General features: G+C 32.3%; 3 protein-coding genes, 1 long non-coding RNA gene and 1 pseudogene across 4 annotated transcripts; 3 read left to right on the top strand and 2 right to left on the bottom strand.

The window, feature by feature from the left end:
- Positions 1–11,859: 11,859 nt before the first annotated feature.
- Positions 11,860–13,215, bottom strand: LOC102661486 (uncharacterized). Its single transcript, XM_006589767.1, has one exon. It carries the CDS (start codon positions 13,213–13,215, stop codon positions 11,860–11,862), a length of 1,356 nt encoding a protein of 451 aa, XP_006589830.1.
- Positions 13,216–20,703: 7,488 nt separating this feature from the next.
- Positions 20,704–23,223, top strand: LOC121172992 (uncharacterized). Its single transcript, XR_005886963.1, has 3 exons — positions 20,704–21,945; positions 22,056–22,155; positions 22,917–23,223. It is a non-coding gene; the product is annotated as an uncharacterized lncRNA (long non-coding RNA).
- A 19,290-nt stretch (positions 23,224–42,513) lies between these two features.
- Positions 42,514–44,781, top strand: LOC100819269 (zinc finger MYM-type protein 1-like; annotated as a pseudogene).
- Positions 44,782–46,068: 1,287 nt separating this feature from the next.
- On the bottom strand, positions 46,069–46,392 carry LOC100818734 (auxin-induced protein X15). Its single transcript, XM_003536943.1, has one exon. The coding sequence runs from the start codon at positions 46,390–46,392 to the stop codon at positions 46,069–46,071; it is 324 nt and encodes a 107-aa protein (XP_003536991.1).
- A 23,304-nt stretch (positions 46,393–69,696) lies between these two features.
- On the top strand, positions 69,697–70,080 carry LOC100782730 (uncharacterized). Its single transcript, XM_003535104.2, has one exon. The coding sequence runs from the start codon at positions 69,697–69,699 to the stop codon at positions 70,078–70,080; it is 384 nt and encodes a 127-aa protein (XP_003535152.2).
- Positions 70,081–72,089: the final 2,009 nt, after the last annotated feature.

The following is a 72,089-nucleotide window of genomic DNA, read 5'->3' as shown; positions in this document are numbered from 1 at the left end:
ACCTTGCACTCTTCCTTAGGATTTTTCTCCGTATTGGCTACAAACTGTCCATTGGGTTTCTCAGCTAACTGCTTAGCAAGTTGGCCCACTTGAACCTCCAGATTCTTTATAGCCGACTCAGTACTCTTGTGATTTGAAATAGAAATTTGCATAAACTGAGCCAGAGTGTCCTCTCGATTGGTGGTTCTATCGTATAGATTCGGACCCTGGTTAAGGGGGTGATTGGATGGACCCTTTTGGTCTTTATTGAAGTTATTACCTAGGTGGAACCTCCAAGCATGACCTTGGTTCTGGGAGAAATTTCCTCCTTGATGAAAACCTACATTGCCTCCTGGATGATAGCTTGCATTGCCTCCTTGATTATACCATTGGTGGTTTCAATTGATAATATAATTGACCTCTTTTGATGCTTCCCCCTTGAGTCATGCAGGTGCCTGACTCATGAGCTCCTCCTCCGCACACAGCACAACCTTCTGCCTGCATTACAGAAACATTAGCAGGATTACCTGAATGTAGTTGTTTGGGAAGTTTGCTTAGGGTTTTAGTCAAGGTCTCTAGTCTCTTTGCTAGAAGCTTGTTCTGAGCCAACAATGCGTCTTGGGAAGTGAGTTCAAATAGACTTTTCTTTGTAGGAGTTTAAGCTTTATCTCGAAGAATTACATCGTCATTGGCTGCCATGTTTTCAATTAGCTCCATAGCTTCATAGCTTCATCAGGTGTTTTTAACTTTATCTTACCACTAGTGAAAGTGTATAGAAGTTTCTTCGATTGAGGTCGTAAGCCATCAATAAAGATATTTAGTTGTATTGCCTCACTAAATCCATGCGTTGGAGTCCAACGGAGTAAATTGCGAAAGCCATCTAAAGCTTCGCTGAGTGATTTGTTTGGAAACTGATGAAATGAAGAAATCTAAGCCTTGCCATGTGCTGTCTTGGATTCTGGAAAGTATTTCTTCAAGATTTTCTCCACAACCTCTTCCCAAGTTCTCAGGCTATTTCCTTTAAATGAGTGAAGCCATCTCTTAGATTTGTTGGCAAGGGAAAAGAAGAATAGGTTGAGGCAAATAACACCTTCCAGAACACCATCTATCTTGACTGTATTACATATTTCTATGTAAGTGGCCAAGTGGGCGCAAGGATCTTCATTTGGCAATCCTTGGAATAGGTTACCTTGTATTAGCTGTATAAGAAAATGGGGATATGAGATGTTGGTCGCTTGTACCTCTGGCTGCACAATACTGGTGAAGTACTGTGGTGATGAGGAGCTGGAATAGTCCTCCAAGGTAAACTCTCTATGACTCATCTCCTGCGACTGAGTTATCTGCAAAAATAGAAAAAAGGAGTGGATGTAGTTGGCTCATCCAAATCAAGTGGAAATGGTGAGGATGCTGTGGAGGATGAGATTCCTTTACTTCCTTGATTTGCATGCTTTTCTAGCTATTCTCTCCTCCTCTTTAAGGTGTTGTTTTTCCTATAGGTTGCCACGATTTCCACATTTAGTGGAACAAGGTTTACCTCAGAAGCCTTACCTCGCATATAAGAAGGCTAAAATAACTTGAGAACAGGTTATCAAGTTAAAGAATCTAATATGTATTAACAGATTAAATACAAAGAATCAATGAATGAAGAATAATTGCTCAAAATCAGATATATTTAACTACCGAGTTCAAGGAACAAAAGTCCCCGACAACGGTGCCAAAAATTTTTTGACTCCTTGGCAAGCATACTAAGTTATACAAGTAGTATAAAACGGTAAGATCAAGTATCGAATTCTACAGGGACTATGCTTGTACTTAAAGTTATATGTATATCTAACGATTAAGCAGTTAGTGACTCAAATTGAATCTTATTCATTAATTAACTACAAGTATAAATTAAAAGGAATTAACTATAAAGCAAGGAACATGAAGGTTAAGAAAACAAGTGCTTGAAGTTATGAGATGGTGTTGTGATAAGTTGAAGAACATGTTGGGGGCTCCGCTTGTCAGAACTTCTCTTGATGTAATCTTAATAAATTTTTCTCTTTTAACATTAATATAATTATTATCTGCATCTACTAGTCCATTCTAACCAAGATCCCTCAAATGAAAGAACTTAAATCACTTAATATTGCTCCCAATTCCTTGGTATTGAATACTAAATGATTTGCATTAAGAGCAAAGAACAAGCTCAAGAAAACCACTCTCCCTAAATATGACTAACTTTAGATATTCTTTCCAAGTTCTTAGCATACAAACATTTCTCAATATTTATATCTAAAACAATACATGAAGATGGATGATCAAACTATAATTGTGTAGATAAACACAGAGATAAATAATAATAACAATATTATATTAAAAGATAGCTCAAAATTATTACACAAAGGAGAGTTTGGTTAACAAAACTCCCAACAACAAGTGATTTTAGTCTCTCATTGTCATGAGAGACTTAAAAATATAAAAGTGGGATGAAAGAGAAGAAAATGGAAGAGAAATGAATTGAAACAGATCGACTAGAGCTTCGGAAACAAATTTTCTTTCCATTGACTTCTTGCTTTTCTTTGCTTCTTTTGGTTTCTTTGTTCTTCTAGTTTTTTCATTCTTCTAGAAAACAAAATGTTTCCTTTCCTTTTTATATGTTTCACCAACTAAGTGACCAATTAGAAATCTCTTATGCACTTAGTGGGACATTCGCACTGAGAGCGCATGTCCAGCTGGATCAAGTGGCCACATGCTAAGCGTAGGATGCGTGTTTAACGCGCTTACTTGTGACAATTGTCTTCCAATATGGCTTCTTGCGCTAAGCGGCTTGCTTGAATTGAGCGGTTCTAACTTGTTGAGCGAGGAGATCACGCTGAGCACGACACTTTAGTTCATTAATCCTCTTCCATGCCCTGCTATAACTCTACACAAAATATAATCAAAATTACTCTAAATTCATTAACTTTAACATCTTCTGGTTAAAAATTCAGAAGAAGTTAAGTCCTATTGTACAAATAACGTATGAATAATATTTATTAATTTTTATTCTCAAACTCCAAATTTTCATAATTATTGAAAATATAAATAAACTATTATTATAGATAAATCATTTTAATAATAGTAATAGTTAAAAATAAATTATAACACCTCAAAATATATTTTTATCCATAAAATAAAATTAAAATTTATATAAAAATATCATATAAATATATTTACTTTTGTCATTTTATATTTTTAAAATACTTTGATAGATAATTTTATTGAATATTTGTCATTTAATAAGTTATTTAAAAAAATTAGCTTTTGATTAATTTTACCAAATATTGTGTAAATCAATATTTTAGTCTAAACTTATTTTGTTTTTAAGGAAATTAAGCAGACCGGGCTACGAATGTATCATAAGTGTGTTGAGCTCGGTAAATTTGTATATCATTGACTGTCTAGAAAATGTATTGGAAGAAGTATGAAATTTACTTAATCATTTTAGAGAGAGGGTTGGAGTAGCGCCTATTGTAGAGAAGATGGTGGAAAATAGACTTAGGTGGTTTGGGCATGTAGAGAGAAGACCGATAGACTCTGTAGTGAGGAGAGTAGACCAGATGGAGAGAAGACAAACAATTCGAGGCAGGGGAAGACCCAAAAAGACTATAAGAGAGGTTATAAAAAAGGATCTCGAAATTAATGGTTTGGATAGAAGTATGGTACTTGATAGAACATTATGGCGGAAGTTGATCCATGTAGCCGACCCCACCTAGTGGGATAAGGCGTTGTTGTTGTTGTTGTATTCTAAACATGTATTCTTTGTCTACTACTTTTTAATAAATTATTATTCAAATGGAAGAACACATTAGCGGTTAGTATACAAGAAAATAGTGACTATAATTTAGACAAACCATTTACAGTATTCACTATAATTTATTCAAATAAATTTGTACACCATCAATTCTATGATTCCAATGGGAAAGGCATATAATAGTTCATTTCAAATGAAAGCATTATATCCATGCAAATTATTTTCTTTTAAGATGACAAAAGAATTAGATATTTGGAAGCTAGAGAGAGTTAGACATTTCATTGGAAGATAAGGACTGAAATTTGTCATTATTGCAATTAATATCCTCAGTTCCTCGCTATACAGATCGATTTAGCCTCCAACTCACCGTGACTGTACAAAACGGGACAACTGCACCAACCAGTAATCTTCTAATCTTTTTCAGCAGTAAAAGCATTTTGGTGCATGCATATCAGTGAGCTTGATGGGTTTTTTAAAGATTTATTTCTTCTCCCACAAAAAAGTTCATGAGACGCATTCTAAGTAATTAGGGCATTACGAAGCTCTCAGTAAAAGCTTATATAGTACTAGTATCTGATATAGCTGTACATAGTGATGACTGCTTAAGAAGAATCAAATCAACATATTTTTTAATCAGTGTAGTAAAGAAATTAAAGTGAAAAAAAGTCATGGACATGGTTTGTAGCAACAAATCAATTCTTCAATTGCAAATATCCCTCATTTTGTTTGCCAACTGTATATATTGATCAAATATTTCTCCACTTTCTGAATTTATTTTCCTTTAATTATATTTCTTTATTTGTTGTGTGTGAATATAGTAACCTTTTTCATTTTATATATGATACCTTTTCTGCTCGATTGTTCTGCAGAGGGCTTGGAATCCCTTGGATTGAACAGTTGCACTGATATTCCTATGCATAATCTCTGCGGGTAAGATCATACTCAAAACAGTTGCAATTTCATCATACATATGGAAGAATATCAGAATGTGTTTGATTTAACTTATTTTAGAGAAATAATAGTTAATTTTGTAAGCTTCTCGAAAGAAATAATTGCAAATATTTTGCTTTCAAGTGTGCGTTAAATCAAAGAAATTATTAAAGCAATAACATTTGATCTACCTTTGTTACACTGTAAAAGGGAACAATTAATTAAGTGACTAAAGAATAAAAAGAATCATCAACAACTTAAGTAGAATCCTCCATAAGTATCCCTTGCAACTTTGTTGCTTCTCTTCTCTACACTCTGCAACCCTCAAGAATTCTTGAGGCTGACAAGGGATTGAAAGTGCTCCCTTTTTCCTGAAACCAAACTCTTCCTGAGCTTGATCAAGCAGTCCCAAGAAAGCAGGATCATTCAAGTAATGTAAGCTAACAACGAACCTTTTGGATTCTCCGCCCTTTGTTCCAAGAACAGCAAAATATCCTTCCCTAACATCATCTGGCACCACACTTGTGGTTGTGGATTCATTGAAGTTCCTCAGTGGTGGCCTTCTGTGTACAAACTGTGAAATACCCATTTCTATCTTCCCAACAAAGGTCCTAAGCATCATCTTCAACTCTGAATGCTAGTTTTTTTCTTCTTGAAGGGATATATATTTAGTTTATTGAATTAATAGCGATTGAAAGCTTCTAATATATATAAATTTTGAGCTTGGGGACTCTACATGATGAGTTCGGCTTTTTATACCGAGAACACACTGAAAACACACGAAAAATCTTGATTGTAGGTGAGAGGCCAATAGCATGTGGCGGGTGTGTGTGTAACCCTTACAGATACATTGCATGATTTTGACAGGTCAATCGTTCTTTCCCATACGCGCTAAGCAGGTTATCGTTGAGGTAGGGCCAAGAATTTCTTCTCCCTATGTCTTACTATATATATATATATATATATATATATATATATATATATATATATATATATATATATAATAGGTTACATTTGCATTGCAGTTTGGTCGCTTTTCTTAATATCACAAGAACAAATGCAACCGATGTGATCAAAGACAATTAAAATATCTTGATGTTACAGTCTAAATCACAATCTCGGACCAATTTTTAAAACCTTGTATTAATATATGATGGCCTATACAATCTGGCAATGTGCATGGCTTTCTGCTTCAAGTGAAGGTTTCTAATAACAACCAAAACTTTTGGATTGGCCCATAAACGAATATTGATTGTTTGATGATTCTTTGTGTGTGGGACTCTCCTATACTCATTCTTATGTGCAAGATTTTGTTTGATTTGAGCTGAATGTTTAACAGAACCAGCCCTAAACCAAGTTCAAAGTCTCTGCAGATTTGGTAGATGGGGGATCTTTATTGCTTGCTTTGTACATATGAAATGTGCTAGGGTACATATATTGACGGTTTGTTATGACTGTCGGTGCAAGTGTTCATAGATTTTACGCGTACACTGTACACATAAACTTAATAAAGTGATATACAGTATGTATTTTCTTTTAATCTTAAGCATTTACATATATAAACGCTTTTTTTTAGACATACATAAACACTAAAAAGGGTCATATGTATTTTTTTATTTATTTTCATCATGTAAAATGAGATTTAATAATAACTTAAATATGTTTTTGGTAGTTGTAATATTTTTTTCTTTTCACTACCTAAAAAATACATTTTATATTACTTGATATTTTCAAAATTTTGATTTTGATAGTTATCATTAGTCTTGATTCGTTAGATTAACAATAGGTTCTAAAAATAAAAGTTTAAAAATATTAGATAATAAAATAAAAAATATTTCTTGTAAAAATAAACTAAAAACTATATATATTATAAATGTGAAAAAATATACTAAAATTTTGATTTTTTATCTTTCTTTTAAGATTATTTAATTTGTAGAAATCAAGAAATGTAATAAATTTTCTTGATTCTAATAAAATAATTATAAAATTTTCTATTTTTTATCATATTTGTTTTTCACTCCCCAATAAATGTATGTGTAAATTAATTAAAGATTAAAAAAGAAGTAATGATATAATAATTGATAAAAAAAATAATTAATGTAATCTTAAAAATTAAACGATAGATAAATAGAAAAAATAGTTTTCCAAAAAACCAGCAATTAAAAATTGAATGGAAGGAGTATTTTGTCAAATCATAGGAATCATAATTATAATTTTATGGGAATAAACTGTATTATTTGCGTTCTTGAAAATGTAGTATTACCACATTAGACCTCTTTAAAAGTAAAGAAATTTTAAATAAATTATCAAAAGTATAATTCATTATGTAAGTCTTTTCACTCATATATTATTCAACTTGTTCATGTGAAATCTTATCTTCAAACATACATTCCAACAATCTTTTTCTCTAAGTGTAAAATTCTTGTAAAATTCTCACATATATGTTGATTGATTGATGTTAAAAATGATATATATGACTAACCTAACATATATAAAAAGAATATAACTCTCAGTTAATGAACTAATTTTTGAAATTAAGTTTAATTCAAACTTTAAATTCTGAGATGCTGTATGATAAAAAAAAAATCTAAGATAATATTAAAGGTTAATCTTAATAGCTGTGGGGCCTATTGGATAATTCCTTAGGAGCTTGTTATCAAATCAACGGTAGCTAGACATCCATTTTTATAAACTTCAAGGCACACATGAGGAGGGTATATTAGAGATTCTGCGTTGAGTAGTAATAATGGCCAAAACCGTGTATATAGGTAGACTACCTCTCACTTTAGGAATTAGCTTTAGAGGTTACACTTAAATACTAATTTTAATATGATCCTACTAGCTAGAGTCTATTGTAAACCTAGCTATTTGACCACTCATTTTCTAGTCATTGGGGAACCATGTCCTTATGTCCAATAGTAATAGTTGTTGAACTTATAGAACTACTCGTTATTAGACCGTAATCAAACCATCATAACAATGTCTAGTCTTGTAACTTTTACATTTTAAATGTTTAGTTCTTACTACGAATAAATGTTAGAGGTCTCCCATTAACTAATTATATGATCAAAATGATATATAATACTTGGTTCTATTGTAAAGTAGAAGCTTTAAAAAATAATCAGTGAGATTATAACACTTGACTATCAAAAGAGAAAATCCCTTTCCACATAACATCAAAAGATAACTACAAAGTAATCCGTCATTCGTTCTGACACTACTATCGCTATGGTTGTCTCATTTACATCATCAACATTGCAGGGATAAGTTATTATGTGCTAAAAGTAGGAAACACTTCACCGCCTTTGCAAATAAGATTTGAGCGTATTCCATGCATAATTATCCATATCTTCAACGCTCTTAATTTCTTGGTAGACAATGACTCTATTCTTTACTGTGGAAAATGTTACAAACCAAATGAACTTGAAAGAGGTTTCAAAGGAGAAAGCAAGTGTTAATTTATCTCAATCTTGTGGAGAGTGGCCAAACTCATTTTTAATGCAACCATATATGACGCGCTGATTTCTTCCCCTATATTTGTCCTAATAGTACTACACAAACGAATTCATATAAAATTTATGATAAACGTACGTGCTTTTTTGAATATTTTTATTGATAAAAATTCATTATCAAATTGTTATAAATGTTACAATTAATATAAGTATGAGTGGATAATATTACAAGCTTCTCTTACCTTGTGTGACTTTACATAAATAATAATAATGCTAACAATTATAAATTAAACTGGCTAAAGGATATATAATTGATCATCTACACATATATATAATACATCTTGAAGCAGTAGCAAATTAAAAGGCTAAATTATTTATAATTAGACATTAAAACTTCATTATAGTGTTCTGTGTCATAGTAAGTAATAGGAAGTTAATTACAGAAATCAGCAGTAGGGTATTCATTCCTTCACCCTTGGTACTCTGCAATCTTCTCAGTGTACACTCTCTGCTAGACGTATGGGTGCACGACTTTATCTAGGGACCAGCTGGGGGCAAGCATGTGACTACAATAATGCATACTGCAGCATACATAGGTACGTAGTCCATATAATAATAATAATAATAATAATAATAATAATAAACCTTATCTGTCTTGATCATTTGTATGCGCTCATTTACTATTATTTAATCCGCGTGGATCAATTGAGAGAAACTTCTTCAATTAGCCGAGTCTTATCTTTGATGTTCCTTTGTATCTTAATGACAAAATTGTATGTCCATGTATGCATATTATACAAATTAATTGCGAATATGGTAATCGATATACATAAATTGATTTTGATATATTATTTTTTTATTAATAAATATTAGTTGTTAAATATCAGATATGAAAGTGCAGGATGAAAAAAACAGATTGTAATTCATTGATGAAAGTGCTACAAGAAATAATTTATATACAAAGGATAAGGAGTAACTAACTAACTGTATAAGAGGTAACTAACTAACTGTAGCTTATAATAGACTAACAGAATTGTGATACCCCCTCAAGTTAGTAAATAGGTGTTAATCATTTTCAACTTGACAATGAATTTATCAAAAGTCGAGTCTGAAAGTGCTTTTGTAAAAACATCAGTAACTTGTTGTTGGTTCTTGACATGGACAAGCTTGATTACTTTGGACTGAACAAACTCCCTGATGAAATGGTAATCTATGTCAATGTGCTTGGACCGTTCATGGTGGGAAGGGTTGGTGGCAAGGCTTATAGTAGATTTATTATCACAAAACAACATCGCAGAGGGCACATCAATTTCAAAGTGAAGAAGTAACTGTTTTAACCAAACAACTTCACTAGTATCAACATAGCTGGCCCAATCAACATCAGCAAAGGTAATGAGTTTGAGAGAGTTCTGAGTTGGGAAAAATAAACCTTGTCTGGGAGCAGATTTGAGATACTGCAGAAGATGATGGACAACATGTAGGTGAGGAACTCTAGGTTCTTTTATATATTGACTCAAGCGATTCACAACAAATGTGATATCAGGACGTGAAATGGTCAGATAAATCAATCTACCAATTAACCTTTTATACATTGAGAGATTAGGGAGTAAGTCTCCATCATGAAGATTGAGTTTCAGAATGGGATCCATTGGTAGATTGGAAGGTTTGCTGGCCAAAAAACCTGTATCTTCTAAAAGAGATAGAGTATACTTTAGCCGGGAAAAGTGAGATACCTCTACTGGATTTGGCTATTTCTAAGCCAAGAAAATATTTCAAAGGACCAAGGATCTTCAATTGAAACATAGACTGCAATTTGGTCTAAATAGCTTGCATAGAGGCAAAATTTGGTCTTAACAGGATGATGTCATCTACATACACTAGTAGAATAACTAAGGAATTTCCTGAACCAATGATGAATAGGGAGTAATCATGCTTGGATTGATGGAACCCATGACTAAGAAGGGTAGTGGAGAACTTACAAAATCATTGTCTAGAAGCTTGTTTAAGTCCATACAATGATTTGTTCAATTTGCATACCAAGGAAGAATTTTCTGACTTGTAACCTTTGGGAAGTTCCATATAAACTTCTTCAAACAAATCTCCATTCAAAAAAGCATTATTAACATCTAATTGGAGGAGGCACCAGTTTCTAGCAGCAGCAACACAGAGCAAAACTCTCACAGTGGTAAGCTTGGCTATTGGAGAGAAGGTATCAGAGAAATCGATTCCAGCTTGTTGAGTATATCCTTTGGCAACCAATCGAGCTTTGTATCTATCTACATAGCCATCTATTTTATATTTAACCTTATACACCCATCTACATCCTATACAATGCTTATCAGGTGGTAAGGGAACAAGTGTCCAAGTGGAATTTGCCTCAAGAGCTTGGATTTCCTTATTCATTGCCCGATGCCATTCAGGATAAGGAGCAGCTTGATGATAAAATTGAGGTTCGTATACAGCTAAAATCTGGTTAATGAAAGCTCTGTAAGGGGAGCTAAGAGCCAACAAGGAACAATGATGCTGGATTGGATATGCAGCCTTTGATTGTGATGTAACATAGTCAGACAAGTATAAGGGAGGCTTAGTGTGGCGTGTACTCCATCTTAAAGTAACAGGGGGCAAAGGGTCAGGTTGATCTGAGCCAGGGATTAAGGGTGAATCACTTGGGTCTTGGTTAGAGCTAGTAGCTATCTATGGTGATTGGCTAGTATTTTGGTCAGGGTTAGGTAATGTATTAGTGAGAGGAATGGGGATAACCAAATCAAGTAAGGAATCAAGGATGACTTGGGGTTGTGAAATGGTTTGAAATGGAAAAATGGATTCATGAAAGACAACATCACTAGACACAAAAAACTTCTTAGTGTCCAAGCTATACAATTTGTATCCTTTATAACCTTGTGGGTAACCAACAAAAATTGCAGGTACTGCTCTAGGAGAAAACTTGTTCCTAGATGATGGAAGGGTGGAAGCAAAGGAAAAACAACCAAAACTCCTCAAGGCATGATAGTTGGGTTCCTTCTTGAATAGAATGTTGAAGGGTGAGCTGTGTTTCAGTAATGGTGAAGGAGTTCTGTTGATGAGAAGGACTACAATGGTAACACAATTTCCCCAAAAAGAGATATGGACTTTAGATTGGAAATACAAAGCTCTGGCTACATTGAGTAGATGTTGATGCTTCCTTTCCACTACTGAATTTTGTTCTGGTCTCTCAACATAGGAAAATTGATGAAGAGTGCCTATGGAAGCCAAAAACTGAGTGAGAGCAAGCTCCTTAGCATTATCAGACCTGAGGCACTTGATAGATACAAAAAATTGAGTCTGAACCATGGTGAAAAATTGTTTCACATAGATTGAAGCTTCAAATTTGTGCTTAAGCAGAAATAACCAAGTGAATCTTGAGCAGTCATCTACCAATGTAAGGAAAAATCTCTTTCCCTCATATGTAGGGTGGGCATAGGGACCCCATATATCACAGTGAAGTAAGTCAAAAGGTAAATCAGATAAATGATTAGAGTTAGGAAAAAATAATCTTCTAAATTTAGCAAGTGGACAAACAGAACAATTAGAAGAAGAGAAATTAGGGGAGAAGTGTAAACCAATTTTATTATTCAAATGATTGAAAACTTTGTTTGATAGATGACCAAATCTAGAATGCCAAATATGAGCATTGTTACAAAGAGTGGAATTTGCATGTGAATTGATAACAGAAAAAGTAAATTTTCAATCATGAGTGTCCTTGAGGTCTAGGACATAAAGGCCTTGGATAAGATCCCCTTTACCAATCCTCTTGCAAGCTTGCTTCTCCTGAATATCAAATTCATTTTGGGAAAAAGAAATGGACAAATTAGGATTGGTTAGAAGGACACTAACTGAAATTAAATTGAATTTGAATTTAGGAATGTAGGCAACATTATGCAAGACTAAGGTATTGGTTAAACAAACTGAACCAATGGCAAGAATGGGTATAATGTCACTGTTAGGCAGAGTTACAATTTTATCATAAACAAGCTGATAAGATAAAAAATGATGAAGAGAGCAAGTAATATGAATGCTTGCACCAGAATCTAAAAGCCAACAATCATGAAGAAAATTAGAAGTGGAAGTAGAAAGGATCATACCACTAGCGGAAGAAACACCGTGAGGAATGACAACATTGGTAGCATGACTTTCTAAAAGATTCATCAATTGGCTATATTGCTGGGCAATAAGCTGAAACTGGGAACCTAAGTCCCCAGAAGAAGGTTGTGAGTGAGGCATATCAACAGACACTTGTTGAGCAACCTTGTGTGGTGATTCAGAAGAAGAAGAAGAATAGTGCTTCTTGACCTCTGAGGAATATTCAGTCTTCTTATAATTTGGAGGATAGCCATGCAACTTGAAACAACGATCCTGAGTATGACCCAACATACCACAATGAGCACACAAGGGGCGATTCTTGGAAGAGCCTATGGAGCAGTTTTCAGAATTATTTTGTGCAGTAGAAGAATTCTTGAAGGCAAAAACATGTGAAACTTCACTAGCAGAAGTTCCAGACGTGGAAGCACCAACCTCTTTTTGCTTTTCTTCTTGAACAACTAAGGCAAAAACCTTAGTTACTGAGGGAAAGGGATCCATGGATAGAATTTGACCTCTGATAGTAGAGAAAGATTCGTTCAGCCCCATCAAAAACTGCATAGCATACTCTATCTGTTCAAAATCGCACCATGGTTTAATTCTGCCACAGGTGCAACTATGTGATGGTTTCAGTTCTGACAGCGACTCCCAGAGAGAATGAAGTTTGGAGTAGAAGGAAGAAACATACATGGACCCTTGTTGTAGAATGATCAATTCATGCTTAAGCTGAAAAATCAGAGGACCATTACACTGATCGAAACGTACTTGGAGATCATCCCAGATTGCTTTGGCAGAAGAACAATGTAAGATACTTACTTGCATCTCTTTTGATAACGAATTAAGAAGCCAGGAAGAGATGATACTATCATTGTGATGCCACAAAGCATGAGTGGAGTGACCCAAATCAAGTTCAGGAATTGAACCATCGACAAACCCATATTTGTTCTTCCCATGAAGTGCCATGCGCATTGCTTTCTTCCAAGAATTGTAGTTTTCACTTGTAAGAGGGTGTGAAACTAAGGCAATACCAGGAGAGAAGGAAAGGTACAGAGAGAGGCTTCAAGAGGAAGCAATAGGCGCAGAAGGAATAACTTCTAATACCATATCAAATATGAAAGTGCAGGATGAAAAAAATAGATTGTAATTAATTGATGAAAGTATTACAAGAAATGATTTATATACAAATGATAAGGAGTAACTAACTAACTAACTGTATAAAAGGTAACTAACTAACTGCTTAATAACTAACTAATTGTAGCTTATAACAGAATAATAGAATCGTGATATTAAATGTTAATTTTTATTATTATCGAACAATGACTTTAAATTCACCACTTTTTCTCATTGTTTATTTTTTCACTAAGAGTCAATTTTATAACTCTTGATTTTGATTTACTATTGTACAAGCCACTTGAATGAATGATGTGATCGAGCTCCATTATTGCAGCAGCAGGTTTGTTTTTCATAAAATAATATACACATACACACGATTTTATGTAAATGAAAATTAAATATTATAAAAAGATAACAAAAAAGGGTAAGTTTTAAAATAGTGTATCTCCATCTTTATATAATATTAGTTTATGAAGCAAATCGTCAGTGTATTATACTAAAAGAATTGCTTTTATAATTTAGAAAAAGAAAAACAAAACAAAAATATGGAAATGGCTAATCGCATGACTCCTCCCTTTAGTATGTTGGTTGTGGGGATCAACATGCTTCTTAATAAGGTCCATATGGGATAAATAAGTCACATCGAGTTGTGGCGCTTGTTAAATAAGTCTCATTCCTTATGAACTTTTTTTCTTCTTATTATTTTCCCTCGAAACCATGCTAAAACCTTCGATATTCATATGATTATTACCGGTTAATAGATTGGTATATTTTCCTTGAAAAGGTCACAACATATGCTTTGATAGTAATGCCCATATCACTGATAAAATATAGTAATGCCCATATTAAATTCAAGGTGCAAAATTGTAATAAAAATAAAGTTACAAAGTTTATTTTCCTTAAAACTAATTTTAGGTTCAGATTTAATTTGTGAATAGAAAAAAAATTAAGACATAGTTTATTCTCTTAAATAGGTTCTCTCAATTAAATTCAGATGAATTAGATCTTGAATATGACAAAGAATTTCATAATTATACTTACAACTATAATTTCTGCATAACTAAACATGTAGCTTACATAACAACTCTAAAAAGACAACACTGAAAGCATGACGGTAAGAATTATCATAATCAGTGTTGTCCACCTCTTATGCTACCTCAGCAACTTCACGAATAGTTAAAATTAAACTATCATTTTCCTATTTCTATCTATATATCTTAATTAAAACATAGCCAAAGAAAAACAAATAAGTACCTTTGTGAAAAGAGGGAAAGATCCCACACAACATTCCCAATATATAAAAGATATGAATGTCTTCATGCATGACTATCCCGTCCTTCAATGCTCTTTCTTGGATAGACAACAACAAAGTTGTGATACAGTGAGTTACAATTTGAAACTAGGTTTCATATATAGTTTTAAATTACGATCTACAATTAAATTGCAAAAGATTTTTTTCTCACCGCAATACAATTGCGATCTCATCAGCCGCAATCATAATTGCCTGTAACATAAATATTATTATTTTTATTCATCACAATCACAATTTAAAATCATATTATATTTTATAGTTAATTTGGAATTATCAGCTACAGTAGTGTTTAATGTAGAGTACTGTGGGAGAGATTTACAAAGTGAACTTGCATAGGATCTCGAAAGGGAGTGAACATGTTTATCTCAATCATTTGGATTTGCAGTGAGTGGAGCCAATTTAATGCAACCTTTGGCGCGTTGACTTCTTCCCCTATATTCGCCGGCATTCAGCTTCAGATTTTGGCTCTTAATTTGTGTGTCTATAATATTATTTGCCCTTTTTCTTTTCTTCTTAATAAGCAAAACATATTTATTGATAAAGACTAAACAATAGCAACAGTATTGCAAAACAGTACAAAAACAAGGCAAAGAGAAAGGGAAAAAAAAGCCATAATCCCGTGCCACCACATGGCTAGCAAAACAGGATTTATGACACACCAATAATGTCTAGAAGGCCACGAAGTTGTACACATGGAGATATTCCACCGTCAATTTTAACAATTAATCACACAAGCATCTTGCAGTAAAGTCTATGCTGCAACAGATTTCAATTATTGTGTAAATTCTGCCATTTGCTATGAACTAAATGAATGGACTGAAACCTCGTGCTTCCAGTGATAATTGAAGACAAGTTGTCTTGAAATGTATTTTCAACTCATGAACCAATGATCCCCTGAAAATTCCAATTAATTTACAGATTTTTATCAGTGCATGCTCCTGGCGTGGATTGTTTGGACCGAAAACAAATTGGTTGAGTCAACCTTAGTGGTGGGAGTTAAATAGTACTCCATTTATTAATGATAAGAAATAAAAATTAAAAATAAATTAATGATAATTAGATAAAATTAATTTTATAAAATTAATTTTTTCATTTATTTATTAATATTTTTTAGTCTATGTAAAATAACTTAAAACTACATTTATAATTTGACGGAAAGAATATGTTATTGACCTCCTTCTCCTATTTATTACCTCTTTTGGGATTAGAAAATTAAGCAAAAGCATCAAGCATGCACCCTTTCACGTTTTCGAGGCCAAGCTAAACGGCCAAAATATCACTAAACTGACATGACTTAGTTGCATGGGCCTAGGCTAGACAATGACACTAAACTTTGCCCTTGATAACGGTTAAATATGAAATGTTTATGATGATAAAAATATCCTTAAAAATAATTATTTAGAAGTTATTCATGCTTAAATTGTAGCGCGTTCCACGCGCAAGGCGCACTTAGCACGAAGACAAGCATTGACGCTAAGCGGGAATTCAAGCACCAGCACTAAGCAAGCAGAACGCGCTAAGCGCAAATGCATGCATCCACGCTAAGCAAGAAGAGTGCGCTAAGCGAGAGCATGCAGACCCAAGTCTACTCCAGCAGCTATAAAAAGAGAGTCAAGCCAAGGAGAAAGGACACACCGAGTCTCAGAGCACTCTAATACACACCTGAAGCCTGAGAACTCTCATTTAGGAAATTCTTTCTTCTCTCTCATCATTTTTTATTCCCTCCTTCTATCCCTTTTTCTCTACCAGTTCTTATACCCCTTTTTCAGTATAAGGCCTCTTATGGCTTTAGGAGGCTAAACTCTTAGTTAGGGCCTAACATGCCTGAAAAGTCAAAAGATGTATTATATACTTCATATTTATCAATGCAACATGTATTTTCTATCTTATTATCCTTTCTTACTTTTAATTTCTTGCATTATTTTGGAGGTTAGGTACTTGACAGAGAATAATCCTTAATAAAAATACAAGGAAGGCCTTGCATGTATTTGTTTTGAGAATTAGTCACTCGGAGAGGATAATTTTTAATAGAATTAAAAGGAAGGTATCTTAATAAAATCATTGTTAAACATAGAGTAATTGTATTATGCCCATGCATTAAAGCAAATATCTAGAATTAGAACTTTATGCATTTTATTTGTTGAATCTTTGCAAAGACATTTGTAAGATAGATAGATAAAATAAGTTTGTCATCATGAGACATCAGGGACAAGTAATCTAATAAAAAATAATACATCTTAAACAAACAAGACATGCTAAGTCCTAACATTTTCATTTTATTGAATTTCCTATTAATTCTTTTGTTTCCTATTAATTTCTTTGTCTACTAATATCTGTTATTATTTACTATTCTTGCTACTTATCCTTTACCTCATTTTATCTCTTATCTTATAAATTAGAAATTATACAACACAAATATAAATAAAGTCCCTATAAAAATGGACACTTAAACTTTTGAATGTTTACAAACGATACTCTTTGCTTGGTAGTACTGATTTAGAGCAAATGGACAAAGACTGAAATGTGACAAGTGGTTTGATTGAGATGATTGAATGTGGAAATAAGTTGAATAAGCGTGGGTGCGACGCGCAAAGAAGCTTCTCTCTCCCGGGTGAAAGATTTGAACACTTGTGATAGGTTGGAGAAGCTTTTTTTATGTGCAAGAATTTGACAGTGATTGCTTGCAATGAGGAAAATGCCCCTTGTGAGAGAATTATGTTAACCATATATGTGTTCCTATATTGTAAGAGTAATTTCATATAAAACTGTTAAATTTAATTCTCTCATTTCATTCAAACTAAAACAAATTTATCATTTTATTTTTACTCTATTTTTCACTTATTTTTCTGAAATTAAACAATCTAACATTCAATTATATTTTTTCTTTTTTTTTTTCAAATTATCTGGGCAAGCAAGGGTCTAGCTTCCCCCTTCTCCCTCAAGATCCTTTGTGCATACACAAGAATTTTTTTTTTTAAAATTAAAAAATATTGATAGAAAAAAATGAATAAAAAAATTAGAGTATTGAGTTAATTTTTGTTTAATTATTTTTTCTCACAATAAATTTCATCTCTAGTTTTACACATGAAATTAATAATAAATATTTTCGTAAAATTTTTTAATTATTAAATATTTATTTATTGGAAGTTAGATATTTAAATACTTGCCTAAATAAAATTATCCCCTTTTATTTTCATTCATTCTATTTCTCCTCATAATCAAACAGAGCCTTGGGGAGAAAGAGGAGAATGATGGATCTACTCTTGAGTATGAGATCCACTGTCCACGCATGGATTAATAATCAGCACCATTGTTCCTGAAATTAGTGTGAAGAGATAAGCTATCTCTTTCAGCCAACACTTATGAGAACTCGTGATCCTTTGTCAGTTGCTAGATTCAGCTGTATCTCAAGCGGGGCCGAGTCTTTTATTTGGTAACATGCAGCAGCAACGTTAACTAAGACAGAACCATTATGAACACGGATCAGTGATGGCTCCATATTCAAATCCTGTTGTTCCATTTTCATGGTATCGAGACAAGATCTCAGTTGGTGGTGGGGACATTTTACTGAGCTTGTTTCTGTGATTTGTAATGATTTGCAGCAAAATTAAGAAATCTTGAAGAAAACAGGTGGCTATCTGCACTGGATTTAAAAGGTTTTCTCTAGCAAAAATAGTATTGTTTCTATATTAGCATCTACCCAAGTTCAGAATGCAACCTTAGAGACGAAAATGACAAGAGATCATATGCATGCATGAACTATTAAGTTTGAGTCACTAAAATGTTTAATTATGTTCAATTCATTAGAACCATTAAGATTGGCATAGTAGTAGGAGATTTGAGTAATATATATGAGACCATAAATTCTACCAACAGTGGACCATTGTATACAAACAAAAAACAAGTTTAATTCATTATTTTAAAATAAACAAATAAGCTTAAACTTAACTTTAAACTCAAAAAAATGAGTTCAAGTTGTACAGACTTAACATCAAAACTTTGTGAATAACCCATATGTATATATGTATGATAATAAAGAAAATGTTAATTTTGTAATATAAAATAGATATACTTAATAAATAACAATTATCTTAAAAAAACTATCATTTTAAGCAAATAATTTTCCATCCAAAGGCACACAAAAGACATGGGTTGAGTGCAAATATAGTAAGTCGATCCTTTCTTCTGCACCCCATAATTAAATTAATCACCCGATACCTTCCTTTCATTTTGGAAAAGATAATCTATAATGAATGTTTTACATTCTGGATTACCTTTCAGAATGAAAAAAGGGAGTGTTAAATGATTATTGAAGGGTACAGAAAGAAATACCCTGATAAGCTTTGACTAAGAGCTTAATATTGGGTGGGTTAGGTGCATATCATAATTAACCATGGATTAGGAACATGAGGATGCTGACAATGGTAGAGATTGAGTATTTTTTTATTGTTAAATGTTAATTGTTAGTTTATTAATTTTTTTAATTTACTAATTACAATAAGTGAAGATAAATTGACTAAAAAATATAACGAATATTGGAGCAGGAACAAAAGGCTAAACTAATTATAATCAGAAATTAAAACTTCCTAGTTAATTAGGGAAAATCAATTTTAACAATATTAGGGTGTGTATATCTTCATGTATCTTTGTTGCAGTCTGCTCTGCTTCTCTCCGACACTCTGCAATTTCTTGAGGCCGACAAGGGATTGCAAGAGGCTGTTGCTGTCTGAGCCCAAGAATCCAGGATCAATCAAGCAGTAACAATATACTTTTTTTATTATCGAACAAGTGGATTAACTATAATAACACAGTTTTAAAAAATAAAAACTATGATAAGATAGTTTACCTTCAAACCTTGATTATGCAACTACGGTAGATATTTGAATTTCGAATGGAGAGATGTATGGCTCATAATAGTCTCACTTAACTCGAACAAAATTGTCTCATTAAAGGAAACAACAACAACAAATTAAAAAACTTTATGTTTCTTCACTCTTGATTGCAGCAACAACAACTAAATATGAAATATGAAATATTGCGGTGTGAATATTGCAGCAAAACGATTTCATTGTACGTATTGTGCAGTAGGGTCGTAGGGTCCTGGACAAGCATGTGAGTGCAATAATGCATAACTGCACATGCATGGATTCATGGAAGAGTAGAATGTTTAATGTATATAAAAAAAAAAAAAAAAAAAGCCTCCTCTTGATCATTTTTAATTAGAAATCAATTAATAATATATTAATAATAAAAAAAAAGAATGTGTGGATAAATTGGGAGAAGACCTACATATTAAGGCTGTTATCTTCAATTTGTTCCATAATGATTTCTCTTTTAAGGTGAATAATTCTGGATTCTTTTAGATAATTTTTATCTGAAATTCTGAATAACAAAGCTTTAATCCCATTTATGCATATTTTTGTAGTACTATGGCGATCAATGAACAGATACAGGAACCTGTTGCATTAGTACTTGCATTAATGCATGAAATAATTAAGCTCTAACACTATTAATTCATCTGGTTTGCCAATTGTTTGCATGTTCTTGCCCATCGGATACTGATATATATTCTTTAAATTACCATGCATGCTTAAAAAATAGTTATAAACATCTTAAATATAGCCAAAAATATCAGACAAAGAAACATGTACAAGACAGAAACACGAAAACATTCTCTCAATAATTCAAAAATAATAATTATTCTCTTTATTAATGATGTTCAAAAAAGAGATTGAGATTAAATTAAACTATTTTATTAGTAAGTAAATAATTTATATAAGTTTTATTTTATTTATGATATATATCAAAGAAAAATGTTTTTAACTTAGATTTACTAAGTTACGATATAATTTTTTTTAATTTAGTACAAAGTAATCAGGATGGAGATGGTAATTGTTATGATTATTTTTTAATTTGTAAGGGTTGGGTACCTCTTGTACCCAAAAATCAAAATATCTAATGCACATCTTTCTTTTGCTGATAAAAAACAATAGCTTATAACTTATTTTGCACTCTCTCTCTCTCTGTCTCATGTACACATGTTCTTTCTATGCTTCTTTCTCTTCTCTGAACTTCTGCAGACCTTGAGGCTTGTAAGGGAGTGCAAAGAGCATTCCTTTGTGGAAAGTCCGATTATTCCGTAGCTTACTCTAGTGTGGTCTCAAGAAAGCTGAACCAGTTACATAAACTGTTTTTATTTATTCACACTTAATAGCTTGAATAGAAAAGTAGACGTCCTACCTTACATCTTCTGCCACCGCTGTTGCTGTTGCTGCTGCAGTTTCCCATGTGATCTCTTGAAGCTAAATTGAGAGAGCCTTTTAATACATCTTCAATTTACTTAATTACTTACCCTTTTTATAATTATTTTTTGTGCTGAACAAAACTCAAACATGCGGTTTCATTCGCTTAATTCACTGATTAGACCTTTGCTATATGTTTGAACTTATGAAGTTATGAACCCTACATATGTTTATTTTTGGATATTTATCAATATAAGCTTTTCTGATGAATTTTTTTTAAGTATATATAATGTTATTCCTACTTACAATTCAGATAGAAGAAATTAAAAAGAGAGAAGTGGGGATTAAGAATTATAACATACACATGATGTGATAATAATTAAGAAAACAATTGTTGTACTTGTTAGACCAAGCTAATTAAGTTAACTTGAAGTTTGACTCTCATGTGATTGGTGCAGTGAAGTTATGTTCATGAAGCCATTAACAATTTTACTCTATTAAATTATTAGTAGCCAGCCCCAGAAGTCTCAAACAAGATATGGCCGATTTGAATCTAAATATCTAACAGTTAATTTGCTATTAAATTCAACAAAGTTCGTTTCCAATTTCATGTCAACTACTGCATGAAATGGCGCTACATTCACTAATATCTTGAACTGAATCCGTTAATTTGCCTCCATCTCCTCCAACAGTACTTTCATGATCTAGAATCTTCTCTAGTTCTTGAGGGTAGCAGGGAATGACCAAAACCCCCTTCTGTCTGAAACCATACTCTTCTCTTGCCCGCTCCAGCAGTCCCAAAAATGCAGGGTCATCCAAATAGTGCAACTCCACAATAAACCTTTTTCTTTCTTCACCCTTGTTAGCAAGAACCACAAAGTGCCCTTCCAAAACGTCACCCGGAACCTCTCTCGCTGAATCGTCATTGCTGATCGGTGTCAGCGATCTCTTAATCGGTGCAAACACTACCGCAAGACCGTCATGTACCTTTCCAAAGAAAGACCAGAGCATCATGAACTTTGTAATGTAATGTTATCTTAATTAATTAAAGTACTCTTTATGAAGCTATATGGTTGAAACTGGAAAGCTTTTTTTTTTTTTTTTTTATAAATGAGGTTTTTGTTTCATGATTGTAGAGTGTAGATATTTATAATGATGACTAAGTGGATAAGATGAAGAGAAGCAATGCATGAAATTTCTTGGGAGATATGGTACTGTGGAGCCTTTTACTTACAGGTACAGAAACATGCACACTAAATGCAACAATTTTGAGGGTCTTTTTCACCCTTCTGGACTCACTATACAGACAATTGGCGTGTATTCCTCACGCGGTGTCTCCGTGAGGATCACCCGTGCAATATTCCTATATAAATTGAATCTAGAACTATGATTTCTTTTCTTTAAGCCTTGACATATTGTTTGTGTGCCCTTATTTGCTTGATTTTTATTTTTATTTTTTCTGCATGATTAGTTGGTACTGGAAACTATCCTTTTCAGATGTGTATAGTTTATGTTAGCACATCACGAATGGAAAATAAATGAACCTCTTTTCATGATAGCTACCACGTAGCCCCAAAATTACCTATGATTAACCCTTTCTTTCTGGCGAGTGGCACACCACTATTGCTGTTTCGTTTTCCTCATCAACATCACTTGGATGAGCGATTTTTCGGGTCCAGAGTGGGAGACCCTTGAATAATTAATACATTTGCAATCAAAGATTTGAGAATCTTCCATTAGTCTCTACGATATTCAATCTTGGAGCAACAATATTATGATATATGAATCTTATGTTACATTAAGTTACAACATACATAACTCCAAATTAAATAGGAATTTTAAGTATGATTCAATCTCGGTCAATGATCAATCTCATAATCAGTTCAAAGGATTGAAATTTGTATGAATATTTAGAGTATCATTAGAGAACTTAAGGTCCTAATTAAGGTAGTATTAAATAAATAAAAATTAACTTGATTTCTAATATGGAATTTCAGCATCAGTGTTCAGTTAGAGTATTGCAGGAATATTACAAAGCGAATTCTAGGATTGGATTTGGATGGGAAGAAAGCGCAATGTGTACATATATCTCCATCATGGGGAGCCTAATAAGCCAGAAAGGAGGCATTTCACGATATTAAAGCGACATGTCATTTAATGCAACCTTTGGCTCATTCAATTCTTCCTTCTTAATTATACACGGGAATGTGGCATTGGATCTTTAATTAACGGTTACTATTTGCGAGTCAATGATATGTAATGATTTGGAGTATATAGCAATTGAGTGTTATTGATAGTGTAATTTAGAAATTCTCGAAAATTCTATGCTATCTTCCAAAATTAAGGGTTTTAATACTGTTATCTTGAAGCTCTCTTTACCCTTGCTGTCCCCTTCTCATTTTCTTCATCAATGTGTTTAAACTTATTCAATCATTGGCCCCCAAGAAACAATTGTATCAAAAATTTTAAATTTCTCTGGTATCATAACAACTCTCTTTACTAAATCTTTTTAGATGAATCTTGTGTACAATAAATACTATTTTAAAGAAGCTTTACAAATAATATCATGTTTTATAGAGAAAAATAGAAAAAACAACTTTTAGAAAAGGTATTTTGAAGAGCTTTCCCTCACCTTTTTCACCTAGCCTCAGCTTTATCCTAATTACTTTTTCCTCTAAGAACATGTTCGTGTACCTTATCTATTTGTTCCCTCTTCAATCTCTCTCAAACATTTTACCAGTAAAAATAATTTTATTACGAATACGAGCAGTACACTATATTGTTACATCATTTTAGTACAATTATTGTACTCACAAATGAATTTGATTACAATCAGTAACTCGCAATTTAGAATTTTATGAAAAAAAAGTAATATATATCTTGTCTTATTTATAATCTAACCTTTTAGAGTTTCACACATCTTATTCAAACTCTGGCCAAACAGAACTACAATGAGATTCACTAGACTTGAATTACAACACCAGAAACATCTCCATAAAGGGAGGTCAAATAAGAATCACACAAATGAATTGGACACGTATTTAATCCAAAATCTTAAGACAATAAGTACATATCTACCTCTGTTGAAATTACTATAAATTTCTAGAATATTCTTAAATATAATATGTATGAAAATAGTAGAATATCCTAGAACTATAGTGTGTATGAATATGGTAGAAAAATCTAAAACTATAAGTGTATGTATAAGATAGAAAAACCTAGAACTATCATGATACTAATCTATCATGAAAATTCTAGAAAGACCTAAAGTAATGTAGAAACATTCACCACCATTAAATGGTTGGTGACTTGAGCCTATAAATAGGCAATTGATATGTTGTAATTGATCATCCAAGAAATCAATGACATAGCCTTCTTTCTAAAACAATTCTAAAAAACTATCAACTATCAATTATCATCTAATCAACTACCAACAGTGGTATCAGAGCTACGTTCGGTCATACATTGAGCGTAGTTATATTATCTACCTACCATTCCAAAATCCTCCCAACTACTTCAAAAATTTCTTTTGTACTATTAACCTACTCCAATAATATTTTTTTTAAGCTATGGATAACACTACTCAATCGTCAACTATATATGTCCCTATCTTCAATGGTGAAAATTATGATTTCTGACGTGTTAAAATGGAAACATATTTTTCATATCAATATTTATGGGACATAGTAGAAGAAGGCTTCACCGTTCCCACATATACTTTAGCTCTTAATACATCTCAAGAAAAAGAGTTGAAGAAAAATAAACAGAAAAATTCAAAGGCGTTGTTCACCTTGCAACAAGCGGTGACTGATTCAATTTTCCCAAGAATTATAGGAGTTAAGACTACCAAAGAAGCATGAAACACATTCCAGGAGGAGTCTCAAGGAAGTGTTAAGGTACGGACAGTTAAACTTCAATCTCTAAGAAGAGATTTTGAACTATTGAAGATGAAGGAGTCTAAGACAGTTAAAGATTACTATTCTAAAGTTAAAGAAATAGTTAATCAAATGAGAGTTTTTGAGAAAGATATTCTTGACAAGAAAATTGTTGAGAAAATTCTAATTATTATGCCCCAAAAGTTTGACCAAATTGTGACAACGATTGAGGAAACCAAAGATCTGTCCACTCTATCAGAGACAGAACTTGAGGGCTCTCTTGAAGCATATGAGCAAAGACTATATAGGCATAAAGAAGATACACTTGAAAATGCCTTCTAGTCAAAGTTTAAATTTTAGTCCCAAAACAAAGAAAATGAAGGAAAGAAAAATTATGGAGAAACTTCCAGAAGAAGAGAAGGTTCTAGGAATTTCCTTAAGAACAAAACAGATAAAAATCCTCCATGCAAATGCAAAAGGCAAGGCCATGCAGAGAAAAATTGTTGGTTCCGTAATATGCCACAAATGCAACCATTGCAAGAAGTTCGGGCACGTAGAGAAAAATTGTCGCAACAAAAATAGGCATCAAGCTAATATCGTAGAGGAGCATGATCAAGAACAATGTATGTTCTATGTCACTCAAGACTCATTAAAAGAAAAGGGAGGAAGCTGGTACTTGGATAGTGGATGTAGCAATCACATGGCCAAGGATGAGACTATTTTCAAAAGCATTGACGAGTCTGTCAAAGTCAAAGTTCGACTGGGAAATGGAAGTGTGGTTGAATCAAAAGGCAAAGGCACTGTCATGGTGGAGACAAATAAAGGTACGCGACTCATCCATGATGTCTTACTAGTTCCCAGCCTAAAAGAAAATCTTCTATGCATTGGCCAAATGATGGAGAGAGGCTACACACTTCACTTTGAAGGACGTGTATGCAAAATCTTAGACAACAAAAATAAAAGGTCTGAGATAGCCCAAGTAAAGATGAATAAGAGCAATAGAAGCTTCCCTCTAAATTTAAAATATGCAACAAACATTGCCATGAAGGTACAAGTTGATGATTCATGGCTATGGCATCGAAGATTTGGCCACTTCAACACACATGCCTTGAATTTGTTACATGAGAAGAACATGATGAGAGATCTTCCAAGCATAAAGGAGAACAATGAAGTGTGTGAAGAATGTCTCCTTGGTAAGCAACACTGATTTCCTTTCTCAACAAGTGGAGCATGGAGAGCAAAAGATCTATTGGAGCTGATACATATAAACGTCTGTGGACCAATGAGGATGCCATCACATGAGAACAATAGGTACTTCATACTCTTCATTGATGATTTCTCTAGAATGACATGGGTATATTTTCTAAAATAAAAATTAGAAGTCTTTGGAGTATTCAAAAAGTTCAAGGCCCTTGCTGAAAATCAAAGTGGAAAACGGATAAAAGTACTAAGAAGTGATCGCAGCAAAGAGTACACTTCTCGCGAGTTTGAAAGATTTTGTGAGGATGAAGGCATTGAGCGACAACTTACAATCGCATATTCTCCTCAACAAAATAGAGTGTCCGAGAGAAAGAATCGCACAGTTATGGAAATGGCTAGATCGATACTCAATGAGAAGGGACTACCTAACACATTCTGGGCTAAAGCAGTCTACACTGTTGTTTACATACTCAACAGATGTCCAACTAAGTCTGTAAAAGACAAGACTCCAATTGAAGCTTGGAACGGGAAGAAGTCATTAGCAAAGCACCTAAGGGTCTTTAGATTTATATGCTACATTCATATTCCAGACGTGAAGAGGCACAAGCTTGAAGACAAAACTATACGAGGTATCTTCCTTGGGTATAGCAATATCTCTAAGGGCTACCGTGTCTACAACTTGCAAACTAAGAAACTCGTCATCAGTCAAGATGTTAAAGTTGATGAGTACGCTTCTTGGAATTGGGATGAAGAAAAAGTGGAGAAGAACGTTCTTATACCCGCTCAACTACCTCAAGAAGAAGCTGAGGAAGAAGACCCAGGTGAACCACCTTCACCTCCACCACAACAACAAGATCAAGAACTATCATCACCAGAGTCTACTCCAAGATGAGTAAGATCTTTGGTGGACATATATGAAACCTGTAACTTAACCATACTTGAACCTGGAAGCTTTGAAGAAGCGTCAAAGCAGGAAGTATAATGGAAGAAGAGATGCAGATGATCAAGAAAAACAACACATGGGAGTTAGTAAATCGTCCCCATGGAAAAGATATCATTGGGGTTAAGAGGGTCTATAAGACAAAGCTCAACCCTGATGGCACCATATAGAAACACAAGGTGAGGCTAGTAGCTAAGGGTTACTCATAGCAACTCGGAATTGACTACAATGAGACATTTGCACCAGTAGCTCGTCTTGATACCATAAGAGCTCTAATAGCTCTTGCGTCACAAAAAGGATGAAGTATCCATCAACTAGATGTCAAATCCGCCTTCCTTAATGGTGTACTTGAAGAAGAGATCTATGTGGAGCAGCCACAAGGATTCATGTCTGAAGGCAAAGAAAGCAAAGTCTTAAGACTAAGAAAAGCACTCTACGGTTTGAAGCAAGCACCTGAGCATGGTATAGCAGAATCGATTAGTATTTCATGGATCAAGGATTCAGGAGAATCAAGAGTGAGCCTACACTTTACATCAAGTCTCAAGGTCAGTACACTCTCTTACTCTCTCTATATGTGGATGATCTTATCTACACGGGAAACAATACTAAGATGGTGATGGAGTTTAAAGAAGACATGATGAAGACCTTTGAGATGATCGACCTTGGTTTGATGAGTTACTTCCTCGGCATAGAGGTAAGTCAGAGAAATGAAGGGATATTCATCTCGCAAAAGAAATACACATAAGGCTTACTTAAGAAATTCAAGATATATGGTTGCAAACCTATTGCTACTCCACTCATAACAAATGAGAAACTACAGAAGAATGATGGAGCACCAGAAGCTGATGCATCCAAATACCGAAGTCTAATTGGAAGCCTCTTATATTTGACAGCTACACAGCTTGACATAATGTATGCTACAAGTCTTCTATCAAGATTCATCCAAAGCCCAAGTCAGATACACTTTGGAGCAGGAAAAAGAATTTTGAGGTATCTACAAGGAACAAAAGAGTTCGGTATATGGTATACTACCGAAACCAACTCAGAATTACTTGGCTACACTGATAATGATTGGGCAGGTTCGGCATATGACATGAAGAGTACCTCTGGCTATGCTTTCTCACTAGGATCGGGAATGTTCTCTTGGGCGTCGAAGAAGCAAGCTACAGTAGCACAATCAACAACAGAAGCAGAGTACGTGGCAGCTGCTGAAGCAACGAGTCAAGCTATATGGCTTCGTAGGATACTTGAAGACATGGGAGAAAAACAAGATGAGCCTACTAAAATCAACTGCGACAACAACTCAGCAATTGCAATGGCGAAGAATCCAGTTCATCACAACAGAACAAAACACATAGCAATCAAGTATCACTTTATCAGAGAAGCTGAAGCAACTAAAGAGATCAAACTAGACTACTGCAGAACAGAAGATCAAATTGCAGACATATTCACGAAGGCGTTGCTGAGACCAAGATTTGAAGAATTACGAGCTATGCTCGGAGTCACAGAAATTTGCATCAAGGAGGAGTGTTGAAATTGCTACAAATTTCTAGAATATTCTTGAATATAATATGTATGAAAATGGTAGAATATCCTAAAACTATAGTGTGTATGAATATGGTAGAACAATCTAAAACTATAAGTGTATGTATAAGATAGAAGAACCTAAAACTATCATGATACTAATCTATCATGAAAATTCTAGAAAGACCTAAAGTAATGTAGAAACATTCACCATCATTGAGAGGTTGGTGACTTGAGCCTATAAATAGGCAATTGGTATGTTGTAATTGAACATCCAAGAAATCAATGACATAGTCTTCTTTCTAAAACAATTCTCTAAAACTATCAACTATCAACTATCATCTAATCAACTACCAAATATAAATTGATAATTAGGAGAATTCGCCACATATCGATCAACCAATCTTAACCGGAAAAGAAGTTTATGGGATCAAGTTCCTATCTTTTTAATTGATGATTTTGGACTAAATCCTTTGAATTCTTTAATTATGGGGGAAGAAGATTTCAAACATTTGGTTGAGAAATAGTGCAATTCTACTATAATTGTAGGCTAGGAAAGTTTAACACTTCTTCAAAAAGAAAATGAAATGTCTGTCAAAGATTATCAGAACATGGGCAAGAATAGAGGTGCATGTTTAGGGTCGTGATCAAAATTAAATTCTAGAGGTAGAGCTAAATTAACATGGTCACTCATGACAGACTAGAGAAGGAGGGTGCTAAAAGAAGAAAGTTCAGGAATTTCATAGAACCTGTGGGAAATATGTACAAAATGGAAGTAAGTGGTTACAGTAGTCTGGCGTGATTGGCTTGGTAAGGGTATAAGCATTGGCCCCATAAGTTCACTAGATCAAATTTTCCTTATTTGGAATTTGGAATAAATACATACTGCCCAAAGTGATAAAACATATGAAACAGGTTTCTTGGACACCACTACCTCATGCATAGTTATAAATTGCAATTGTGGTTGTGGTTTAATTATTGATATATCTTTTACTTATAATGTTGTATAGATTTTTATTCATTTTAAGATTTTGTATCATTCGTTACCATTATATGCCTCCCATGCTCACCCAATATCCTATACTACCGATCTCATTCGATCATCTACACTTAGAATATTGAAATCTGAATCTTTGATTTTTACAAAAAGGTCCTATAGAACAGTGTTGAGGTTCTGTTGTGGCCCAAATTGCAGTTTCATTGCAGCAATTAATGTGATTTAATTATTGATATATCTTTTACTTGTAATGTTGTATAGAACCCTAAGCTCATTACATGTTTAAATTTTGTGTTGATGGTGCTGCTAGAAGTTTTTCTGGTTTGGGGGGAACTGGTGGTGTCGTAATAAATGCTGGCAGGCGTATGAGGCTGAAGTGCAGGTCTTCGTTAATGCCGTCCTTTTTTGTTGTGATTTTGACCTTGATTGAATGTGATTCTTCTCTTGCTGCGGGATGGGTGAATAATGAAAACAATTGGCCATGGAAATTGCTTGACATTTTTAACAGGTAATATATATTGAAAAAACCAATAAGCTGGTATCATATTCTCACTTAATTGACCATAAAAACTTGAAATAAAATTTTTAATATATCATAGAATTATTAAAATAACAACAAAAATTAACAAAAACTCAAAACAAAAATCAGATACCTATATCATAGATCTCAAGCATATTTTAGTCATTTTTTTAGGGTGTTATTTTTTTTCATTGAAAGAACAAGAATATCAGGAGATGGAAATTTGTAACCTCCCAATAAAATACCTAAGAATCTGGAAATTTGTTTTGTTCTGATAGTATAACATTAATAAATGACTTAGAAGTTTTAGAGCTTGAGGTCGTTGTATGTGGAGTTTGACTATTTATACTGAGAACACAAGCGTAATTTCTTGACTCTAGGTTGGGATTAATTTCGAAACAGTGGATGCGTGTGCCATGCGTTGCATTTATTGCCAACTTACCATTATTTGACGGGTCCTCTCTTATCTTTGAGGGAGGCCTAGCTGGAATTTGTTGTCCCCCTGTTTCTCTTATCATATGTATATGCTCAAATACTACAATCCAAGAATTTGGTTCTTGTTTTGGCTTAAATGAATAAAGGTTTTTAGTTGATACTATGTATGGATATTATGAGAAATTGCGGAACCACTAAGGTTGGTGGCTTGGTGCAGTTGTTATCGCACTGTAATTGTAAACACCTCAGAAACTTTGATATTGTAACTAATTATTTTCTTTTTGATATTGTAATTGTAAACCCCGGGTCCTCTAATTTTTGATATTGTAAACACCACTCCAACCTTATAACCTCATATTGTAACTATAATTATGATTGGAAACTGTATTTTAAAACCGTGATAAGTCCTCTTTCAATGCAACATTTTGATTAAATTATTGTTCTTGAAACAAATCAAAAAGCTAGTACACTTGAATTACCTTTTTTTTAAGCTCCTTTCCTCTTCCTGATCGATATAGTGCAGCTGAGGGGTTGATCGAGTAGGCTTATGATACAGCAGCTGAGATTGGGAAGTTAATTTACGGTTTCAGGTAGCAGTCTAGAAGATGAGTGTGTGTACGTAATTTCATTGTTATTCAGTAAGCAAATAATACAGTTTTTTTTTCTTTTTCTGGCGCGATGCAATTAATGATCTCAGAAAGTTTGAACTTATCTCTGAAATCTGAACTATAGGTTAACATTCATAAGAGTAACCTTATTAGTGTCGTGTGGATAACCATTTTCATTTGGTAGCATCTATCTTTCTTCTTAACTTATAATTCAAAGAAATATATATACATACTTCACAAATTTCATTTAAAAAGTAGTAGTTGTTATATCTAAACATCATCAAATAGCTTATTTGTGGATAATATTCAACTAGTAAATTTGAGTTTTAGATGTAAAATTATATGTAATAATTGGAAAAAAAAACTTAATTTTATCATTCATAATAATTTTATATCTATCAAAATCGTGTAAAATGAAATTGTGTAATTTTTTTTTCAAATTAAGTTACCCCAAATTAACATGAGACGTGCTTTTATTCTTTTTAATATTTTTACTGACTTTATTTCTTTTAATCTCTTTCATTAATAGCATGTTTATTGTTTTAAATTTTATTAACTTCAGATAGGGAAGAGATAAAATAATTTTCCCAAAATACTATGTAGAGTATAAGACATTAATGTATTATTTTGGGCAGAGGACATTAATGTATTATTGAAGTCAAAGAAATGATTCATAATGAAGTATATTTTTGTAAAAATGTTATTGCATAAGACCTTTAAAAATTAGCTCTTATTAGAACTTATAAAAAAGATTGGAAGTAGAAACTTCAAATTATGTTTTGTATTTGAAGTTTTGAACACGTTTCTCCTTTGACTATTTGAACTGAATAAAGACTTAAATCATGCCGACAAGATAAAAATGGCTATGGGGAGGCAAATTTGCAGAAAGAATTGTAAGTGTCTTATTTTGTTGGCCCCTATTCTGCTTGGAGCCAACTATCATTGGATTTTTGTGTTATTATTCATTAGATACGTACCATTATCTACAACATGCATGAATGGGGTCTACAAAAAAACGCTTTTGGTCTGATCAGAGAGGGGAGACGTGCGGACAAACAAGTATGACTATATAGTGCATATATAGGTCATGGAAAGACTATTATTAGTATTTAACTCAATTAATCTTTCTCCAAAGAGCATTTTAGTATTCATGCATTTTGCAGATATGTTATAGCTTACAAGTTCTAACATCTCGTTTTTTTTTAAATAAACAAAAAAATTTTATTTAAAAATTAATAGAATTTTTAGAAATTAAATAAATGAGAGGAAAGAGTTTTTAGTAATTAAAATAAGGGTTTTATAGTATTAGTAAATAAATAGAGTTAAAAAAACATTGTAGAAAATGAATGAATATTTTAATTGTTTATTTATTTAATGAAAGAGTAAAATAAAGTTTTTTTTATAAAATAAAAAAATAGAATAAATAATAAACTCAAAGTACCCTAACTATAAATAGAGACATGTTAGGTCAATTTTTACATGTATCTTATGTTATGTTCTAAGCTCTCTCTTCCTTCCAAATTTGTTCTCCCTTCTTTTTCCAAAATCTTTTCTTTTTCCCGTATACACCCACGTATGTCCCAGTAAAACTATTATCTCAAACTCGTTAACTGTTCGATCGTTCTGAAATTTTGATACCACTTTTGGAGCTTATTTATGCGCATTCTCATCATTGGGCTTTATGAAATAATGTCTGTAGAGAGATAAATGCCCCTCACATGGAGACAGTAAAATTGAGGTTCATATCCCTTCTCCTTCTCTCTAACGCTTGAAAATCTTAGCAGAGCAACAAGAGAAAAAGCTTGAGTAATCTTAGAGAACTGCTAGAAATGTCATTATTGTTGTTGGACTACACACGTAAGCCCGCTTAGATGTAATGAATCAGTTATTCACAGTTGAAGAGTAGTGAGAACATATGTAAGGATCCTTAGAGGATCAATTGAGATGGATTTTGGGGTATTTCTGTAATTTTGATTCTATCTTTACAATTATAACTGCGAATTATATATGTTTAACGGGTCAATTGATGTCCCAATACGAAATTGTTATAAAATTGGTGTGTTCTTATATTGAGTGTGAACCCCAAAAATTGAGTTTTTCTAATTAACTTGAATTTTACTCTAAATAATTTTTTCTTTAATTTTTTATTTTATTCAAATTATTGTCTTTGTCTTGTATCTTCCCACGATGATTATCAACATGTTATGTATACATAGTAATAATAAGAGTAATAAAATAATAAATTAAAGAAGTTGTAAAGTTTTAATTTCTTTTGATACAATTTTAATTTAATTGTTGTAGATACTCTTTTTAATTGAAAATAATATAGTTCGATTTAATGTGTGTGTGTGTGTGCCATGCAAATATTACTATTGTGTGACGTGTATATGATTCATGAGGCATGATAAATTGTTGTATTAGGATTATGAAATTGTGATTGAGATTGTAAGTGATAAAGTATGTGTTGAATTGTAAGATACATGGTAATTAATGTTTTGTACGTATTGAATTGTGAGCTATAAACTGTACAATCACACAACTATAAAATACTTTAAGGGCAACAAGTTAATATGCGACAAGTACTGCAATGAGATCCATTATGGGAACTCGACGAGTTTAATCATTTTGAGGCACAATGAGTTTATAAAAAAAAAGAGTCGTGTGTTTTGTATAGTTCATAGATAGAGTCTGCGTGTTAAAATGTTTTCTAGGATTGGACTTGAATTAGGAGGAAGAGGCTCTAATAGACTCTTTGGAGTCTAGGCCTTAGGGGTAAATACAGTTTGAGTGATCCTTTAAGTCTGTGCTAATCTCCCATGGTTAAAGCATTCTCACAAAACAGTGTGACCTAGACTGGTCTTCCTATGATTTTACCTAGTGAGAGTGATCTAACTTATCAGTGTGTGATTTGTCTTCATGTACTCTTAGGCGTTCGATGAGATTTTTCACTAACATGGTACCACACTGCATATAGGATTGAGTCTTAGTGTATTTGTTGCATAACGTTTGTGTAATGATCATTGTAACATGTTATGTGATGGTAGGTAATGAATTGTGTGAGTGACATGTTGTGTTGTACTTAAGATGTGTTGTTCTGAACACCTAATTAATTTGAAGGTATGGAATGTGATTTTGTAGTTAAATCCTTGGGACAAGTGATGTTACGCAATGAGTTATAAAATGATCCGAATTGTGTTAAGTTGAGTTTGTTATACTTATATTATACATATGTGATTTTGTTTATCTCTGCCTATTTAGGAATGAATAACTTGCTCCCTTTGTATTGTTTGTGTTTGGATCCTATGATGATCTTGAACCTTGTGTTCGTGAGAGCAAATGGCTAGGTGTATTGCTTTAAGAAACCCTGTGCAGGAGAATGCTAGGACATAATGCTCTAATAAGATGTGACATTGCAGCATGGATTTATGTTTTAATTGTATGATGTTCCAATTATGTTATTTTATTTTATTTGATTCGATTGCTTAACTTGAGTTCTTTTATAAACTTGAACGGTCTTGTTTTGAGCTGAAAATATTTGCATAGCCCTAATTGATAAGTTTTTAATTTGGTGATTAACACAAATATAAACATTTTACCGACGTGAACTCCTTTATATTTATTGAATAAAATTATTTTATATAATTCTACATTTTCATATATTTTATTATATAAATATATATATCAAGTCAGAGGGTGTCACACTCTTCACTGCAATTTAACAAGGATAATATAATATATGATAAAAGACCTGCTTGTTATCATGCCATCATGTTACATTGTTACTTCAATTGTATTCAATTTGAGTTATGATTTTTAACACCTAAATTCTACAAACACTTTACTAACACCTTTTATTTTTTATTTTATTTTTTCCCATCATATATCTATTATTGCATTCATCCTAAAAGGTATTGTTGTACTCCTGTCTTGTTTATGCAATAGTATAATATATATAATTTTTATTAGTGACAAAAAAGAAAAACATGAATTGACTAAATTAAACAATAAAGGGAATCCCAAGATACTAGTATATATAGTTGTTTAATTCAAACATAGGCACTCAGATTGCATGCCCTCTTTGTTTTCTTTTTATGCTGATTGATGAAATACTTTACCCCTTTTTTAATTTTACATAATAGACTTTTTTACTTAAGTAGTATTTGATTTAATTTTTTAAGCTTCTCTTAATTTTGCTTAAAGGGGAAATTATATAAGATCAAATAATATTTTAAGAAGCTTCAAAGAAAAACACTTGTTTGTAATAAATAAATTACAAAAATTAATAAAGCTATTTTAAAGAGTTTTCCTTCACTTTTTCTTTCACCTCATCAGCTTTATCCCAATTACTTTTCCTCTAGTAAGAACATTTTCGTGCCCATTTCTTATCTCTTTGTTCCCTCTTCAATCTCTCTCAATCATTTTATCAGGAAAAATAATATTATTACGAAAGCCATCAGTATTTTATACTGTTACATCATTCAGTGTGCAATCATTCTATGACTAACTCTCCCATCCGTGACTGAATTTAATTACAATCAGTATGTTTTAATTTATTTTTAAAAAACTAAATATTTTTAATTAGTTTAGTTTTAATTTATATTTTTTTGAGTTTCGCTCATCTCATAACCAAAACAGAATTACAATCAGGAAGGTGTTTTCAACAATGTTGGTCAAACATTCTGGGGAATTAATTGGTGATGTCATAAGAAATGATTGTAGGCTTTTGAGGATGAAGTGCAGGTCCTCCTCAATGCCCTCATTTTGTATTGTGATATTTTACCTTAAGCATATATACTGTAAGAATGTGATTTTACTCTAGTTGTTTGGACGGGAGAATAATCAAAAACATTAAGCCAAGGAAATTGCTTAACACTTTCAACTGCATAGATGCTTTCCATGAAATATATAGTAAATTGTGTGGCAGTAGTTTATGACTTTAGAGAGCAAAATCATTTTGCTGACAACTTGGCTAAGCAAAGGTATCTGTTTTAGGGCAACAAATCTATGGCTTCTCTCTTCGATAGAAAGTCGTCTGCTAGAATTTGGGGCTTAGGAAGAGTAAAAAAAGGTAACTTTCCAACACACTCCTTCCTTCATGTTCGACATTGTGGGCTTGGACCATGGCAGTACAGGTGGTCGAACAATGAATAAGTTTCAATATCATTTTATAATTTCACTTTTGGATTGAATGTAATTAAATTCCAGAAATAAGGTGAATATTACACAAGCATCCTGAATTACAATTCAATCCAAAAGTCTCATGAAGCTTCATAAGGTGAATAACATACTCCCTCGAAGCTGCAATTGTGGCAAAGCTAAGAAACTGCAATTACGGCGAGATAAGAGTAATAGCAATTAATTAAGGGGGCATTCGATCATCTCTAAGATTTTGATGCAGCATACGTGATGGAACAAAATAAGGAACAACAACTCATTGATTCATAAAAATATTGAGATTGAGAAATTAAAAAAATAAACTCAAATTAATTTTCATTTAATAATAATATGTCATCATAAGAAAGCTTAAATATATATAAATAGATATTTTCTAATGCAATAAAATCCCTAAAGCTAGAAATAAAAAAATATCAAAGAGGTCCTTACATAAAGAAAATTGTAAAAATACTCCTATAATTATGATAAAAAAGAAAAATATCATTTTGACCCTTTAAACATGGAATATGGTTAAAATCTCCTGACATGACATGTAGTGCAGAGACTGCATTTTGTGTTGAAGTTTTAGGAGATCCTTATAAAATACTAATAATCACATAGCACATTATGTTAGATAATCAGAAGATTTTTAGAAATATCTAAATCTATAATAATTGATCAAACAAACAAACGTAACGGAATCTGAAAAATAATCACAAACAATTGGTTTAATGATCTTTCTCAATCAAATCAACTTATTCCTCATGGGACTGTCGTATTCTCTCTAGATGGAGAAATGAGAAACTATTTTTTGATTTGGTGTATTGAAGACCATAAGATATAGAACATAAGTTTATAATAAGTGATAATTGCTAATTATGAGTATATTTTGGGGTTAAATTAATATGAATTTGTAATTTTTTTCTCCTAATTCTTTCTTTTTGAGTATATTAAAAGCGATGAATTTATTATGCTTGGTGAATAAAATAAAGTCCAAAAAAATAGGATTATTAAAAAAAGCAGGACTAATTAAGGAAAACAGAATAATTAAGAAAAGCAAGATTAATTAAGAAAAATAGACTAATTAGAGAAAGTAAAGGCGGATTTAGTGTGAAAAGTCTGCTTAGCACTAAGCTAATCTGTACCTATAAAAGAAGAAAGAAGAAGGAAAAAAACACTAAAAAATTCCAAAAAGAATACAATTTCTTATAGAAGACAAAGACTAGAAGAAGGAGAAGCAAGCATAGAGTCATTCTTTCCTTCCATTCCCTTTCTTATTTTCTTCCCCTTTTACTAAATATTTCCCTCTTGCAATTGTAAAGCATCCATGACAACAAGAGGTTAAACTCCCTTTGTTGGAAACTTGACAGTCAACTACTCTTGATATAATTTCTCTTCTTATCTATTTAATAATATTGCATTTGCATTATCCTTTCTTGTGCTTAATATTATTGTTTGTGGTTTGATCACCCATTTGTATGACAAGTTTTAGGGATAACGTTAGAAAACATTATTTTCTAAAAGAACTGGAAAAAAAATATCTAAATAAAGTCATAATTAGGGATAGGTTGTTTTTTGTTTAGCCTGCTATGCATCTCAATTCTTGATGTAATTTACTATTTTAGCTCTGCAAAGGGATTTAGGAGAGAATAGATAAATTAGACTTTTTCATATGAGGATCAAAGTTAGAATATATTAGTAGATGCAGGTGTAAATTAGAATAATTATAAATAGAGAAAAATCACTAATATTACATCAAAGAATAGCTCTGATAGACTAAGTTTCCAATATTCTCATCTTATGAATTTACTTCTACAATATTATTGGGTTCTCTAATTTTTCTATCTTTAATTAATTAATTTAAATTCTTGTTTAATTTCTTATCTTATTTGATTTAATTTTCTGCCAACTTAAATTATTGTTTTCCTTATAATCTTTTCAAATCAATTTTCTTAACTTCTTTTATTAATAAAATATTCATCTACCTAAGTACAAACAAAGTTCTTGTGGATTTGACACTCGGACTTCTATTTTAACTTTATTACTTGGGACGAATTAATGCACTTGTCAATCCATCAACAATAAGATCATAAACATCAACTTTATTTTTGCAGAAAATCCAAACAACAAAATATTTGTAAACCATAAGATATAGAACATAACCAAGACTCTCACTAAACTAAGGTATTATCAGGAATTACACCTATCTGAGTAATGTATTCAGGAAAAACTTTAAGTGTCAAGCCTTTAGTAAGTGGGTCAGCTAGCATGGAATGAGTCTCTATATGTTCTATACAATTATGTATTTTCTGAATTCTTCATTTAATAATCAAATATTTATGTCAACAAACTTTTACTTGGTTGAATCCTTAATAAGACCATTAAGATATTGTCCTAATAAACACCCAATGGCTTCTTAGTGTTGGCAACAATAGGAAAGCTAGTTACAATAATTTAGGAGTCATAAATTCTAGTACGATGTCTCATAGCAAAAATATTAACTCCACTAATATGGTTAAATGTGGATCCTTATGTAGAGTGATTGTTATCAAGACATTCCGTAAAATCAAACTTAGAATAATACCCAATCATCTCTAAACTTCTAGACTTTCGATATGAAAACATATAAATTTTTGTTCTCTTCAATTAGCTCATTATGCGTTTTACTACTTTCTAGTGTTGTATACCAAGATTATTCATATATCACCTTAGGACTCCTACTCAAAAAAATAATATTTCAGGACAATAAAAAATAAACTTAAGCATATATGATAAATTACAATATAACTATTTTGCAACAATAAATCGTATGATGCTAGTAGGATGTCATCAACATATAATAAAAAAATAATAAATTTACTCTCACTGCACTTTTAGTATATGCAATCATCAACCAAATTTACCTCAACATCATAAGAGATAATCTTGATAAATTTTGTAATACCATAGACGAGGGACATGTTTAAAAGCATAAATATATATTTTTTTAGTTGGCATACCATAGACTTTGAATCATCTTAAACAACGTTTTTTGATTGCACCGTATAAATTGTTTCATCAATGTTTCCATTTAGAAACGTAATCTTTACATACATCTATGCAAAAAATTACTAAAATGGTCTAATGTCTTCCTTCTTGTAAAACTTTTAGCGACAAGACAAACTTTATATATCTCAATACTACCCATTAAATCTCTTTCGACTATAGATGTTTATCTACAACTTATGGGTTTCACACTTTCAGGCAATTTGACGATATCCCAAATGTCATGTTCAACTATCAATTTTATTACATCATTTATGACATCAATCCACTTGATAGTTAGAGCACAACATGACTTGACTAAAGTCGATTATACCTTCTTAGTCAACCTAATATCATATTCATGTTCTTAAAGAAATATGAGATAAGCATATCAAATTACATTTTTTTCCTTTCTCTAGTGGATCTTCTTAATAAAACTTCTTGAGGCTATTGAGTTTGAATTTTAGGTGGTGCTTCAGAGGGAATCTCAATGTTGTCTTGTCTTTTAATAATGTTAAGAGTAACATCATTATTTAATTACCATATTCATTTCTTGAACAATGGTAAGTACAAAGATTTATTTGTTGTCAATAACAAGTTATTCTTTAAAGACAACACTTCTTATGTTTCCTTCTCCTCCAAACTCAATTTTCTCAACAAGTCTTACATTTTCATCTCAAACATGATCTTAAAGTGAGATTATAAAACTTATACATGCGAATTTTAAATATAACAAAAAAAATATAATAACTAATTATTTTTAAGTCCAACTTACCTTCATACAGCCTATAAGGCATTACTTCGGTTGGACATCCCTAAATGTGCATATGCCAAATGTTGAGATTTCCTCAGCTCACCGTTATAAGGGTTATTAGTGACTACTTTAATTGATACCCTAAAAGAATATAAATTGCACTCTTTAATGTCTTTTCCCAAAGTAACTTTGGTAGAAAAGAATCAAACTTTTTTATCATATTTGTACGAGTCTAGTTTCATTATTCTGCAACTTTGTTCATGATAGGTTTACCTAACATTATATGTTGTAGAACAATTTTTCAATTATTGAAGAAAACACATGAGAGACTTCAAACGTTTCACCTTATGTCATATTTATTATAGTATTCCCCACGATCAAATTTGACAACCTTAATTTTTTTTTCTAATTGAAGGTCAACTTCAACTTTGAAAGACTAAATGTCTAGAGGCCAAAAATTCTCATGATTTAAATAAAAAGGAATCATTTATAAACATAATAAAATACATTTGTTCATTCCATGAACCCATAAGAAATAAAACACAAATATACGTATGTATTAGTTCTAAGACATCCTTAGTTCTTTCAGTACTTGAATTTCATTTTGTCTGTTTATTTTCCTTTTATATACTCAATGTAGACTATAAGATCCAACCAATATAAAGGATCTAGAATTTCCTATAACACAAGCATCCAAATTCTCTATTAAGATATATGACTTAAGCGCTTATGTTATAAAGTGACGAAATTCTTATTTAATTTTAAGTTTTGTACCACCCAAAATTATTTACAATAGGAACACTCAATGTCCATAAAAGAACTCATAACTTGCAACATTTGAATCAAGAGAGATACTAACTTTATTATTTCTAATTGAACAAGAATGACTGAATTTGTCCAAATTAGAAATAAAATTCGGTTTAATAAACAACTCAATATATGTCTCAACCAAATTCAAATGAAATTGAGTTTTTTTAAAAGCAACATAAAAGTTTCTATAGCTTCTACAACAACTTTATGTCATCGTCCACATAGATGAATCTTTCATTATCACTTGACGGATGACTCCATATGTAGCATTGTATAGACATGTTTATGTGAGTAGCAGAACCAAAATCTCCCCAGTAGCATCATTCGGTATAAAATTAAATTAACTTTAAAATAAACCAAATTGAGAATTTTGCCATTTTTCACACACTAAATAATGTAATTGAGACATTTTTTATATGTCTTACAAAAGCAATAAGGAAATTCCTTATTTTGTTCTCTTATTTCTTCTCTAAATAATAATAATAAATAAATAAATAATTATGCAATATCCTTAACTTTCAATTGATTCCTTTCAAACTCTAAATTTTATACATACAACTTTGTGATTCAAATGGTGAGTAATTTAAACTGTAATAGCAGTAACAACAATAATTAAAGAAGAGAACAATAAATATACAATGGACATATAATCTTTATGGTAAACTTCAAGACCTAAACAAGATACCTAGCACACCATTAATCTTCAATCTTTGAATTAAAAAAGACTAACTACAAGTGGTACTATCAACGCATTGATCAAACATTGCTAATAAGTCCTGTCAAACAAATATTGTCTTTAGACACTCCATTGCTCACATGAAATACTTATATAATGATTACTCTGATCAAATAATGACTGAATGATTGTCTTTGGACATTTTAAATACACACACACACACACACACACACACACACACACACACATATATATATATATATATATATATATATATATATATATATATATATATATATATATATATATGTATATATATAGTGGCGGACCCACGTGTATTCCAGGGTGGGCAGGTGCACCCCCTGAATAAAGAAAGAGGCTTATGACTTCTATGTTAGTGATGATGATTGGTGCACCCCCTGAATAATTTTTTGTCTTTTTCTACCATTCTCCCACACGTTTCTTGTTTCTCTTTCATTATTTTAAATTATTTGTCTGTTCCACTTCTACTTTCATGTTTGTTCTCTAGTGGACAGTTTCTTGTTTCTCTTTTATTATTTTAGATTATTTATCTCTTCCACTTCTACTTTCACGTTTTCTAGTGGGTTGTTCTGCTTTTACTTTAAACTCTCCCACATGTTTGCATAGAGGAGTTAGAAAATAGAGAGCTCATGAGCTGATGAGGGTTATATGAGGTTGTAACTCTGCAAGTCTACAAGAGCAAGGAAAATCACAACAACACAACAAGCAAAGAAAGATTTAGGTACCAAATTACCGATAATTGTTATAACTTATAAACATGTCTCTCAGTCTCTGGTTATGTGTTTTTCCACAAATCTTTTTCTTTTTTTCCCCTTAAGTTTGATATATAAATAATATAATTATATATTAATTATGTTTGATGAATTTATAGATTTTTAATTTTTATGGATATTTTAAATTTAGAATTATTAATTTCTTTTAAATTGTAAATAGATCATGGATAGATTTTTGAAGAGGAAATTACCATCAAATGAGCAACAATCTTCATCAAAATCTTGTGAATCAAGTCTCCAACAACAATGAATTGAAATTAATTTGGAAGACTTGTCATCAGATCCAGGAAAACGAATTAAAATTTCAGCATATCATCCTAATGATCGAGATAAGATACGAAGAGCATATTTACAAAGAGGACCATGTCAACCTACTCAACATAATTTTCCCCAAAGAAAAATTGGAAAGTCTTTAAGAAGATTTTGTCCTTCTTGGTTTAATGAATTTGGCAACTGGTTGGAGTATAGCATAGAAAAAGATGTTGCATTTTGCTTGTGTTGTTATCTTTTTAGGCATGATTATGGAAAGCAATCAGGTGGTGATACATTTGTGATAGAGGGATTCACAAATTGGAATAAGAAAGAAAGACTTTCATCTCATGTTGGAGGTCCTAATAGTGCTCATAACATTGCTTGGAGGAAGTGTCAAGATTTAATGAATCAAAATCAACATATTGAAGTTGTTATATCTAAGCAATCTAAACAAGTTCGTGACTTGTATCGAAGGCGTTTGACAGCGTCAATTGATTGTATTCGTTTTCTATTAAAGCAAGGATTTGCTTTCCGTGGTCATGATGAATCAACCAATTCTGCTAACCAAGGTAATTTCCTGGAACTTCTTAGATTTCTTGTTGAACACAATGAATCAATAAATCATGTTGTGTTGGAAAATGCTCCCGAAAATCATCAATTAATTGTTCCAAAAATCCAAAAAGATATTGTTAATGCTGCTGCATTAGAAACCACTAATGCTATTATTATTGATCTTGGAGATGAATTATTTGCTATCATTGTTGATGAAGCACGTGACATATCAAACAAGGAGCAAATGGCTATTGTTTTGCGTTATGTTAACAAAAAGGGAAGTATTGTTGAGCGTTTTTTTGGTATGGTTCATGTTAAAGATACTACAGCTTTATCATTGAAAATGGCTATTGATGAATTGTTTTGTAAACATGGGCTTAGTATATCAAGAATTCGTGGACAAGGTTATGATGGTGCTAGCAACATGCAAGGGGAATTTTCTGGTCTTAAAAGTTTAATCTTAAAGGAGAATTCATATGCTTTTTATGTACATTGTTTTGCTTATCAATTACAACTCACATTAGTTGTTGTTGCAAAAAATCACATTCAAGTTGCCTCTCTTTTTAATTTTGTGTCCACTTTATTAAATGTTGTTGGGGGATCTTGCAAACGACATGACATGCTTCGTGAAAAACAAATAAATTATGTTAGAGAGGCATTAGGAAAAGGAGAAATTCCTAGTGGACAAGGTTTGAATCAAGAAACTAGTCTTAAACGAGCTATTGATACTCGTTGGGGTTCACATTATGCAACTTTGATCAATTTGATATTGATGTATTCTTCTATAATTGATGTTCTTGAAATTATAAAAGAAGATGGATCAAATGCAGATCAAAGAGCTTAAGCAAATGGTTTTTTACATTTGCTAGAAGATTTTGATTTTGCATTCACATTGCATTTGATGAAAAATGTTTTGGGTATTTCAAATGAATTATCACAGGCATTGCAAAGGAAAGATCAAGACATCATCAATGCTATGAACTTGGTTAACATCACAAAGCTACGATTGCAAACTATGAGGGATAATGGATGGGAGTCTTTACTGCAGGAAGTAAATTCATTTTGTGATAAGCATTTCATTAACATTCCTAATATGGAAGACATATTTTTTTCTAAGGGGAGATCACGACGTGGAGGTAAAGCTCAAGGTATCACAACTGAGCATCATTATCGTGTTGAATTATTTTATATTGTTGTGGACATGCAACTTTAGGAACTTAATGATCGTTTTACAGAGACAAATACTCGGTTGCTTTTTTGCATGGATTGTTTAAATCCAACCAATTTATTCTCTGCTTTTGATAAGGCAAGGCTAATTGAATTTGCAAAGTTTTATCCATGTGAATTCTCTGCAATTAATTTAGTGATGCTTGATAATCAACTTGAGACTTACATCATTGATATGCGTAGCAATGTAGAACTTTCATTTTTGAAAGGAATAAAAAATCTTTCAGAGAAGTTGGTTGAAACTGGAAGACATATTGTTTATCCATTAGTTTACCTTCTTTTGAAGTTAGCAATGATTTTGCCTGTTGCCACATCAACTATGGAAAGAGCTTTTTCTGCCATGAAAATTGTGAAAAATAGATTGCGTAATCGGTTGGGAGATGCATGGATGAATGATTGTCTAGTGACTTATATTGAGAAAGACATGTTTAATAAGATTGACAATGAACGGATCATTCAACGATTTCAAAACATGAAATCACGTAGAGGACAACTATAAGGTATGTAATTTATTTGAATAAATACATTAAAATTTTATGATTTTGGTACTTATGTCTTTATCTTCATATGCATAATGATAATTATTATTAATTTATATTATTTGAAAAGTAAATTGTCCCCATTGACTCAGGATCTTAGATCCGCCACTATATATATATATATATATATATCACTTTCTCATATTTAAGTCATGTACATGAACACTTACCTTGCAAGTATCACCACATTCTTGCTAGAAATTTTGTTGCACATTTAATCAATTCGGTGATAAAAAGAATAAATCTCAAAATAAAATTAGGGTTCACGTAACAAAGCAACATAGATATAACACAAATTAAACAACTTTAATTTCTAATAATCTAATAGTAATGGAGGTTCTAATACCAATTATTGGAGTTTTAGGAGATCTTTATAAAATATTAATAACCATCAGGAACACATTAGTTAGATTATCAAGAAAATTTTTAGAAATACCTGAATCCATAATGATTGATCAACCAAATGTAGCGAAATCTGAAGAACAATCACAAACAATTATTTTAATGACCTTCCTCAACCAAATCTTCTTAATCCTCATAAGATTGTTGTTTTCTTTTCAAATAGAAGAGAAGAAATTGTTTCTTGATTTTGTGTATTGAGAATCATAACCATGCCTTATGTTTTAAATTTATTAGGGTTCCCATTATTTTTTAATGGACCAAACTGATTTTTGTTCATTGAGTCCATATCAATTTTCTGTTGATAGTCTAATAGACTCACCAAATTAAATCGCTTAAATTGAACTCATAAAAAATATAAATAATTAATATAAATATTATAATATAATATATAGTTCATATTAATTAATTAAAAATTATAAAATTCCTAACATTTTACTCCAAGGTCATTTCCATATGTGTACTCGTTTGTCAAAGTCAAACATATTTGGATCAACTCCATCTGGACAACTGCCATACATCAGACTTCATCTTATCACTTGACACTTAGCAATACAAACTCTCACTTAACTAACTTACATGCTCAGTGGTACTTTTATCTTTTAACTTCAAATCAAGTAAGTTTTAAACGAAAAACTCTCAAGAAAGAAGTTAGGGCACCTGCAAATATTACCATAAGTGTTAATTATTTTTATTAATGTGTTATTGTTTTCATTGAAAGAACAAGAACTTTATTTGAGATATACAAAGTAATAAGTAATTAGATTTTGCTTTCTTATAATTATTCTTTACAATGGAAAGATGCATGACTATACCATCCCTTTCTTCATATCTTTTGGTTCCTTGCTCTATGCTTTGGGACCATCTAGAATCTTCTGTAACTCTTGAGGGCGACAAGGGAGTGCAAGAGCTCCCTTTTGCCTGAAACCATACTCTTCTTGAGCTTTGTCCAAAAGTCCCAAGAATGCAGGATCATGCAAATAGTCTAAACCAACAATAAACCTTTTTGTTTCCTCACCCTTGACTGCAAGAACAGAAAAATAACCTTCCCTGACATCATCTTGTGCCGCCGTTGCGGTGCGATCTTCACTGAAGTAGCTGAATGCATCTGGCCTTCTAGCTACAAACAGTGAAAGACCCTTTTGTATCCTCCCAACAAAATTCCTAAGCATCTTGAACTTTTAGTGCTGTAAGCTTACTTCTGATAGAGTATGCGAATTAGAATTACTAATGATTAGAAAGTTTTAGAGCTTGGAGTCCGCTAATGCAGATGTTGGCTATTTATGCTGAGAACACACACGGTCTTCACTCTAAGGTAAGGTTTTGCCAAACATTGCATGACGTGTTCCCGTGCATTGCATTTATTAACAATTCGCTATTATTTGAAGGGTCCTCTTATCTTCCAAGGGGGGGCCTATAATTTGTTGTCCCTGCTGTCTTTCTCTTATAGTACTGTATGCGTTCCTTACAATCCAAGAATTTGGCTTTTTTCTAACATGATTACATAATCATGAATGTTTCAAACAACCAGATAATTTAGCATAAGACAATACTATTTTTTTCTGATGCATGGTTATTTTTTTATTGACAAATGTTTGTTGTATTTTTATTAGTGTTTGTTAGTTGGAAGATTCGAACCCACAACATATTTTTTTATTTCTTTATCATTTATCATTAAGTCAATTTTATATCTTTCGCATGGATCGTAATAAAGGTGTAATTGCGATTGTAGTTAGCGAGACGTATAAAACTGAAAGAAAAAAGATGCATAAACACGTTGCCTGACAACTTGAGAAAGAATGACAAATGAGAGAAAAGTGTAAACACAATAAGTTATATAGTATTATAAAAAGAGAGATAAAGAAAAATAAAAAATACGAAATGGGTTGAATTATTATCTATTTTTAGCTCCTTTCCTCTTCCTGCTAGTGGCTGAGGAGTTGAGTGTGTGACTCTGTTGATGCAGTATGTGAATAATAAGACAGTTCTTGTGAGGGAGGCAATGGTGGATAGGTGGTACTCAGAAGTTATGAACTTGTGTTTGGCCTAAAGTTAATTTTCATATTATTGGCATCATTGTAAATAACCACTTTTGACAGCTTCTAACTTTCTTGCCGCTTATAATTAAATTCGTAGAAGTATATAGACATATATACTTCGCAAATGTCTTTTAAAAAATATAGTTGTGTCTTAATTCGTTGGCCCCTATTCTGCTTGGACCCAACTGTGATACACACGTATGAACAGTTAATTATAGGGAGTCTAAGATACACACTTGTAAACAGTAGATTACACTTTAGTTTGGAGCAAAATTAGTAAATTACTACTACCTTATTGTTACATTAAAGATGAAGTATCATTGCACTGGCTTTGAATCTCATTATAAAAATCAGCTCGTCTTTAACTTCTATAAACACTGTCGACGTTATTATATTATTAGGTAAGCATTTAATGTGAGATTATCACTAACAGAAAAAGTTTCATTCATTCATAGTTATCTACCTATTTTCCATAAGATATCAGCTACACTAGAGTACCAACTGACCGCAAGAGAACTCAAATCTCGTCATATATATATATATATATATATATATATATATATATATATATATATATATATATATATATATATATATATATATATATATATATATCATAGTGATCTCACTTTAGGAGTTCGGTCATCAATTCTCCATCTCAAGTACGTTAGCAGTCCACCTCGACATGCCATTGGCGTCATCAATCGATCTATGAGAATTTAGTAAATTCAATTCTCATGACTATCATGCATGGTTACGCAAAAGCACACAACCGAAGTCACCCATAGTGATTGTGTAACATTAATACCAAGCAAGATGATTAAGTTCATATGATCTCGGGGAGGGCTAGCCCTTGATCTAGCCTAAATGGGGGCAACAGCCCAAGGCTGGGGGGACCCAAAAGTTTATAAAAGTTCATATATAGTTGTGTGGTAAACTATAGGCGGTTGCTTTGGGCACCCAGCAACGTTAGTAAAAGGACTAAAATGTCCTTCACCATTTTGATATAAAAAGCTAAAGTGACTTGTCTATACGAGTCACTTTTCATTTCTCTCCCGCAACGCTTCTTCTTTCGTCTTCCTCCCGACAGCGTTTCTTCTTCCTCTTAGCCTGACACCGCTTCTTCTTTTTTCGTCTCTGTATTAGCCCCGACACCGCTTCTTCTTCTTTCATCTTCATGTTAGCCCCGACACTATTTCTTCCTCTTTCCAGTGGTCCTTTCGTTTTGTCTTCTTGGTGGGTCATCTTCTTCAAGGTAAGTGGTTCCATCTCAAGTCGTTATTGTTAATGTTGTTGAATGACTGTATTTGGTGTTGTTTGTTGTTGTTCGTATGAAGCATTGTCAGAAAAAATGAAGTTTTGTGAGAAAAACCCATACGGATTGGTAATCCGTATGGATTATATGGATTGGTAATCCGTATGACCCACACGGATTACCGATCCGTATGGTTCATACAAATCAGTAATCCGTATGAATCATACGGATCAACAATCAGTAAGGTATTTTTTTAATTTTGTTTTTAATTGAAAATAATAAACTCAAAATTATTTTTTTAAATTTTTTTTGTGTAATTATGGTTTGTAAAATTTTTGTTAGTTATTTTTTAGAATTTTTGTAGGGTTGGTTATTTTGTAAAAAAAATTAGTTAATTGGTAAAAAAAAATAGTGTAGACACCATACGAATTATTGATCCGTATGGTTTTTTTTTAATATTTTTAATTGAAAATAATAAACTCCAAAATATATTTTTTTAATTTTTTTTGTGTAATTATGTTTCGTAAAATTTTTGCTAGCTATTTTTTAGAAATTTTTTAGTGTTGGTTATTTTGTGGAAAAACATTTAGTTAATTGGTAAAAAAAATAGTGTAGACACCATACGGATTAGTAATCCGTATGATTTTTAAAAAAAAATTAATTGAAAATAATAAATTGCAAAATATATTTTTAAATCTTTTTTGTGTAATTATGTTTCATAAAATTTTTGTTAGTTATGTTTTAGAATTCTTTTAGTGTTGGCTATTTTGTAAAAAAAATTTGTTAATTGGAAAACAAAATATAGTGTAAAAATCATACGGATTGTTGATCCGTATGGTTCATACGGATTGTCAATCCGTATAAACCATACGAATCCGTGATCCGTATGTTTTTTTTAGTTTTTCTTAATTGAAAATAGTAAACTCCAAAATATATTTTTAATTTTTTTTGTGTAATTATGTTTTGTAAAATTTTTGTTAGTTATTTTTTAGAATTTTTTTAGTGTTGGTTATTTTGTAAAAAAAATTGTTAATTGGAAAAAAAAATATAGTGTAGAAACCATACGGATTGCTAATCCGTATGATTTTTTTAATTTTTCTAATTGAAAATAATATAGTGTAGACACCTTACAGATTGTTGATCAAAATTTCAAATATATTTCAGTATTGATGAAGCAAGAAGCAGGACATTCAGGCTCTGCTCCACCACCATCACGGTTAAGCACCCTCAACGAGGAACTGGAAATGGTTATTGCGACTCTGCCTAGTAAGAATGTTTACATTTCATATTGATACGTTTATTCACACATGTGACATGTCTGTAGTTAGTTAGCTTTGGTAGTAGGATGTTATGTTTGGTCAATTATTGTCAAATACCCTAACAAGTAGTAATATGGTATTGTCTGGCTCATCGTCTCATTAAGAATATGTCACTTGTTCTGGAGCTTAGTTTTCATTCACCTACTTTGACATTAATCGTGAAAAAAATTACGTAATTCTAATGACTAATTTTTTGTCATGTTTTTCCAATGCTTTAAACTGTTTGATGTAACTATACGCTTTGGAGCAACATCTATATGTTTGTTTCAACTTATGTTTCTACTACTTAACAGTTTTATTTGAAATCATTTTTCTTTCGAATATATGTCGAGTTAATAGATTAATAAGTCTGCTAATTGCTAAGAATGAATTGGCGTTCATAATGACTGCTAATTGAATGTCAATTTTATTATATCATGCTTGAATGTGAATTATGTCATAATTAACAAATGAAGAGCATGGACAATGCTGCGAAATGGCCAAGATCAAGCTAAAGGTCATTCTTACATATGCTATTTTAAACACTGTTAACGCCAAGGACCAGGTCATCTTCATTTTGATTTAATTAACATATCATTATTTTGTTATTTTGTGTATCTAACCAACCTTATTTTGTTATATCAAATGTAGATTTACGGTGAAGTTAATAGGTCATTTGCTATGAGGTGGAAAGACGTACTTGACCGTTTATTGCATTTCATTAACAAGGATAGAAATTTTCATACCGTTGTCTACAACAAAGATTTGGACAAATCAAGTCATTGTAGCAGGGTGGACAACACTAAGATTTTTATCACCTGATCGGAGATCATCAAGTGTCACATTAACTCATTATGGTAAGAGTGTATTCTTTCTCACCATATTCAAGAGCAGTAGCCTTCCAAAATCATTCTCAAGATGACACTTATTATACCATCAAGTGCCAAATTCTGTCACTTTCAAGGTGTATCTCACTCAACACAAAGTTACCTACAGCAACCTGGTAAGCAACTTTCCAATTTAGTTGCCAACAATTCTTTATCTTCCAAGTTTTAAATTTCATAAATTGCTGACATAACATTATTCTTGATATCAGGACATTCCAAGCACCATGTATTATTTTCTTAAAGACTGGACTCATTTGCATTTGGAGGATATTGCAGAATGTTGACTTGTGTTCAATCATTGGAAAAAGACAGTTAAAATTGGAGCTTGATGAAAATATTTTTGTGAAACCCTGTCCTTCAAAGCTGGCATGAAAGTTGTCTTTGAATTCCCTGATCCAACTATTAACTATGTTTTATTTTGGTCATATTTATGAAGTAAATTCAAAATTATTAGGACTTGGAACATTATTCCTTTTAATTATTAGGAATTCCCTAACTATGATTTTGCTACAAACCAGTTGTCTAATATTATCCCTTTGTTAGTTACCAGTTTTTTATATTATAGTTGTTTTACTATGTGTTGATCATAAATTTTTTGCAATATTGAAGTAACATTGTGCGACAAACAATATCTTTTAGTCATTAATTTAGTCATGCTTATGAATTAAATTATTTTTAATTAATCAGTAAATTAATTTTTAAGTAATCTAATGTTAGTTTTAGTAATTTTTAAAAAGTTTATATATATTATAAATTTTTTAACAATCTAATTACTAAATACACTTGTTTATACCACTATAAAATAATATCACAAAATCAATATTTTTTATACCACAATAATATCACAAAATCAACATTTTTATAATTGCTAAAATTATTGAAAAAAATTAACACAATTGCTAAAATTATTACAAAAAAAAGTTATTACAAAAAAATTCTTTTTAAAATTGATAAAATTATAATTCATATAATTTTATTCACAATTTAAAAAAAATTACAAACCTACGAATCAGCAATCCGTATGGTTCATACAGATCAGTAATCCGTATGAAGCATACAGATTAGCAATTTGTATGGTTCATACAGATTACTGATCTGTATGAACCATACGGATTGTCAATCCGTATGCTTCATACGGATTGTCAATCCGTAGGTTCATAAAAAATTTCCGCGTAACTCTTCTTCTCCGGCAATGCAAATCGACCAAACTTCACTGTATACTCCTTAACAACGCACTTACACCATCGGAGACCAAATACGTTTTGAAACCGACCTTAACGGAAGCAACTTACACTAAGTGATCGAGATTTTGCGAAAAAAATATGGCACTGCAGAAATGAAAAACTACTCCTGCTATTTATAACCGAAAATACCCATAAGGGTATTTCCGGTATTTATGAAAATTGTTGGGTGTCGCAGCAAAAATGTTGGGTGCCCCAAGCAATTCCATAAACCATATTATGTTATGTTGGTTAGTTTTACTATTTTACTATTTTTATGTTTATTCTATAAATGGCTTAAAATCATTTCTCAATTGATGTCTCCTTTTTTATTTAAATTAAAATATTTCATGTTATTATAAAATAGTACGTACTACTTATAAAGGTATAAACAAAGTATATTATTGATTACTTTCTTGTTAATTAGTGTTTTTATATGATGTATTACATTTATAAATTCATATTAAATAAATTTCTAACTTAATGTGACTTATCAACATATAATAAAACTATGATAATGCGCAGACTTAAAGATGTCTTTATTTATGAAAAGATGCAAGTATGAAAGGTTGTATTCTCTAATGAAAGTGTATATTCTTTCATTAAAAGATGTGGCTCTTCACAAAAAGTCATAAAATCTCACTCTTCACCAAGAGTTATGATATTTGTCTCTTTAAAATGTTATATATTTTCACCAATAGATCTATGTAAGAGGATTTATAAATTGAACTAATTTATATGCAAAAAAAATAATAATTGTTGATGGATTGTCAAGTGCACTAATTCGTCTCAAGTAGTAAAGTTAAAACGGAAGTTAAGTGTCGAATCCATAGGAACTTTGTTTATACTTAGGTAGATGAATATTTTATTAATAAAAGAGGTTAAAGAAAATTAAATTTAAAAGGTTATGAGAAAACAGTAGTTTAAATTGGCAGAAAATTAAATCAAACAAAAGGAGAAATTAAACAAGAATTTAAATTAATTAATTAAACACATAAAGGAAAGGAAAAGTCAATTATTATAGAAATTAAATTTAGAAGATGAGAATGTTGGAAACTTAACCTATCAAAGTTACTTCTTGATGTAATGTTAATAATTTTTCTATTTATAATTATTCCAAATTTACACTTGCATATATTAATATACTCTAACTTTGGTCCCTCGCATTAAAGAGCATAATTTATCTATTTTCTCTCACAAATCGCTTTGCAGAACTAAAAATAGTAAATTGCATTAAGAATAAAGATGTATAACAGGTTAAACAAAAATTAATCTATCCCTAATGATGACTTTATTTAGATACTATTTCCCAAGTCTATTAGAAAATAATGTTTCTTAACACTACCTCTAAAACTTACCATGCAAATTGATGATCATGCCACAAGCAATAATATTAAGCACAAGTAAAGATAATGCAAATGTAATATTCATACACAGATAGGGAGAAAAATTACAACAAGGGTAGTTGGCTATCAAGTTTCCAACAAAGGGGGTTTAGTCTCTCATTGTCATAAAGGTTTTACAATTACAAGAGAAAAATATTTAGTAAAGAGAAAGAAGATAAGAAAGGGAATAGAGGGAATGAATGACTTTCAATGTTTGTTTCTCCTTTTTTTTACGTTTGTCTTCTATAAGGAATTGTATTCTCTTGAAATTTTTATGTATTTTTTCTTCTTCTCTCTTCTTTTCTTTTATAGGTGCAGCTTAGCTTAGCTAAGCGGGCTTCTCGCGCTAAGCCTACCTTTACTTTTCTGAATTCATCTGTTTTCCTTAATTAGTCATGTTTTCCTTAATTATCCCTACTTTACTTAATTATCATGTTTTTTGGGCTTTGTTTTATTCACTAAGCATCATAAATTCATCACTTTTAATATTTTCTGTACAAAAATTTAAATGATGTTAATTTAACAATTATTCTCTTAGTTGAAAGAACAGGAACATTGGAGATGCAAAAGTAACAAGTAATTAGAAGATAAGTAGTATCCTTTCCTTCATCTTTGATTCCCAACTCTATGCTTTTGGAGCAACTAGAATCTTCTGTAACTCTTGAGGGAGACAAGGGAGTGCAAGAGTTCCTTGTTGTTTGGAACCATACTCTTCTTGAGCTTGGTCCATAGTCCCAAGAATGCAGGATCATTCAAGTAGTCTAACCCAACAATGAACCTTTTGGTTTCCTCACCCTTGATTGCAAGAACAGCAAAATATCCTTCCATAACATCATCTGGCGCCGCGGTTGCGACATGATCTTCACTGAAGTAGTTGAATGAAAGCCTTCTTGGTACAAACACTGAGAGACCCTTTTGTATCCTCCCAAATAAAGATCTAAGCATCTCAAACTTTTTGTTGTAAGTTTAAAAGAAGAACAAAATCACAATTAAACATAAGATTATCTCATATTACTTTGTACAGCTGTAGAGCCTGTTGTCTTTTTCTCTATTTTGTTTCTATTCATAAATGCATTCTGTTACTAGGTTTCAGAATCTGTTGAGGTGTATATTTTCTGTTATTCCCTTTTTTATCTTTTCTTTTCACAGGCTGTATATATGTACGTTTCCCTCTTCAATATGAGATAAGGAAAACCAATTTCATTCTTCTGTCTCTTAGCATTTCCATCATAGCCTTGCATTTTCTTTTATGGTATTAGAGCTTCTCCTTGGAGCTCTGCTAATAATCCTTCCTCTATCAAAATGTCATACACTTCCCACACAAGCAATCCTGATGTTGTCACGCCACCCTATAATCCTTGTCTTGACCCATCTAGCCCTTATTATATTCATCCTAGTGACAACCCATCCTCTGTTTCCATCACCCCAGCTTTGATTGGCAGAAACTACCACTCTTGGTCTCGCTCTATCAAAATGGACCTAACATCTAAAAACAAGATGGGTTTTTTAAATGGCACAATACATGTCCCAGCTACCACTGATCCCATTTATCTGTCGTGGGAACGCTGTAACACCCTTATCATATCTTGGTTGTTAAACTCTTTGTCACCATCAATTGCGTAGAGTATTATTTTTCTTGACCGTGCCATAGACATATACACGAACCTTCAAGAACGATTTTCCCAAAGTGATCTACTCCGCATAGCAGAACTCTAAGAGGAGATTTACGGTATCCGACAAGGCTCCCGATCGGTCTCTGATTACTATACAACGCTAAAGTCATTGTGGGAAGAGCTCAACAATTTTCGTCCCTTCCCTGTTTGCACATCCTCTGCAAAACTTTATCATCAACAAGACTTCATAATACGTTTTTTGAAAGGCTTAGATGATTATTTCTCTGTTGTTTGCTCTCAAATACCTCTGATGGACCCATTACCGTCTATTAACCGTGTTTTCTCCATGGTAGCTCAATAGGAGCATCAATATTCTTCATCATCCACCATTGATGAACCAAATGCCTTCATCAATGCTGGACAATCAACGTATGGAAAGGGACACGGCAGAGGAAGACCTAGCGGACTAGCAGGAGTCAATGCCTAAACCAATGGTTCTAACAAAAAGTGTATCTACTGCGGCCGTACCGGACACACAGTGGACGTCTGTTACTCTAAGCATGGGTATACTCTTGGTGACTCGCGTTACCCCAGACGACCAAGGTTTCACAACCGGGACAACTCTCCCTCCTTTGCTGTCGTCAATAGTGTTACACAAGAAGTAGATTCACGCATTCCTTCCTTGGTTAGTAAAGACAATGATTCCAATGGATTGGGCTTTAGCCTAACTAGAGCCCAATATCAAGGACTTCTAGGTCTCCTTCAGCAACAAAAACCAAATGCAAATGCTAGTCCATCCACGGCTTCTCCTCAGCCTAAACATGTCAATATTTCTCAAGTGTCCAAATCCAATTCTAGTGACTCTCCTGAAATGTTTTTTGGTACCCATTTTTCTTTTTGCACCACTACTAACCCAAGCTCTTTGTCTAATGCACACACTGCACGTTCTTTGTCTAATTGCACCCCTTAGATTATTGACTATGGGGCCACAAACCACATTACATGTTCTTTTGATAATTTTTTAAGCTTTTCAAAAATACAACCTGTGCGTACCCACTTACCCAATGGTTTCATTGTTTTTGCTCATATTTAAGGAATTGTGCAGTTATCGCCACATTTCATTATACATGATGTTCTTTATGTTCAAAACTTCAAATTCAATCTTATTTCAATCTCCAAGCTTTTGTCTTCACTAAAATACACTCTCACTTTTTCCAATTCTCATTGTCAAATACAGGAAATGAAGTCCTTGAAAATGATTGGTTTGGCTAAATTGAAGCATGGATTATACCACTTGCAGATCAACAAGGATATGAACCAAGTCATTCCTAAAGTTTCCTTCATCAATAACTTCTCCACCCCACCCATTACCAACACTAACCTTTGGCACTTTAGACTAGGTCACCTTTCCGGTAAACGTCTCAATGTTCTTCATTCCACTTTTCCTTTTATTTCTAAACATATTGAAGAAAATTGTGATGTTTGTCACTTAGCTAAACAAAAGAAATTGTCATATTCTCCTAGTATTAATAGAGCTTCCAAGCCTTTTGATTTAGTTCATATGGATATTTGGGGTCCTTTCTCTCAACCTTCCATTCATGGTCACAAATATTTTTTAACTATCGTGGATGATTTTAGTCGTTATACATGGATAGTGCTTCTAAGATCAAAAGGAGAAGTTAGAACACAAATTCAAAACTTCATCGTTTTAATTGAAAATCAATTTCAAATCACAATTAAATGTGTTAGATCCGATAACAGTCCTGAATTTTTTCAACAAGATTTTTTTTTCATCCAAAGGAATAATTCATCAAACAAGTTATGTCCATACACCTCAAAAAAATGGTTGTGTTGAAAGAAAACAGCAACATATTCTTAATGTTGCCAGAGCTCTTATGGTTCAATCTCAAATTCCAAAATATTTTTGGTCATATGCTATTAAACATGTTGTTTATATTATTAATTGAATCCCATCACCCATAATTAAAAACCAAACCCCTTATAAATTATTACATAAAAAGAACCCAGATTTTTCCATGTTAAAAGTTTTCGGTTGTTTATGTTATGCATCCACACATCCTCCTCGTCAAAAATTTGATGCTCGAGCTAGACGAGGTATTTTTTTGGGTTTTCAAACTGGAACCAAGGGGTATGTCATCTCATATTTAAATTCCAGAGAAATTTTCATGTCACGTAATGTTTTGTTTAATGAGATGGTTCTTCCATTTACTAAAATTCCTTCCAATGAACTATTTCATAAACAAAGCCCATTACCAGCCACAAATTTTTCTGACTACACCACCCCACCTCAGCCCAACTCCACATCATCCCCACCTTCAGACAACGACCCATATATCCCACAACCCTTCATCCAATCACCTCTTACCTCTCCTATACCTCCCTCTCCATGTAGCAGTTCCAAATCCACACCAACATCACCTCCACTGTCGAAATTCCCACCAGAACCCCAGCACACCCGCCACTCTATTCGACCTCACCATTGTCCCCATTACCTTGTTGACTACGAGTGCAACGCGTGTCCTCGTGTTCCCATCCATGGCTCAACGCAATCAAACCAATCTTCTCCAAAGACATCATATCTTGTCTAATTTGTTGTTAATTACCCATGTATATCTCCTTCTCACAATCATTTTTTATAGTCTCTCTTCTGAGCAAGAATCCACAACTTTTCGCGAAGCCACAAAGCATCGTTGTTGGCAGGAGGCCATGAAATTTGAGATTCAAGCTCTGGTTCGTAATCAGACATGGGACATTGTTCAGACGCCGCTGCATGTGAGACCTATTGGTTGTAAGTGGGTGTATAAAATCAAGCGTGGTTCGGATGGGTCAGTTGAATGCTATAAGGCGTGTTTGGTAGCTAAAGGCTATTCCCAGATTGATGGCATTGACTACCTCGATATCTTCTCTCCCGTAGTCAAGATGAGAACAATTCGGGTTTTTCTGGCCATAGCTTCCATTTCTCATTGGCACTTGCACAACTTGATGTTAGTAACGCTTTTCTATATGGGGATCTCAACGAGGAGGTGTATATGACTATCCCTCAGGGTGTCTCTGGATATCAACCATCTCAATGTTGCAAACTGAAGCGGTCTCTTTATGGCTTAAAGCAGGCCAGCCACCAATGGTTTGCCAAGCTATCCAGTCTACTACAACATTATGGTTTCACGAAGGCTCATGCTGATCACAACCTTTTCACAAAGGTAACATGTCATACCATCACTGTCTTGCTCATTTATGTTGATGATATTGTTCTAGTTGGTAACTCAATTGCTGAAATTGATAAAGCCAAACACCTCTTGAGCTCTAATTTTCATATATCGGATCTGGGCAAACTAAAATATTTCTTAGGGATTGAGGTTGCTCATTCCTCCTCTGGTATCTCTTTGTGCCAAAGAAGGTATTGCTTGGACTTGATTTCAGATGCAGGCCTTTTAAACTCCAAACCATGTTCCACACCAATGGAAACCTCTTCGCCTCCACCATGATTCCAGTGAAGCTCTTGTTGATCCATTATCCTACAGGAGATTGGTTGGACATTTGATATACCTAACTAGTACCCGTCCGAACATTGTTTTTGCAACCCAACAGCTCAGTCAATTCATGATTGCTCCTACTCATTTTCAAGCTGCCTTGAGAGTTGTTCGTTATTTAAAGGCTACTCCTGGGAAGGGATTATTCTTCCGAAGAAATAATTCTTTCCAATTATCTGATTTTAGTGATGCAGATTGGGCCACCTGTGTTGACACTCATCGATCAGTCACTGGATATTGTTTCTTCATTGATAATAATTTGGTTTCATGGAAAACAAAGAAACAATCTACAGTCTCTAGATCATCTGTAGAGGCTGAATATAGAGCCCTCGCCTCAGTCACTTGTGAATTGCAATGACTATTTTACTTACTTAGAGACTTACGGGTTCCCCATTCCAAACGTCCTGTGCTATATTGTGATAGCCAAAACGCCCTCTACATTGCTGCAAATCCAATGTTTCATGAACGGACTAAACATCTGAAAATTGACTGCCATCTAGTTCGAGGAAAACTTCTTTCTGGACTCATGAACCTCCTTCCGATTTCCTCTTCCCACCAACTCGCAGATATGTTCACTAAAGCGCTTTTCCCAAAACTGTTTCAGTCAAATCTTTCCAAGCTTGAACTTCACCATATCTTTGGACCTCCAGCTTGTGGGGGCTAAAAGAAGAAGAAAATCACAATTAAACAAAAGATTATCTCAGATTACTTTGTACAGCTGTAGAGCCTATTGTTTTTTTCTCTATTTTGTTTCTATTCATAACTGCATTCTGTTACTAGGTTCCAGAATCTGCTGAGGTATATGTTTTGTTATTCCCTTTTTTATCTTTTCTTTTCACAGGCTGTATATATGTACGTTCCCCTCTTCAATATGAGATAAGGAAAACCAATTTCATTCTTCTGTCTCATAGCATTTCCATCATAGCCTTGCGTTTTCTTTTAAAGTTTTCTTCTGATAGAATAGAGAATTACAAGTGATAAGAATTTTTAGAGCTTGGAGTCCTCGTGTGCAGAGTTAGGCTATTTGTACTAAGAACACACGCGGAATTTCTTGACTCTGGGTGCATATTAATTGCCAAACAGTGTATAACACTATAACGTGTTGCAGTTCATTGCATTTATCGCCAATTTGCCATTATCTGACGGGTCCTCTTATCTTTGAGGGAGGGCCTAGAATTTGTTGTCCCAGCCAAGGCAAATTTACTGTAGGGGGTCCCCTTTACAAACTATTTACGTAAAGGGGTCCCTTCTTTAACATTTTACGAAGGGGGTCTCTTCTTGGGGTGGTGCCGCCAGCGGAATTAGCAGCATAGGCGTGCCGCCACTAACAGAAGCGGGAACCGTAGGGGGTGCCGCTATTGGCAGCAGCGGGACAGGGGTGAGCGAGGGTACCGCCATTGGTACTGGCGGGACATGCCTACATGGGCAGTCCCGCCATTGGAGCTGGCGGGATAAGCTTTGGGAAAGAGAAAGAGGGAGTGTGGAGAATTGAAAGCGCAAAACAAAGAATAATAAAAAAGAGAGGAGAGGAGACCAGTTTATTGCAACCGGAAGGAGCTTGAAGTTCAACCGACAAAACCTCGTAGTTTTGCTGCATCATCTCCTCCGCATTCTCCATTTCTCTCTCACTCTTGCCTTTCAGGAGTTGAGTTTCAATTTGTTTGGAATAAGAAAAGATAAGATTAACAAACGGTCAATCTCTCTCTCTCTTCTCTTATCAACGGCATATGATAAACTCACCCGGAGCACCTCACTCCTCATGCCATTTCAAATTGAAACCCACGTGATTATTTTATTTGTCCCTTCACACACCAAACAAAACAAACAACACTTTTCTTCCTTTTTTTAAATTAATTCATTTTCATCCTATAATTTAAATTGAACTAAAGATATAAAAAAAACTTCACTTTACACCAATTTAAAATTATATAATTTTAAACCAAAGCCTATCCCGCCAGCTCAAATGGCGGGACTGCCCACGTAGGCATGTCCCGCCAGTACCAATGGCGGTACCCTCGCTCACCCCTGTCCCGCTGCTGTCAATAGCGGCACCCCCTGCGGTTCCCGCTTCTGTTAGTGGCGGCACGCCTATGCCGCTAATTCCGCTGGCGGCACCACCCCAAGAAGAGACCCACTTCGTAAAATGTTAAAGAAGGAACCCCTTTACGTAAATAGTTTGTAAAGGGGACCCCTTACAATAAATTTGCCTCCCAGCCAATCCCTCTTATATAGTACTGTATGCGTTCAACTACTATTCTACAATCCAAGGATTTTTTGGTTTTTCATTTTGGCTAAGTTTCGAACAACCAGCAGATATTTTGGCATAAGCTAATATTAATTTTTACTAATGCATATGGGTCATGATGAAGGTTTTTAATTAGTTGCTACTGTGGGTTTCGAGACCTTAAAAACTTCGGTATTATGAGAAATTGAGGAACGACTAAGGTTAGTGCAATTGTTATCGCACTGTGCAATGGCCGGTCTAGAAACTTTGATATTGTAATTTGTAACTATAATTATGATCGCAGACTGTATTTTAAAACCATGATAAGTCCTCTTTCAATGCAATGTTTGATTAATTTGTTCTTGAAATAAATCAAAAAAAAAAAAAAAACCCACCAATCCTGTACATTAATTGCCCCAAGGTTATTCAAGCTTAAGCAATGGTCCCAGTTCCAAACCTAAATATGCAGCTTCAGAAGAAAAACTTTGTCACCCTAGTAATATCCAACTTGAACAGGAGGGTACCTGTAATCACTACCAATAAATATCAAAACCAATTATAAAGACTTTTATTACAATCACTATGGTAAATTCACAAAGCTCTAGCTAGTACACTTGAGTTATTATCTTTTTCTTAAGCTTCTTAATTTCCTCTTCCCCTTTCTGGTAGTGGCTGGGTTTGAGTAGGCTTATGGCGGACAGCTGAGATTGGGAAGTTAATTATATGGTTTCGGGTTGGAGATAAGTGATTTCATTGATATGCTAATGATAAAGTTTTTTCTGGGATGCAACTTTAAGTTACGAAGTTATTTCTAGAGTCTAGACTAAGGATATATAACTTTCACAAGACTTGAACCATGCCGACAAGATGAAAATGGCTATGGGAGGCAAATTTGCTGATAGAATTTTAAGTGTCTTGATTTGTTGGCCTTTGCTATCTGCTTGGAGCCACCTATGTAATTGGATTTTTGTATGCTATTATTCATTAATTAGTTACTGTGGTCTGAAACGTCAATGGGGTCAACAAAAGCACTTTTTTCTGTTTAGAGTTGGGGCGTGCTGACAAGCATGTCAGTATGACTATTAGTAATTGACTCAACTGATTTTTCTTTCTCACTCACGCAACTCTCTCTCTCCAACTTCAGTCTAAATCTCCTCATAATTTATGGTGTACTTGATTTCAATATCAATTTTGATTTATATTTCAATTTTGGTAACTTGTTGTGCTTGATTTGGCTATAATTCTATGCACTGCCATGGTGTGCTTGATTTTGTCAATTTTCTTTGTAGGAACCAATGTCGATTTCATCAGGGTCTAATTGGATGCACAGTTCAATGTGACTTGGTTTTGTACTAAAATTTGTCGATGATTTTACCATTGGTATGAACTTAATATCTTAATCCATTCTGATTTGATATAATTCATTATATTTTGATTCTTAAACTTACACCTTGTAACTTTCTAATTATTAAACTCGAAAATTTACATATACGAGAATTCTATAAACTCAACTCGTAAAAATCTACTTTATATGAAAATAATAATAAAATATTTATAAATAATATACCAATTAAAAATTTCAACAATATAAAAAAATAAAATATTATAAACTTTACAATACTTAAATAATCAAGTCTAGTAATACATCACTACTAAATAATAACTTACAGATATGTTATAGTAGTGGTAGATTATTCTCATCGAGGGTTTTATGTTATTAGAGAACAAGGATTTGATGTTATTAAAGGTAGGTGGGAATTTTTTATTCGGAAACAACACACTAAATAAATGTATGTTGAACATTAAACAGGTAAAAATAATCCAAAATGACTTATATTTTAGTCTAATTTTTTTTAACTTGGTGATAAATTCAAAAGTCTACCAATTTAGAATTTATAAAGTCTACTCAAAGTCTATTAAAAAGAGAGTTTACATATGAGTAAACTCACAGAATGTAAGTAGACTCGTAAACTCGTAAGAGTTAACGAATTAACTTAAGAATTTGATAATCATGCTTTTAATCTCTTAGATATAATTCGAAGATTTGGAACATTCTTTTACATTCTTGTTCAACCTTTTCTCATCACTATTCTAATTTCTATCTTACGTCGTAGAGTATAGGATATGCTAATTTAGCAAAGCTTGATCCTCAATATGGCTTATGCAGGTATCTGACTTCAATTTATATTTATTATATTCTATATTGATGCATCACATTTACTGAATTTGAGTCTTGACTTGAGAAGTTCTAATGACTGAATGAAGTATTAATCACTGCCTTATGTTATATTCTTGTCATATTATATTCTTTTAGTTATTAGAACTTTTCTATGAGTAATTCTGTGATGATATTAGATAAAAGACGTCCTGTACAATTCTGTGATCGTGCTAGAAGTATTATTTTTCATTTTTTTATAATGCAATGATCAATTGAAAGAATTTTTTTATTTGTATAAATTTTTGTTGTATTTTATTTTTGAAGAGGATATGGTGGTATGCTTTGAAGATCAAGAAACAGGGAGATGCTTGAAAGAGATTCCAACTAAAGTTAGTAATTTTCTACCAAAATGTATAGTGAAGTCTCGTAGTTGTATTTTAGTCCCCTGCTTTTGTTTTTAAATTGTTATTTAGAATAAAAAATTGATTGGAATCACTTTAACCTTTTGTATTATATATTTGAATCATAGATATGGTTAGTTACTTCGATTTATAATGTGATTAGTCCAATTGGGGTTTAATCCATATTTTGTTTAAGCAGTCTATATTTACTTCTAATACAATCTGATAGTGTATAGATTGGTCAAAATCTCATGCCCATACCTAAAAGGCTTTTGCCTAAAGAACTTCCCTTCTTAAATTTTGACATCCCCACACCATTAAAAAAAAAAAACAGAAATAATAACCCTTTGGCCTTCCCAGCGCATGATTTGCACATAGTTGAACAGAGGTGGTAAATAACACTTGAACAGATTTTGAGAACTTTCAATTCTACATATCTACATGTATAGTGAAGTCTCGTAGTTGTATTTTAGTCCCCTGCTTTTGTTTTTAAATTGTTATTTAGAATAAAAAATTGATTGGAATCACTTTAACCTTTTGTATTATATATTTGAATCATAGATATGGTTAGTTACTTCGATTTATAATGTGATTAGTCCAATTGGGGTTTAATCCATATTTTGTTTAAGCAGTCTATATTTACTTCTAATACAATCTGATAGTGTATAGATTGGTCAAAATCTCATGCCCATACCTAAAAGGCTTTTGCCTAAAGAACTTCCCTTCTTAAATTTTGACATCCCCACACCATTAAAAAAAAAAAACAGAAATAATAACCCTTTGGCCTTCCCAGCGCATGATTTGCACATAGTTGAACAGAGGTGGTAAATAACACTTGAACAGATTTTGAGAACTTTCAATTCTACATATCTACTTAGATATTTAAAAAGCTACCTGAAGATATTTAAAAAACCAGGAGTCTACCGTCAGAGCAATGGATATTTTTTTTCTTTTGCCTATTTTAGCTTCTGGTGATAGATGTTGTGCATTGTAAGGCAGTGAATCCAGTGATAACATTATCTGTGTGTGATCATTGCATGTTGTTAATTAATACTTATTCATCTGGATTTGTTTATCGGTATGTATCATTAATTATAGCTTACATGTACTTACTTTTTCTTCTCAATAGGGATGATAAAAATGGTTTCTTACTGTAGCTTCGCGAATCAACTGGCAAACATATGAGAGTGTTCTTCTTTAATTGATCTGAATCCTTTAGTTTTTTATTTGATAGATATTTCAAGATACAATTGTTGTTGAGGTTGATGATCAACTCTACTAATGTATTTTGGCTCTCCTCAATTCAGCTATGACTAGATATGCTTTCTCTTTGAATATTCTTACATGTATGCATATTCACTAATGTTTCCATGTGGTTTAGTTTTATGCAAATATTTATTTTCTAATTATTAGACCTTTTATTTTACAAGTTTTAGAAAAATATAATATAATTTTTTTCTCATTATACAATTTAGTTTATGGTGTTAAATTTTTTTACCTAATATCTGATAATAAAAAAAATATATGGACCATGTATTTAAAATTATAAAATTTTAAAATAATACAAAAATGACATTTTATTGTATTTTAAAATACACAAATTAGTAAGTAATGTTACAAAACATTTATATTAGCAACATTTTTATAATGTTGCCTATGTAATAAAAAAAATGTTGAAATAATGTTATTAAAAGTCTTTAATAACATGATATATATATATATATATATATATATATATATATATATATATATATATATATATATATATATATATATATATATATATATTTGATAAAATGTTACAAAAATATATTAATAGTATTTATTTATGTTTTCGTACCATTTTTTGAATGTTACAAAAGACATATTGTGTCTAAATAATTTGAGGATATAGGAGGAAACAGAGAAAAAGCAAAACTCTAAAAAATTGGAGCCCTATGGCATCAGCCAAAAGGGCTGTAAAAACAGCATGTGTGGGGATCATCCGGAGGGGAAAATTATGTATCAATGACACATAGATACAAATTTATAACTTGTGAATATAACGATAAAACTTAAAATCAAAGACAAATCTGAATTTTCACTCATCTATATGAGCGTCCATGTGACCCAATAAGAGGTCTATTCATCACCCATCTTGGCTAAAATATCATCACATCCATTACCTTAACTTCTCGCAGTGTATGACTCAGCTTAACCTCCATGTTAACCAATATGATTCCTTGAAACTGAAAATGCTGGCATCTTTTGTTGATCAAAGAAATGCATGGCATAAGCGGAATCTGAATAAAGGCACTCTCTAAATGATAGTGTTGTTCTTCTTTCTTTGATAGTGATAATGGTAGAGGACGTAGATACTTGTTACAAAATAAGTACTGTGGTACCCCAGTCAAGGGAAATCCGGTAAAGTAACAGTAGTAACATTGTGCATATCTGATTAAGTGGAGTCCTTATTTTATACGGTTAGGGAGGCGTGTTAAGTCCACACGTCTCCCCCAACATTTTCACATCAAAGAACCAAAGTAACTAAAAGCAACAAATAAATACTTCCTAGAATATCTACTCTTTTTCCTTTAAAGTAAGACCTGTATCATGTATGGTTATTAGTATTAGAGTAAATTATTCTAACCATCTATGAACTTGTGAAATTATACAATTTTTCTTATTTTTTATATCTATACAAATTTTCTTAATTGTTTGAAAACTATTACATGACTGCTGCAAATCTAGGCTGGTTTGGAACAGTACTATCTGCTGCAACTTGTGCCCGATACTCATTTTATATATTTGAAGTTTTGAACCGACCTTTTAGATCGACGTACAGTTGAACATACAATCAGTGCGTTTCTCAGCATGTAACTAAAAATGAACTATATAAAGTCTACATAGGCTAAGGTTAGTTAATTTTGGATAGTTTTTAATTTAAGTTTTTTCAAACGATTGCCTTTTTCATATATATTATACTAAACTCCAGGAAGTATGTAGGAGTTAAGGGCCTCACAGGCAAACTTTCAAATCCTCCATGATTAAAATGCTTGCCATTGCGACAAAGAATAGAATAAATTACATGGGTTTTTCAGGGATTGAAACTTTAAATAAGACGCAATAAAATTTCTTTTATGCAGATTGTGACAAGCTTACAGCTTCAGATTTTAATGGATTACGTTATCTAGATTAATAACGACTGAGCCATATTGCGATGCATTAAATTATCCGCTTAGTGTCTCTTTATTATAGAATTTAAAAAAAAAAGTAGAACTAAACTTTGATAAATTGATTAATAAGTTTAATTTGTTTACTTTTATGATAACTTCTTTAAAAATTATATCAAGTATTATATATAATTGGATAATAATATAAAACTTTTTTTACAATCAGTACATTACCATTAAAATCTTAAAGAATTATATTGATTGAAATGTGTACTTAAATTAATTAATATAAACCACCTGTTCGCATGAAAACATCCATTTCTAAGTGAAATATATATTTTTTCTTCCTAAAAAAAAGTGAAATATTTCCTAACCATAAAACACAACGCCATAGATGCCACAAAAAAATAGATATTATAGCATCCTTCACCAATACTTTTATAATTATTAAAGAAAGGTGTGAATGAGATTTGATTTTTGTTCCTACTGAAGCGGAAATTAGTTTTGCTAAAATAAAAAGTACCAGCTCATTTTCTCCTATCAGTCCCATGTAAATTTCAAAAAAAAAATTCTTATCATTCTTTCCCTACATATGTGACCCCTAGTTAATCACCATCATATCATAATTTATTGTCCTACTTCTTTATCATTTTTTATATAAACATTATATTTAAAGTCTCAAAGTTATCATATGTATGTTATTATTGTTGATGTTGTGAAATCTTAACATAAAAATATTTGTTTTTTTGGCTTCACCTTTTGATTCATTAAGAAAAAAATGATATTGACTAATTCAAAATTCGATCAAGAAATAAATAAAATTTGATCTAAAATTATTTTCGTTAAAGATTGAATTCAAATACTATCTCAAGAATTTAATCTTAATTTTATTATATTAACTACTTAGGTCCAATCAATTTTTTTTTCTTTACACTTAAAGTGAATTAATTCAACATGCAAACTTATTTCAGCATATGTAAGGTTAAGTCTTGTACTTGTTAAAATATGATATAATGGGTTCAAATCTGAACACCTTTTACTGATAAAAATAAATAAACTAATAAATCATAGGTAGTAGTTGATCAAATGGAGTAGGATCTCCAATGTGTCAAATTAATAAATTTTATAAGGCATATGTAAGGTTAAGTCTAGTGATGAAAGAAGACAAAACATAGGTTTAAATACTTTTGCTAATAAAAATTAATAATATTAATAGCTAGTATTTACCGATAAAAAATGAAAATAAAAACATGTATTTTTTATACTTAATACGTTTATATGACTTCTTTTAATTACGATTTTATAAAATGTAGACATTTATTTAAAATTAAATTAATTTTCTTATTTCTCAACAAGTATAAACTATTAATGACTCAATATTGTTTTCTCACTAACATGTTACTCCGGTTGTTAATTACCTGAAATAAACAATAGAGTTCAAATTTCTTTCACATATTCATGTCGAAACAATTTCCTCCTTTCCCCATTCCCATCACTTTAAAGCCAAGCCAGCTACATGTGAGATATAGGGAGGATAGGAAACAAATAACACGTTTGGGTCATTATTTTCCATACTTCAAATTCAAATTTTGAGTGTATGTGAAGTGATTTTCTTTCACAAACAACATGATTAATTAGGTTATATATATACTTTAATATATATTACTATATATATAATAAAATATTATATAAAGTATATATTATTATATGTGTATATAATACAATAATAATACGAATCACATTAAGATAATTAAAAATAAAAGGACATTTTGATTACTTGTACATTTTTTTCTTGTTTTGTCCATTGTTCACCAAACAATGCAAGATAAAAAATTCTCCAATAACTAAAATTTGTATTGTGTTGTTCTCCATGTGTGGTATCTCCTGTGCATCAAACAAATCCTAAAAGAGTATATATTCAAATTTGTGGCTTTGAGGAAAAAAAAATGTGGTACTAACCGTCTAACACCCAAGTCCCTAACCCTTTTACACTTTGTCATTTTTAAATGGTCAACATGAATAGTTTAATTTGGATGAAAAAAAAACATTTTTCTCTCTAATACTTTAAATGTGTTATTTCATACATAAGTTAAAATAATATGACTCGTTTCTCATGAAGCGATTAACATTTTAAATAAAGTTACTTTACTTCACCAATCACCGGTTCACCATTGTTTAACTTATGTATGAAATAACACAGATTATTTATAAGTTCTATGTTACCCCCAATCTACATATAAGAAATCCGGTTATGAACTCGATATATGCCTGTATAAGATAAAAATAAATGTAACAATAACATCACAGTTTTACTTCCAATCCAATAACAAGCTTAAAATAATGATGAAGCTGGAGTTTTGTAGCTTCCGCTTGACTTCATGCAGAACTGACAGGTAAAAACCAGACAAACTATAGCAGCTAAAAAACTAGAGCCATTACTAAGCATGATCAATAACAAACGATGATAAGAAGGTATATTGCTAGATGCTTGCTTAATAGTTTAATTATAATTACTAGGCTATTTTGAATATTGCATTGAAAATCAAGCCCTCAGAGATATTGTACGTGCACATTATAAATCCATTTAGTGTTAAAATTTTGTTCCCATTCTGGTCTTTCTATTTGGAAGCTATTCATCATTTCACAAATCAATCCCAGCATTGCTATAAGACCACAATTTTATGTAATTCTTGGGTTTCTTTTCAATTAACTTGCCTTATCTGTGTGAAAAAAATTATCAATAATACAGAACTAAGAATCAAATTCGAAGTTAGTTTTGGAGAATGAGATACCGGTGAGTTTGTTCTAGCTTATGCTGTTGTACAGCTATAAATTTCACAGAAAATTAGAAGTGAAAAAAAAAAGGGAGCCCAAACCCAATGCACAACAGTCCCACCACACCACTAAAGTATCTAGAGAGGTTCAAATAAATATAAGTTTGATTTCAAACCTCAGGTGGATCGAGAAAAGTATGATATCTTAATATGCATTTTAAATTTTTAATAATTCTCCTTACATAATCAATATACTACTACTACTACTACAAGAGTATAAAAAAAAGATGCGTACACAGAACTTTACTACTTACAAGTTACAAATGAAAAGATGAAGCAGCTGAATAACAATTATGTTATTCATAACCAACCGAGTGAAGCAAAGGCAAGATTCCATTGCAAATGCCATGCTCGTCTGATACTATAAAAATGGATTTCCGTTCTTTTTTGTAATTTGTATTGGGCCTGGGCCTGGGCCCAGAAAGCCCCAAGTTATATTGGTTGAGCCCATGGGTTGGAATGGGGATGATGATGAGGAGGTATGTTTTGAGGGTGTTTGTGTCGGGGAAGCACATGACGGCGAACGTGGTGGAGGGGAACCGCGAGAGGGTGGTGGCGGGTGCGTCGACTGTGGAACACGCGCTGAGGGGCGCGTTCGAGTGGGGGAAGGGGTGTGACGCGAGGGCGGCGGCGTGCGTCGGGGAGGTGTTGGCGATGCGGCTGAAGACGGAGGCGCCGGAGCTCGGAGTGGGAGGTGGAGGTGGGGTCCACTTTGACGCGGAGAGGGAGATCGAGAAGAAGAGTGTCGACAACGGAGATGCGGTCTGGGCCGTGGTTCGCGCTTTGAGGAACAGAGGCGTCAAGGTGTTCGTCGCCGGTGATCGCAATTCAGGTTCGCCTTGACCCCAAAAATAAAATAAACTAGTAAACTTCTCTTGCATTTTTCTGTATTATGATATTTTCTATTGCATTTATGATATCCCAAATTTCAGAACATGGAATTTCTATGTTTGGCTTCACAGTTGACACTGTTTTATTTACTTGTCTTAGCACCAGTACTTAAAAATAAAACCAAAATTTAAAAAAAAAACTGCAATATACTTTTAATCACTTATATGTTCAATAATATTCAATTTAATCTTATCAGATTCCTAATTGTGAATGTTTTTCAAGTTTTTTAAAATTTAGTTATACTCACTGTAAATCCAAAGGTGAAGCCAAAATAGATAATATCATGAGTAAATAACTAAATATTCTTTCGGTAACTGTGAATAAGTGAGACGATAAAAAAATTACTACTTAAAATATGGGAACTTTAAATTTATTTTTTTAATATACAAAAAGTGCGATGGTGCGATAGTTTATAATTTAATGTTAAATTAATTTTTAAATTTTGTAATTTAATGTTAAATTGATTTTTAAAAAATATAATTTATTGTTAAATTAATTTTTGAATATTACAATTTAATAATAAAATAATTTCAGAAATTTAATGATAAGATTAATTTATTATTTTTTTAGGTTTAGAGACTAAAATTAAATTTTTAAAAGAACAAATTCCTCATTGTCTTACATTTTTAGGTATGAAAATCTCTATTTAGCCTAATATCAACGTGATAAGCAAACAAGTTGTATTTTTTAAAAAAATTAAACCAACTTTTTTTTTGGTGAATTATTTAAACTAATTAAAAATACTTTATATCATTATATATAAGACCAAATGTTGGGCCTACAAGTCGGCCTAACCCATTACCCACTAGCAAAATTTCGGGATGGGCTCAGTTTGTTTCCCATAGTGAGTACCTGTTGAGGTCTCCCACCCTAGAAGTTGTCTTGTTTTAATAGTCTTACTTTAACAACATTTTCGGTATGTTATGGTGTAACTAAAAACAACATTTTTAATCCAATGGCTGTAGTTTTATTGGATCAACATACTAAGTTTTGTAGGAGGAAATCTGGATTTGATTTTTACAAAATATACTTTTGGGAAAGAATAAAAAGTTTTAAGTGTGATTAAATTTCAGACTGAATCTCATAGTTAGTTCAATGAATCAAAATTTGTAAAAATATTTTGAAATTTCTCTGAAGAACCAAAGGTCCTAACTACGATGATTTAAAAAAATAACATTTTATCACATATTAAATAGCTCTAATGTTATGATAGATAGCAAATAAGAAACAATCTACTATTACTTAGGAATGTCTGACAAATAGTCTTCTACTATACAACTCTCACATACTTGTTTAAATATTTAGAGCAAGGTCAATGCTATTCTTTCTCAACAACTTCAATAATGCTTATTTAAACCAATTCTTCATCTTATAATGCTTCTTAGCAACTTTAGTAACTCCTCCCAAGTGTCTTGGGTTTACATTTTACTACCTCTAACCGTGCTTTAACTTTTGGGGGGCTATAGACGTTCTTGGTCTAGCTCCATTGACCATATGTTTTCATCATTTATATGGCTGACTACTTGGTTATAGTATCTCTCTTATACTTTCTTATATCACATATATATGTTGAATCTTGTAACAGCTCCTTGCATCCATCAAAACTGTATGTACATTTCTTCAAAAGATATTGTAAACTTCTATGAGGTCTTTCCATTTGAAAGTTATAACAATAGCTCTCCTAATCCCCATAGTATACCTATGGAAGGCTTTAGAAGACTAATGAACTTTTCTTTCCAATCCCCGTGTTATCATTAACATTATGTTTAGGAGGGTTTGGAAGGGAATAATGAAGTATGAATAGGACAGGAGTGAAAGAAAATGAAAATAGATTTTTTTGTTGGTTTGATTGGGATGGAAATGGAAAGAAGATGGAACAAATTATATAGGACCAGGAAAGAAAAATGCTTCCCCCACAAGACCCGTGAAATGGAAAGAAATTGTTTATTGATGATAAACAA

The sequence above is a fragment of the Glycine max genome, chromosome 10 (assembly GCF_000004515.6).
Source record: "Glycine max cultivar Williams 82 chromosome 10, Glycine_max_v4.0, whole genome shotgun sequence".
Lineage (NCBI taxonomy): Eukaryota > Viridiplantae > Streptophyta > Magnoliopsida > Fabales > Fabaceae > Glycine > Glycine max.
Note: the sequence above shows the minus strand (reverse complement) of the source record. Positions and strands in the feature narration are given on the sequence as shown.

What these genes read in the sequence shown, in the direction of transcription:
- LOC102661486 (XM_006589767.1), bottom strand. Translation starts at nt 13,215, where the DNA reads ATGGCACTTCATGGGAAGAACAAATATGGGTTTGTCGATGGTTCAATT.
- LOC100818734 (XM_003536943.1), bottom strand. Translation starts at nt 46,392, where the DNA reads ATGCTTAGGAATTTTGTTGGGAGGATACAAAAGGGTCTTTCACTGTTT.
- LOC100782730 (XM_003535104.2), top strand. Translation starts at nt 69,697, where the DNA reads ATGGGGATGATGATGAGGAGGTATGTTTTGAGGGTGTTTGTGTCGGGG.